This window comes from Megalops cyprinoides, chromosome 1 (genome assembly GCF_013368585.1).
Source record: "Megalops cyprinoides isolate fMegCyp1 chromosome 1, fMegCyp1.pri, whole genome shotgun sequence".
NCBI lineage: Eukaryota > Metazoa > Chordata > Actinopteri > Elopiformes > Megalopidae > Megalops > Megalops cyprinoides.
In genome coordinates this window covers 73,377,506-73,449,594 of record NC_050583.1, presented here as the reverse complement: position 1 = coordinate 73,449,594, position 72,089 = coordinate 73,377,506, and the positions used below count along the sequence as shown (strand labels likewise).

Sequence of the window (72,089 nt, the reverse complement as noted above, 5' to 3'; positions counted from 1 at the left end):
CAAGAGAAGCATCCGTCTTCTTCGGACACGGGGCAAGAGAGCAAGAGCAGTACGTCCGTCTTCTTTGGACATACGAAGCAAGAGAGGTAGCAAAGGAATGCACCCGTTTTTTTACTAACATTGCTGCAGGGGGGCATTTCCTGTTTACTGTAGCTGTCCTTGGTTGGGTGAGAGGTTGTGAAACTGCAGCATCACTTCCCGTGAGATCGTGTTTCACATTAAAAGCGGTTTACCCATTACTGTCCGTCAAAGTTGAACAAATAAAATGAACCAATCTATCTGTGGACGGCACTGTACCTACAATTGATTGAGCTGCTCTTGTTGCTTCCTCATCATTTCCTTCAACTCTGCAATTTCACCCTGAGAATTATTACTAGACATAGCTTCCAACCTACCCTGCACCCCAGAACTCTGTATAGCACACAACGATGGGACAGAAAAACTTGTCCTTGTCCTACCTTCCCATGACCTGCCCTGATAACTTCCCCTCAAACATCTAAGAACGTACCTTGGGTTATGGTGAACTATTGTTTTAGCTCTCGGCAGAGAACAGAATCCAGCACATGTTCAACAAACTGATCCCTTAGCAAAACATCAGAATTTGGCATACCGTCAGGGGAACTTTTCACCACCTTTTCCATAAGACAACACAAAGCATGAGAATATTTTTGCAGAGATTCACCTTCATGCTGCTTTCTAGAGAAGAAATTCTCCTGCAAAGCAACATAGGACTGAGAGCACCTGTACAGTTCTTGAAGAATAGTTAAGATTCTTTCAGGATCTTCTCAGTTTGTTCTGGGCCTGTATTTTTCTCATCCTTGGTTTCTCCCTCAAGATGATCATATATAAAATAAGCTTGATCTACAGGAGCTAAATGCCAGGTCTGCATACTAGAGCGGACCTCATCAACCCACTCGTCAATACTTATCCCAGTGTTGCCCCTGAACACCAGACATTTCCTCTCCCTGGGCACAGACAGTTGAGACATGACTAGAGGTAGAGGCTAACGTTCGATTCAGGGGGTGCTTTAGGGGCAGCCTGAGCTTCTGCACATTCCTGCAAAAGACGTTCGTTATCATCTCTCAATTGCTGCACCAGCTCTCTTAATTCCTGCACCTCTCTCTCCATTTCAAGAGAAAGACAAGCAATGTTAAAGGAAGGTTAGTAGACGAGTCACTAAATACAGAGTTCTGGCTTCTTTGCTTGCTAATCCAGTCCACAGCAGACGTGTCTTCTGATCTACCGTTGTATCTGCTGCTGTTTTTCCTGTTAGACTACCAATCACATATACAATTACCACAGTCTATGAGAGAAACCAACTGGTAGAAAATAAAAGGGAAACACATCTCTGCTTTACAATCCTGCCGACATGTACACCAAAATGTGGCCAGGGGATAAGGCAATAGCCAAACTACGCCACCTCAAGGGTTTCACCTGACAACCATTAAAAGGGAGGGGGAACCAACTCAAATGCCTCTACTGCAGCAAATATGTTCTCAGGTTCACGTAATTTAAAGTAAGACAGATGTGGTTTCCAATACAAAATACAATTCATTAATTCATTTCTCTTGAAATGAATTAAACAGAGCTCAATAATTAAAATACATTTGCACCAAGCACTTCATAGGGTTACTCCAATTCCGAAATAAAATAGCGCTTTGGTGCTACAGTATTTAGTTAAAATGTGGTCACCATCAATGCTATCAATAAGCGGGCTGCGGGCCAGCTAGGGGGGAGGTATACTCACGGCTAAGGGGGGATCCCACCAGTGCAGAATACAAACAACCACGCGTGCCCATACACTCTGAAACACAATAAAATCGTGTCGAAAAGGTGAATTGGTGCAGTTACTGATAATATGTATGCAAATGTGAAAGTGTTCACCCACAACAACTAACCTCCCGTCGCAGCAGCACTAGGCTCCACTATTTAACAGCGCTAATGCGTGGCCCATTAAAATATTACCTGAAAAATATACAGGTTAATAAGAATAAAAACCAGTTGGTTTTCACTGGGAGGGATTCAATACCACACTCTCGCAATGTAGCCGGTGGCACATCAAACGCTCAGGAGCCAGGATAGCACGATCTCCCCTCTGTGCCTTAGCAGCTAACAATCAGTGTCTCAACTTCAGGAGGGATAATGCTAGCCACAGGAACAGTAGCTAGCTAGCACGGCACCCGGTAAGACATACCATGCAAAGCTAACTGCAGTTTTGAATTTGTTTTGAAGTTGTGGATAACCAGCGATACCAAATAACTGAAAGGAGTTGGCTAGTTCTCATGTAAAATGAAATGGCAGATACTAAAAGAGGCAAAACAGCAGCACCAGGAGATCTAAAGAACACAAGAGGGGAAATGGATGAGTCATGCAACGGTAGCTATGGACAATGCAAATCTCCAATGCTATAAGGGCAATCCTACTCACCACAAGCCCCGTCTAGCGTAACAATACCCCTGGGACGACAACCCCCTTGCGTGGGGATGACTAATGCACCCACTTGTGAATGGCAAGTCAACTCCCAAAAGAACATGCGCACCAACCGACTGATACCTGTAAACAAACCAGGTTAGTGTTAGCGAGTGGAAACTTGCCAAATCAATTAAATTTTGGAGTAGGCACCTACCCACACACAGTTGCAACAGTCCCACCGGTACCAGCAAGTCAAGATCAGGACCGCAAGCTAAGGATATGCAAACAATCAATTGTCCGATAGTTAACATTTAAAATACTACCTACACAATGCCATGATACGGCTGTACATACCTCGCATCAACACAGGACGACTCATGGGAAGGGAAGCGGACCAGATCAGGGCGACAGTGAGACAGCAGGTACCCTCCAGCTTATATAAAACCCCAGGATTGGCAAATTAATCGGGGGGGGGGGGGGGGGGGGGGGGGGGGAACAGCACAACCTGTAGTATGTGACATAAAATCGACCTGGAACAACTAGGTCCTGGTCACAATTTATACTTTGTAACTGTCAATATTGAATTAGTAAAGGTTTTTTGTTTGAAGATTTGTTCTCTGAGAAGTTGAGAAGTCACGCTTGTTACAAGTAACCTACTCTGTTAGTGGCCAAAGGAAACAGAAGAGGAAGAAGCCGCTACACTAGGTAACTTCACCAGAATTTGCCTTCATGAAACAGAAATAACCTTAATTCAGGTAACTTCATTTAACTAATTCAGCTAACTTTATCCAGCTAACTATGAGTTAAATGTAGTTAACCATGCTTAATTAAACAGGACCCAGAACATTAGAGGACACCCACTCTGTACAAAAAAGGGGCCTGTTTCAGAAAGCAGGTTTAACAAACTCTGGGTTTAAACCTGAACTCTGGGTTGACTAACTGAACTGTCAAACTCAAGAGTTTTCGGTTTCAGAACAGGTGATAACAAGTAGTTCAATCAACTCTGAGTTAAGTTAACCCTGAGTAAAGCATGTGCATGAGGAGATAAAAAGCCCTCATCAATGGAACGCAGATAACTAGTGGTGTTCAAAACGATTCTTTTTAGTGATTCGGTTCCTTTCGTTCAGTTCAATAAAATGATTTGAATCTTTGACTCACTGATTCGTTTGTGTCCATATCCAGTTGGGCGGCATATACGAATCTAAATAGTTTTATTGCATTTTAAAAGTTACTCTACATTGTTCCAAACATCATGTCCATTATTACCCTGCTCTGCTGCAAAACAGCACGTGTGAAACTGAATGTCAATGAAATTAATAATAAATTAAATCGTAATATTCATTATGTGAAACTGCACCATGCTGTCAAGACTCAGGCACGGACTCAGACACGGACCACGAATGCTCCAATTCCAGGCGTTTATTAACAGAATCGTTGAACAAGCAGGCAGTCCAAAACAGGCAGGGTCAAAATACCAGGTAGGCAGTCCAAGGGCAAAACAAAGATCAAAACAGCAAACAGGCAGGGTCAAACCGTGGAAGCAGGCAGATCAGGCAATCAGGACAGAAGGGCAGGCAAAAACGATGTCAAGGAACAGGCAAGGCAAAAACCAGCAAAATCCAAACTGGGAAACAGGCGGGAAACGAGACAGGCAGAAACACTGAAACGATCTGGCAAACAACACAGAGACAAGCAGGGTAGATATAGGGCTGGGCTGATTAGGTGATGGGAAGCAGGTGTGCAGGCAGGCAGGTGGAGACAATCAGGTGGGCGGAGAGCGGGGCAGGGCTAGAACACAAGGAAAACAAAAGCACATGGACAGGGAAAAACACAACAGCTAGGGGGCGGGAGCCCTGACACCATGCTATTCAAACAATCATGCAGCCTCAAAGTATACTTAGTCTTTAGGAAGGTAATAGAACCCCACATTTTAACACGTATAATAGCTTAAGTACATGTTATTTGCTAAAACTAAAAAAAAGCACTGAGGAAAAAAGAGCCACGCTTATATCCGAAGCGAAAAACTTTGTTTTACAAGTTTTGAACTAACCGAGCCCAAACATTTATATACTTGCAGCCCTAGTCAGTGGTGTCGTAATTCTATTTGTTGTTACTGTAGATATAGTACGCTACAAATGTGATGCATAGATTTGCATCACATTTCTGTTTTGTTTTTTAGCCTACTATGTTGATTTGTCAGTATTTATTAATAAGGACTTTATTCATGTTAAAAGGAAATGTGATGTCAACATTAAGTATATTGTAGCCTACGTAAAATTGCAGCTGTGATAAACAAGAACTGCGATACACCTAAAATATGCTACTGCTAAAAATATAAATATAAAGGTAGATGAGCAAAATAATATTTAATATTGTTTTTAATTCCTATAATAATGTCACGTAAGCGCTCTGATTCCTTTTGCATCGTCACAGTCAATGGTGGATGAAGCCCAAGCCTACTATACTGACAACTAGCGATTCTTGCAACACGTTATCACCAGGTCTTCATAGTCAGTGAATCTTTGGAGTCCAGACGAACTGGTAAACTGAGGAACTTGTCAGCATAGTCACCAGTTCCTTTGAGTCCGAATGAACTGGTGAACTGAGGAACTTGTCAACATTTCATCAGGTCAGTAGGTGGAGTTTAGAGTCTTCGTAGTCACCAGATCTTTGGCACATCGTCAGCTGTGCCGAGATGGCCAGTGGGAGGTGTTTCAAGAGTTTTAGCATTTCAGCCATTGGCTAGTTGTCGTCATGAACGTACTGCTGATACAGTTTTGTGATATGCAGTCTGTCCACGAAGCAGCCTATCTAACATCCACTGGAGGGAGAGTTATAGCTGCTATGCCAGCTAATCAGCGCGCACGTTTGCAAAGAGGAAGGAACGAATCTTTTAGACTAGGGATTCAGTACACTCAGTTCACCTCAAAGATTTGTTCAAAAGGATTCGTTCGTTCACGAACTGCACATCACTACAGATAACATGATTCATCATGGCAACAGGAGGAAAAGGGCTCTATCCTCCTTCTTCTCCCCAGTGGAGTTAGAAATATTAGTGAATGCATATGCAGAATATGAGTATATATTGTGTAGTATATAGTATAGTAGCAGCAGGAAATTGCTGACCGAGTTAAGTGAGTATTAATTGGAAAAAAAGAAAAGTTCTCGAGTGTATGTATATATATGTGCATGTGTGTGTACGCGTGTTTAATATTTATGCAGGTGCAACCCAACAGGCACAAAACCTACTTGGCAGCAACTGAAGATGAAATATAAAAATATAGTTCAAACAATTAAGGTGTAATTTCATTACAAGCAACTGTAGTAATGTTGTTTAGCCTAATTAAACAGCGTTTTAAACAGCAAATATGCTGTAAAAAAAAAAAAAAAAAAAGAAAGAAACGAAGGGCAACACAAAGAATTTGTTCCGAACTGAGAGCATGTAAACAATCTGTCATGAATGACATGAGGTCTGAGAATTTTGTTCAGATAAATGATCGATTGTGCAGAAAAATCGAAAAATCATCTGAAGGGCAGGTAAACAGCAAGCCTTTATCCAAATGCAATGGCTAGAGAACAGCTGGGGTAGTTCTGTCCAGAGTGGACAGAATGCCCAGCCCCACCCCGCCTCAGCTGGTTCGTTCCCTCCTAGGGATCTGCAGCCACAAGGACGCCAGGACAAGGTGAGTAGGAAAAACATGCTCTATTTTACAAATAAAACAAACCAAAATGAAAACAACTAACACAAATCCCACTGTGCCTGCATGTTTAACGAAAAATAAACCAAACCCAATAATTCCCACTCTAAAACCCTGTGTCCTCGGCCTCTGTCAGCGTCTCTGCTGTGCTGTTCCCACTCACCTGGCTAAATAGCTCTGGTGTGCCCTTAACCAGATAGGCAGCAGGTGCGGAGCACGCACCAGGCAACGAACCCCATCAAACAACCCATAATTCAATCATTGAATTAGCCCTGCCGCACATCCGAGCCCCCTTGCTCTCCCGGGGAGCACAGCACGACCAATTACCGCTGTCAGGAGAAACTCCTGACAGTTGCACAACAGAATGCTGACATTGGCACAACATAGTGCCAGAGAGCAAATTCATATCCACACATACAGTACATTGCCTCAATCATGGACCAATGTATGTTTGCTGTTTGCAAACTCACACACATAGCTAGCTAGCAAGGTATAACTCAGTTCTCAGTAGGCTACTTACAGTACACTTACAGATGTATTCAAGAATATATATTTTTTTTCATCTCAAAGGAAAAAACGGATGAAAATTGGGGACCACTGTTTTGGAACACATGATGTTTTATCTGTTTCATGTTGTTTTATCTGATGTTTTATCAATCTACAATGTAAACAATAATTACACTATGCTCAGTGAAGTATTTGCTAAATATATACACAAAAACTGTCATGATATGATTTCTGGATTTTACAATAATGCCATTTGCATTGTGGTCACATTATGACAGGCTTCTATAAATTAGTTTGCAGACATTTATTGGATATTGAATATTGCAGAAATCATTTAATCAATGGTCAGAGCTTTCTTGACAGACAGCTAGGCACCTTAGGTAGCTAGGTAGCTCATATCTAATCATAGCTATATAGTAGGGAATTTGGAAAAAAGTTAACATACATACATAACACACATACTGTACCTTTATTGCAAATCATTTGTAATGTAAGAAATTATTTTCTGACATGCTTGAGTTAATAGTAGTGCAGGAGGAGATTTTACTGTGTCTCTGGTCACACAACTATAAGGACTGTATAACTAGTCATTGTAAAACATTTTATACCATTAACATGTTATCATGTTAACTGTTTTATGGCTATGATGTTTAATGATAGCTAACGTTATATAACTTAAGTAGCCATAAACATTTTGCCCTGAATTATCAAGTAAGGTGTAGGTAAGTACTGCTGCCATTGCCTCCCAAAACAAAAACTGAGACAACTCAATATTTGCATAGGGAGATAATGTACCATAGTAATTTGAGTATGTTACATTGTGATGTTCTTCTTGGTGCATTTGATTTTTTAAAAATGTTTTTACAACCATATTGACTGCATAAGTAGTTAAAATTAATGTAAGGAATTAATGTGTACCAGTCTTTTTTCATTGTATACAGTTGACTTTTGTGTAACTAATTATTAGAAATGGAATGCACTAAGTATATGTAACATACATGCATACTATACATACATGTGATACATACACATACACACACTTTAAAACCAATTTGGTGCAATTTTTGTTTTAAAAATGGTGAAATCAGGGTGAAACAGAATTGAAATAAAAGTGAAACTGTTTTATTTTTTTCCCATTCAAATACCACTTCTTTATCCTGGGGATAATTTTTGCAATTTAGATTCAAATTCCAATTCAGTTATTTTGCTTAACTTTCCGAGCTGACCCTAAACCTTGTTTCCATGGGTCTTTTGATCTGTACACCTGTTTTACAGTTTACAATTTGTTATTTTGCAGACACTTTTAAACCAAAGCGACTTACAACTAGTGCATCAATCAGGTTTGGCTAACTACCTCATAAGCAAAAGATTGCAGTAGGAATGCAAATTAATTATTTACAGTGCCATGCTCCTGTATATCCTGCAACAATAAAACAGAAGTCTGCAAACAAAACCTGCAACATAAAGACAAGGTTAGTATAGTTTTTTTTTATACCATAAAATATAAAAACATAACATAACAGGAAGGTTACACAATAGGGGACAGGTGGATTCTGAAAAGGTGGGTTTTCAGGCTCCTGTGGAAGATGGCGAGTGATTCCGCAGTTCTGATTGGGTGAGGAAGGTCATTCCACTACCGCGGAACGAGGGCAGAAAAAAGACGTGGCTGAGTGGAACGGTTGCCAGGTTCCCGAAGTGAGGAGGCGGCCAGCTGCCCAGAGGAGGTTGAGCGGAGAGATCTAGTTGGAGTGTATGGAGTGATCAAAGACTGAAGGCAGGACGGGGCAGATCCTCTTGTGGCCTGGTAAGCCAGCACCAGTGTCTTAAACTGGATGCAGGCTGCTACTGGAAGCCAGTGAAGTGCAGTGGGTAGCGGAGTGAAATGAGACTGTTTTGGGAGGTTGAATACCAGGTGTGCAGTAGCATTCTGAACCAGCTGAAGCGACCTGATAGTGCAGGCTGGTAAGCCAGCCAGCAAGGCATTGCAGTAGTCAAGGTGGGAGATGACTAGTGCTTGAACTAGGAGCTGGGTTGCTTGTTGGGTAAGGAAAGGGTGGATCCTCCTGATGTTGTAGAGGGAGAATCTGCAGGACTGGGTGATCACCACGATGTGGCTTGAGAAGTTTAGCTGGTCGTCCAGGGTCACGCCCAGGTTTTTGGCTGACCTGGAGGGGGCCACCATAGAACCCTCAATGGTGATTGGAGCGTTGATTGTTGGTGAGCTCTTTGCTGGTAAAAAGAGAAGCTCAGTCTTCTCCAGATTGAGATTAAGATGGTTAATGGACATCCATGAGGCAATGTCAGCTAGGCAGGCTGCAATGCATGGCTAGAACTGAGAGTTGGAGGGGGAGAAAGCGAAGAACAACTGTGTGTCATCTGTGTAGCAGTGGTAGGAAAGACTGTGGGCAGAGATAATCTGTCCAAGTGATTTAGTGTAAAGGGAGAAAAGGAGTGGGCCAAGTACGGAACCTTGTGGGACCCCGGTCTGGAAAGGGCGGGGGCAGGAGACCGATTCCCTCCAGGATACCTGATAGGAACGGTCAGACAGGTAGGATTCGAACCATGTGTACACAGATCCTGAGAAGCCCATCCCAACAAGGAACGAGAGAAGAATCTGGTGGTTCACAGTGTCAAATGCTGCGGAGAGGTCAAGAAGTATGAGGACAGAGCTGAGTGACTTCGCTCTGGCCAAGTGAAGCGCTTCTGTGACTGCAAGGAGGGCAGTCCCAGTGGAGTGGCTGGCTTTGAATCCCGACTGGTTATTCTGGAGGAGATAGGGAGAAAGTTGGTTATAGACTGCACTTTCAAGGGTTTTAGAGAGAAATGGTATAAGAGATACTGGACAGTAGCTTCTGACATCAGCTGGATTTAAAATGGGTTTCTTTAGCAGTGGGATGACCCGTGCCCTCCTCAGAACAGAGGGAACTATACCAGTAGACAGGGAGCTGTTGATTAAGGAAGAAATAAAGGGAAGAATGTCCTCAGCGACAGACTGAAAGAGAGAAGAAGGGATAGGATCGAGAGGACAGGTAGTGGGACGGTGGGATTTTATTAGTTGTAGAACATCAGAGTCAGTTAGGGGGAGAAGGAGGAGAAGGTAGTGGGAGTGACAGTGGGTGCAGGATCTGAAATAGGAGGAGACGAGGGGAAGGAGTCGCAGATGTCTTTTACCTTCTTCTCAAAGAAGGAGACAAAATCATCAGCAGAAAGGGATGAGGGAGGAGGGGGAGGAGGGGGGAGGAGGGAGGAGAATGTAGAGAAGAGTTTGCGAGGGTTAGAGTAGGTGGAGTGGATCCTGGAGTGGAAGAAGGCAGACTTAGCAGAGTCTTAGTATATGAGAAGGAAATGAGAAGAGAGTGGAAATGGGATAGGTCATCTGGAGATTTTGATTTCCGCCATCTTTCAGCCGCACGAAGTTTGGCTCTGTCTGCACGAATGCAGAAAGTCAGCCAGGGACTGGGAGGGGAGAGACAAGCTGGTTTGGTAACAGGGTGACAGAGGGTGTCCAGGGAGGAGGACAACGCAGAGAGGACAGTAGAGTATTTCTCCTCAACAGAGAGGAGTGAGAAGGATTCAGCAGAAGGGAGGGAAGAACACACAGCAGAAGAGAAGGAACTTGAGGAGAGGGTGCGAAGGTTACGTCGAGCTGACACTAAGGGGGTGGGAGCAGAGGATTTAGGGGAGGATATGAGCGGGAGGGAGAAGGATAGGAAGTAGTGGTGTGGAGGTGTGGAGAGGTGTGACTGTGAGATCAGGAGCAGGGCTTTCATGGACCCTGTGCCGTGATCTGGTGTTGACTGTCTTAGGGTCGCCCTCATGACTATGCCGGTCCCTTGCCTCCTGTCCCCTAGGTATGCTGCCATAATGTTAGCCTGCCGGGGTCTTTCCTTGTTGCACACCTTTTTCTCTGCCCCTCCTCTCCTGCCTCTCTGTTCTACATCCCTGCCATTCTTATCATCCACTAACCACTGTTTTCTGTTTGCTTCCTATTCCCTGCTCCGGGCTCCTGTCCGGAGCTGTAGCCCAAGCGTCTCTTCCCGTTTTCCAGTCCTGCTACCTCGCTGCCCTGCCCATCAAAGCCAACTGCATTCCAAGACCCGGACATCCTAGGAGACATTCTTATAATTACTCTACTGTTAACTACTATTGTTTGTCAATCACAAATGTCTTAAAGTACATTGCATAATTTTGTCTCTAACTCTATCTGCCCAGTGCAGAGCAGATGGGCCCCCCCTATGAGCCCGGTTCTGCTCAAGGTTTCTTCCTGATAGGGAGTTTTTCCTTGCCACTGTTGCCTTAGGCTTGCTCTCAGGGGGTCTCAGGCCTGGGAACAATGTAAAGCTGCTTTGTGACAACTTGTGTTGTAAAAAGCGCTATACAAATAAAAATGAATTGAATTGAATTGAATTAAGAGGGCAGCGGGGGTGGCGGTGTTCTCTGGTGTGATCCACATCTCAGTGAGGGCTAGGAAGTGCAGGGACAGTATGGAAGCTTGAGCAGAGATGAAGTCGGCCTTCTGTACTGCCGACTGGCAGTTCCAGAGACCACCGGAAATGACAACAATAATATCAGTAGAACGAGGCAGATGAATAAGGTTAGAACGGTTATGACTGTTTTAAGTTAAAGGAGTAAATAAATGGTCATTAAAATTATAATAGTCATCATTAAATGCATAATTATTTAAGTATCATAGTTCTATTGTACGTTTGATTTTTACTTTTACTTTCAGTAATCTTGTATGGACATTTCTTGTTATTATTATATTATTAACACAGAAGGGTAAGGATACCTTTTGTTTAATAAAACATAATCCACTGTATTTATTTCCATCATGACCAGTCAAAAGGAATTAATTATAAACTACCTGAATGTGTTTCATTTTTTCTGGTCTTCTGCATTATATTATTTGATCACCCAGATGTGATTCAAAAACTGATGTAACAGAACAATAAATTAAATATTGCAGCAATTAAATGCCTAAATATTTTTCATCGCTAAGCAAATGAAGTTAGGCTCATATGCATAATCGTACTCATCCTCAAGGGAAGTCAGACTAGCCTCAAGGGAAATTGAGTTCATTCCCCTAATGTGGTGACTGCTTTCAGATGTAGCCAGCTGTCTTATATTTGCAAGCTTTACCACATTTTTATTTATCAGCCCATTTAATGTACTGGTGATGAATCTGGTTATAAAATGATCAAATGATGACAGTTGCTTTGGATAATTATAAAGAGCAGTTCTCACATTTTGTTTTTAAGGTTATGCTACAGGCTATACCTAAGGATGAAGAGACAACATGATTTATTTCCTGATCTGCATATCCTCCTCAGGACAGAAATGTCATATTTTCAAAAAATCTTATGGTAGTTGCACTTTCATTTAGGCTCCTATTTGATGCGATGAATTCAAGAGTGGCAGTGGGTGTCCGGTCTGTGGTGTAACACATAGCTTTAATAATAATAATAATAATAATAAATATATATATATATATATATGGGGCAGGATTATTTTAGGAAGGTGCAAAAGTATAGCTTGTGCATAGCTTGTATAGCTATAGTATAGTTTCATTATTGCACAAGCTATAGTATAGCTTATGCAATAATGAAAAAGACATGGGTATAATAGGTGGCTCAAATCATTGGGATCTACACAGTGTGCCAAAGCTGTGAGAAAAGATGGAATGGAAGATATCTCAACTTCTTTTTAGTGGCTCTCATGTGAATGAATATGTACTTTTTCCTGTGCAAAAGTGCAAAATAGTGGGATGAGAAAATGCTAACAGATGTATCTCATGTAATTTACCAAGGCTCAAAGCAATTGCAGGAAAGTTAATTGCTTGCACATACTAATATATGGCAGAGGCAGGTGTTAGCTTTAGAAATAACATAGACTATTGTAATGTCTATCATTGCAGTGAGAAGCAGACATACATCAGGTGTAATCAGAGTACGACTTTGAGTGAAAAGGGTATTTTCAACTCACACTTGTCTGTTTCAGATATCCAAGATAAAAATATTACAGACATATCTGCCTTGTCAAGCAATCTTAGACCTGGAGGAATCAGAGGTGACCTACAGTCACTTATTCCAAGGAGCTATTCTGTTCTTGTAATGCCAAAATTGCTTGCCACATCACATTTTCTGCCCATGTGCTGTGAGACAAAGCCATGCAACCTGACCTGAACTCACCAGGACCTGATTAAATATATTGGGTTCAGGCCAGTACGGGCCTATAATTGTGCTATTGCATTTGGGTTTGGGTTGGGTTGAGCTCAACATTTTTGGATGTCCGGTTTTAAATACACCGCTATCTAAAATCTAGGTTAAAATCTCATTTGAAATGAATGATATATATATACACAATGGGAATTAGCCTTTTAAGGATACTCAACCTATTTAGCATACATGGAGGAAGAACTAATTTTTGCCCAGGTGCCATCTTTTTTTACTAATGGGACTATCAGTATTGTTGTACTTTTGAGCTGAACATTCCTTTTATTTGTTCACTTGAACAGACATTATTCACCATATATATTGCACTATTTTCTCAAAAAGGATGGACTGTATTGCACTCATTTGTTAAGATGCTAAAAATGACATTCTGTGGGATTTATTTATTTTTTACAGACCTTTATTCACTGAGTGCATTGTGTTGTACTGAGAAGCAGAGGTTTTGATTTATGTAAGCTGCTGAATGTGACTTTGATTTGATTTCATTATTACCAGTACCCAGTGTGGTAATTATTAGCATTTCCGTGTGAGTAACCCCCACCTGGTCAGATTTGGGTCAGGTTGGGTAACAGATAAAGTTATCATCTTTTGGCTGGGTTTGGTTGTGTTATATAAAAATAAGTAAAGCTTACTTGATAAAAAACTGATAGTTGTCAAATGATATTATCTGGGAGTTGGAACACATGAAAATGGGTTATCAAATGTTAGTGTAATTACAGATACACCTAAACAAGGACACAGGTAAAAGGAAAAAAGAAATTAACATCATTTCTGGTCAATATTTTGAGTTAGGCTAATTTAGCATTAACAGTTTTTAATCTTTGTTATGAAATCAAATTCAGTTTCCTACATGGAAATATTAATCTCTGACAGGTGATATTCTAAGCTTTGTCACAGCTCTATGGACAATTCCAAATGATATTGTGATTAAACATCACCGGAAACCACACAGTGCTAATGATGGCTGTCCTCAAGTAAGCGTGTGAAAAGTGTGTGAGCAGCTCTTTGTCAGATTTGGGTCGACCCATCAGATTTGGGTCGTTAAGAGTCATGAGTGGGTAGCAAAGAGCAAGGACAGGGTGCATATACTGCCTTGCAGATCTTACGTTTTGCTTCCAAAGTGAATTTATTAAGACTATCAATGACTACTTGTAACAGAATGGTAACAATAAAGAGAACACAGAGATGGTGATTTCTAAGGGTTTTATTAACACACATCAAAAAGGGAACACAATGCAGCAAACAACAGTGGTGTGATATTTCTGAGTCAGTGACAGGGCTAGCTGTACCTGCTAATGGCACCAGTTGGTTCCACTGAATGACAATGACTCTGTTCAGAGTCCACTGGCTAATGTAGGATATAGCTTCTAAAGTACAAATAATAAACTAACATCAAAGCTGGTCATTTTTCACAAAGTTCTTTGGCAGATGTGGAGTCAAGTTAATTTGAAGCTTGATTTATGTTAAACAGGTTAAGACTAGTTTTACAGCTGTATCTGCTGTCCAATGAAAAGACCAAAACTGCTTTCTTAGTGAAAAATGACATCTAACATACTTTGTTCTCAAACTCATGCTATGAATTACTTGTTTTCATTGCTGCTAGTGTTGTCAGATATTAATCTGCAATTGTTTTCTGTTGTTTACTTTTTTCTTGGGGGGGTAGGTGATTTCATACTTCTGGGTGGGGTGGGGGATTTAGAACCTTGAGACGGGGTGGGAGACTTTGCTCTGACAGGGGGAGTGGGGGACTTTGCTCTGACAGGGGGAGTGGGGGACTTAGCACCGACGGGGGGAGTGGGGGACTTTGCACTGACAGGGGGGGTGGGGGACTTAGCAGCTTGGGGTGGGGGAGCTGGGGACTTGGGGGGCACGGCTGCCTTGGGCATTTGTCCAAGTTTTGGCTCTGGAATCTCCTCGCCCTGCCTGTAGACACTTACGGTGATCTCCACAAACTCCCCACCATACTTGTTCCGCACATTAATGCTGTACTTCCCAGAGTCCTCTGAGGACACAGACTTGATGGTGAGGCTGGCAAACTTGCCCGATTCAAATGAAATCAAGTTGTGGTCATCAGACACCACCTCCTGCTCATTCTTGAACCAGGTGACCTCTGGGCTTGGGTCACCCCACACTGTACAGGTCAGACTCAGAGTCTAAATCATCAACAAAAAAAATCAACATTCACATACATTTCTGGATGATTCTTTATATGTTCAAGTAGTGGCAAAGGCATCACTGGAGAACCAGCTTTATTTGACCAATTCACCTCATTGAAAAGCAAGCAACTGGAGGAGGAAGATTTACAGGATGTGGTTCCTAGCAATCAATTGTCCATTTAATAAATTAATACATATCAAAAAGTAATTTCTGGCTGGAGCTGTCCTTTCAGTTAGTACCATGACTATGGATTATGCCAAAGATTTTTTGGTCATCGCCAACTGGTTTCTATTAATTATTTTCACTCCTATATGTTGGAACAAGATGAAAAAGCTAAACTTAGATGATCATTTTTACTGTGAAGCACCAAACAGTGAAGTGCCACCCCCAAGTAAGTTATACAATAGATGAATGAAAAGGCAGGTTTAAGAAACTACAAGATTGATGGTTTGGCTCATTGCAAGAAAACATGTATGTTGCCTTGGATAAGGGTATATGCTAATCATAAATAAATAATGTTAAGGATGTGATTTCATTTAATAATTCCTATTGAACAAATGTAATAATGTTATGCAATCAAACACACACAACATTTAAATGAGATAAACAGAGAAAAATTAATTCTTACCTTCTTTTCCATGATGGTAACAACATCAGGCAGACCACCAACCACTCGGCCACGGTCTAATGATTTTAACATTACAGCATGAAAAAATTTCATTCAGTTAATAGTATTAAATAATCAAGCTGTTATTGTGACTGTGAATATACTCACTCTTTTCAGCAAATGCTGCAGCCCTAAAAACAAACAAAGGATGGTAATTTTAGAGTGAGTCAGTCCATTACATCATCTATAATGTTTTTTATTAACTACAGATCTCTGGATACAAAGCATAGTGAGGACATTGTAGTTGGATTATTAAGAAATAAATCTATATTAAGCAATGATAATCTTACTTGAGTCTCTGGTATTCAGCATAGGCATCATTGTAGGCTGCAATGAAAAGACATGCATTTCATTATTAGGCTTTCCTGTTATTAATGTAAACTGCTATATGCTCCTTAGCAGCCATTATCTTAATTTAACAATGTCCATCATGATCCTGCAGCACTAGACACCTGACTTGACTGACACATGGGAAAACAGTGCTCTAGCACACAAAGACAGCAAATGGACAATGTAACGAAGTACAATTTCAGACTCAGTGATGTACAGTATAATGAGATTTTTTTCTGTACGACATGCTAACCTGCATGTTTGTACATATACAGGACTGTAAATCCTGGCTTGTATGTTTGACTTGTCTCTGTATCAAAGTGATTGCTCTTTGAATCCAGCACCCTCTTTCACTCACATTACTTTGCCATGTGTGGTTTGTCAGCTAACCAGTTAGACAGTTACTGTATTTGAGTTTTCTGTGTATCTCAGCTCTGCGCAGTTTTTTTTCTGTCATAACTACAAAGGACACTTTGTGCTAGGTATTATGTCATTCTAGTAGTACAGACATTAAAAAGATGTATATCAAAAAAAAAACACGAACACACAACATATAGCTGCAACCACATTACTTCATACTTCAATATAAGTTTAAAAGATCAATATAATAAAAAGTAAATGAATACAATCATTTGCAGGAATTGTTTATCAAGTCTCAAGCTACAATAGCCTGCGATGTAAAGGAGTTGTACTTGTTAACAAATATTCATATTGACTACACAAAGGTGAGATATTTGAACATACAGTAACTATTTACATAATATTCTGTAAGAAAGCTGTAACAATTAACTGCTTTATAAAATGGGCTTGCCTTGTCCAGACAGGTCAAAGCTGCGAGAATGGGACTTCTTGGCATCCAGAATCTCAATGGTGTAATGTCCTTTTTCTTTATCAGTAGGCTCACAGATCTGCATCCAGGCCATCTCTGAGGTGCCACCAATTCTCATCTTTTCAGATGAGGAGATCTTACTTTCCCTGAATGTTTAGGGAAAAGACATAGTTGATTTTTTACAAGATATATGAACATCAGGATCAATAAAAAAGCAAACAACAATCAGATGCTGTTTTTCAATAACCAGTTTACATCTTAAGCCAAATGTAAAGACAATGTAAGGAAAACTCAAGATCTGTTCCCATGCACAGCTCCTGTAGTGCCTTGGGTTTTCAATTACACAACCATTTGCACAATTCATTATCTGAAGTCCACGTACTTGTGGAACCAATGAGTTCTCATTTCTTCTGTGTAGTACTTCATGTAGCACTGGAGTCTAATACCCTCTGGAGTGCACTGAAGCACAAGTTCAGATGCAGATGATCCTAAACAAAGAAAGAAAGTAGCATGGTGTTAATAACTGGGACTTAGAATGTAAGGTTTTTTTTATGGTAGCAGGAGGAAAGACTATTTTCTCAGCTAATGCTGCTTTTGAAGGCAGTATGCTGAATAGTGAAAAGTTTTGACCTTTAGCCTCATCCTCACTGAGAAGCATTGAGTGTGCATCTTAACAAACCCAGTCACTGAAATTCTCTTGATGCACGTCCCCTCTTTTTATTTTTTTTTTTCCCTTCATACAACTCTTTGGAAATCTCCAGCTGCAGTTTAAGCTCAGCTCACTATGACAACCTCAGCAGTCATGCAGGAGTGCTCATGCAACATTAATGCAATTCTCCAATACACTCACATTCAAACCAAAGACTGTTTTTCTCACTATGGGTCCCACAGTATGGGTGCCGATTGGGAGCAAAACTGACATCCTCCATGCAACTCGCAGGTACTTGAAGGATCACAGAATGCCTGAGACTGGTGAGACATGGAAACCCTGGCTAACATACCCACCCCTATCACCTATGGAACAAAGCCACTGTGTTCCACTGATGTGGGCTCCCAGTCATTGTCATACAACTCACACTCCAGATCTGATCTGTAGGACTCATTTTTTGCTGGAAACAAGCACCACAGCTGACTAAGCCAGTTGAGAACCTCCAAATAGTCTACATATATTCAACAGCAGTACAAGTATATTGAAAGTACATTTTTTAAAAGATACCCTGCCTGAGCATTTTCCTAGCACATGTATTTATAACTAAAATGAAATTGTTTATTGTTACAGTTTGTGTACTGTCCCCAAACAAGCACGGAAAATGCAGTTCTTTGCTAAATTGCCAAAATGTATTTATTTGTAGAGTGAATTACATAGTTTACATTTTATCCATTTAAACAGCTGGATATTTACTAGGCAATCTGATTACCTAAGGTTACAACAGAAGCCCCATGTAAGAAATAAACCCATGACCTTTGGGTTATCAGTCCTACTCCTTACCAATAAGTCACAATTCTGCATACATTGAATGGTTGCAGTTCACATTTGGCTTTTATCAAATGTACAACTAGTCACATGTCATACTTACTTTATTTGCACCATATGTATATTTCAGCAAATTAGGACAGAAATACTAAGCTATAATCATTTTTCATAATTTGCAAGTTATTCTACACCTGCCCCATAACAACACTTTCAGCAATGATTGGTGTGGTGGAGAGCAAACCTTCCCCATCCTGTCCTCACAACTTTCTACAGAGGCACAATTGAGAGCATTATGACCAGCAGCCTCTCAGTCTGGTATAGCAGCTGCACGGCCTTAGACCAGAAGTCCCTCCAGAGAGTAGTGAAGACAGAGAAAATCATCAGGACCTCCATCCTGTCTATACAGGAACTACATCTGTCACGCTGCCTTAGCAGAGCCACCAAAATAATGAGAGACTCCACCCACCCTGCCCATGGACTGTTCACCCTTCTGCCCTCTGGAAAAACGGTACCATAGCATGCAGTGCAAGACTACCAGACTCAGAAATAGCTTCTTCCCACAGGCCATCAGAATACTCAACTCAAATCATTCCCTATGCTGCTATTTTTGAGCAACAATTCAGTGCTTTCACCACTGAGGACTCTTTCACCATCCACTGTTACATTGAGCAATACACTCACAGAGTAAACTATGTGTAATACACCCACTATGTGCAATACACACACTGTGGAACCTTAGTGCAATTGTGAAAACTATGTGCAATTTTTTGTATAGTTTTTGTATAGTTCTTGTATAGTTTTTGTATATATTTAGCTTAGACTGTCTTACATGCTGATGTTATCTTGTCTATCTATGGTGTATATTACGTCCACCTGTTGCTGTCCTGCTCGTACCAGCTTTATTCTGTTGTTTTAATTGTGCCTGTACTTACCTTGCACATTGAGCATTGGGCTCAGAGAAACGCAATTTCGTTCTGCTGTACACTACTTGTTGTATGGTTGGAATGACAATAAAGTACACTTTGACTTTGACTTACTAAAAGCTAAAATCACAACACTTTATTATGTGAAATACATTTTATTTCAGTAAAAATGAATGAATATAAAAGGAGATTAATCATGGATTCAAATGAATCAATGTACTCTACTGAACTCTCTACTCTACTGAGACTGCAATCTTGAGAAAAGAAATTAAAATTGAATACATACCCGCAATATGAGCGATGTCATTGATTATATCTTCAAACACTACAACACAGAAAAGTAAATTCATTTGTTTGGTATAATTCTTGTAATATAAACAAATGAACAACAAACATCAATGTAAATCAAAATACAGAGATGATACCTTGGCCAGAAATATCAAACAGAGATACATCTTTCCCTCTGTCATCACTGAGAGTTGCTTTGTAGACACCCTGGTCTTTCCTGGAGAACTAAAAGAAAACAAAGGCTCTGACACAGTGCTCAATTGTGAAGTGACAGGGTTGGGGTCAGGGTAACTATAGTAGTTTGGTTGCTGCAGAGAGCAGGGCAAAGAGCACATTGGTCATGGAATTATGTTAATTAGGTGTGAGGAAGATGTGACTGAGTACTGCCTACTGGCTAATCAGGACACAGCCATAATATCCTTCACTAGTGCAAGCAATGGACTAAAGCAACAGTGAGATGAAATCAGAGGAAGACAGAAGCATACAAAAGTGAAATGACTGCACATTTACATTTTTAGAGCCATAATTTGATCAAAAAAGTAATTTAGTAATTGTTTCATATTAATTGATTATTCAGTAGATTGTTAAGATTTCTTGGTAACACTGCCATGCAGCTCAGCTTATTTTGACATAATTTGAAGGCATTAAATGAATGCACTGTTTATGACCATTTCTAACATGCTGCCTTCAATCAAAAATAATTGGTGGACTATGTGTTGTCATTCATATAGCAGCAGATTAAAACTTGAGATATGCGTGAAAACCCTGCTTAAGTGCTTCTGTGTAGAGTTGCATTTGTGTTATTATTAAGCAAATTCAGACAAGGGCTGTTTAAGCCGCTAAGTGGGAAATGTGTGTTTGGGGCATAGTTTACCCAAAATGAAGGTGTTTCACTCAAAATGAGGGTGTGTTTCATTATTTTCCAAGACTTATGTATTCTGACTTGACACTTAAGTCTGTTTTCTCTTTGCAACTCACAAAGGAAAAGATTTAACAAGTTGTGAACTGCATTGGCCACTGTGTGTACCAACATTGCTTGTAACTAAACAGGCAAAGTCAAGTGGAAATAAACAGAGAGAATAGAGATTGTATTTGACATACATTGAATTTTACATTTGAATGACTTCACCTCTCTTGATAACCCTGTATAATTAGTTTATCAATGAAATGTTCTCTCTAAGGTCTGAGCAGAGGTGCAGATTAATGAACATTTAATAATTTCATTATTTAGGCTACCCTAATGTGCTCAGTGGACATATGTGCACGCATGTATGTACATACATTTCTGTGCATAATGTCCCCTGTCATATAGTGTTCTGTAAGAACAAATCACCATGTGTGCTCTTACATTCCTGAGGTAAGTGAATCAGTTGCGAGCTCTCATCTTTCCTTTAAAAATTAAAACTAGCTGGCTAACAAATACAAAACAAAATGATTTTATTGTAGCTCACGCTGTATTTGAAAGATGAGCTCAGCATGACAATTGAGTTATCTATTTGACAACAACATTCCCTATGATTAAAATGGTAGCGTTCTCCAGACAGTGCACAATCTTAGATGGAATAGATGGCACAGTTATTCAGAAAGTGTCTCTAATCATCAAGACTAGCTAGCTACAGCCTCCTCTCTGTATAAATGACATAGTCAACAGAAATTATAACCCAGGTCACAGAGGGTTAGGGTGAGGCAATAATAATTCCCAAGGCCTTGTTTAGGTGGTACTAAGCTGAGTGTATGCCTCTTCTTTGAAGACATGGAGCTGAATAAATCCAAAATGCAATCCCTGTTATGCAACCAGCACTGTTGGTTTTGGCCATGGAGTCATTTGAGCTACTGTCAGGATAAATTGTGGCATCTCACAACCAAAAGTCCTGCCCCCCAAAAGTGGTGGGCTGGTGGCAATATTTGTGTAGATAGTAAACAGTAGTTTGGAAACACCTTCCTAGTTATGTATCAGTTGTCTTCTTATACTGTACGAGCAACACCATGTTCTCCAACCATTTAACATGTGTTGCTTTTTAAAATATTCATGATATATTCCTATAGCTTGGAAGGGAAGGTAGGATTTACTCATGAATACATACAGCCAGTTCACTTCAGCTTACATATCTGAAAATGTGGTAACAAACTAGCTAGCTAGAAAATACAAAAGCTGTTTATTTTTTTATAATACCACTGTCATGTTTACAAAGGACAAGCAACACAGTTCAGTCACACTGCAGTAACATTCTTTATATTTCAAACAATAGTTACTTAGTGTGCTAGCTCACTAGCTAGCTAGGCTTCTCTGAATATTATACATACACACTGAATCATAACAGGAGCATTGCAAAAATACTGTTTTTTTTAAATTCATACTAGACAGCAACAGAGACATGAAACACTGAACCAATTCTGAGAGCATTCAGAAAGTATCTAGGCCACACTGTAAACTACCTTGCTAGCTAAAAACAGGTTTATCTGTTTATTCCAAGTGACTAATGTATTGTAAGTAAGCATTTGGCAATTTCTGGCAAAATAACCTGCCACAAAGCAGCATTTGAAGACCATGACATATTACTGCAGTGTCATTAATTGAAATGGGACAGTATTTGCACCCAGGCATCCTTTAACCATGATTCTACGAAGGAAATATACCTGTTTTAAGTTCAACATTTCAAATTGAAATTCAATCAATATAATAAATTATGATACTTTATAATATACTTAGATTAAAATGAAAAATAACACATTAATTATATGAATGATGTTGCAGAGATGTTGTGTCTAGGGGTCTCAATATGGTAAGAGGATTGGCAATATCTGCTCCTTGTCTTAACTAGCTTTTTAAACCATGGTTACCAGGGGGATAGGGAGTGCGCAGGTTCCAGCCATAGGATTAACTGGTACTTCAAGAACAATCTCCTCATCATCCTTGTACCAGTGGAACACAGTCTCTTTCTTCACATTGGCAACCTGTAGCACAAATACATCAGATTCATGAACTAATTTAAGGCATAGCAATACTAAGACTCTCTTTTCACTAGGAATTTTATCTGAATCCTTTCAGCATTGCAATTAAAACATCTTCACCAGGACTGTGTGTGCAAACACTTCTATCTATTTATACAGAAACATACATCATACATCTTTGCCAATTCTTTGCTAGATATGTGTGTGTTGGAGTTATACATATTTTTCAATAGATACTAATTGTTTTGTTCAATATCACAGGAATCAGAAAATTCTACTAACGATACAGCATAAAACCAAAGGTTTTTGCTTGAAACTGCCAGTAAAATTACCATGTGACATAAGAACTTAACCATATGACCTTAAAACCCATTGGTGGATCTAGAAAGTCTGCACACCCTTTCAAATTTCTCATTTTTATTGCCTTGAGGCCTGAAATGAAAACCTATTAAATCTATTACATTTGTCCTCTTTAATTTAGAAATGGTAATGCACAACATCAAAGTCATTTTTTTAAATTAGTGTTTTTAAAATAGCATTTTTTAAATTATTGCAATAAATGAACTTTTTTTGTCTCAATAAATTATTGTGCCTTCAAGAATCACGTCTCTGTCTTAGAACTGGAGGGGACACTTCCTTGTAACGTAGGTGTCCATTTGGGGTTTATGTAAACAAAACTATTTCTTTGGGTGAAATTCCCAAGGTGGTGTAGTTGAGCACTGCAGTTGCCCCACACCTCATGGTTACACCAGTATAAGGAAACAACAATATGCAACAAGGAGCCAGCAAAACATCTCTGGGATCAAATTGTTGAAAGGTGAGGAGATTATAAACATATCATGGAACACAGTAAAAAAAAAACCATAATCAAGAAATCTATTATATATGGCACCACCAGGACCTTGCCCAGATCAGGCCATCCCTCCAAGACGGATGACCATATAAGGAGGAAACACCTCAGGGAGGCCACCAAGAGGCCAACAGCAACATTAAAAGAGCTGCAGGACTTCATGGCAAGGCCTGGCCACTATATGACAGTAGGAACAATTTCATGTGTTCTCCACAATGCTAAACTTTGGGGTAGGTTGGCAAGTTGGGAGATACTTCTCACAAAGAGGAACATCCAGTCTTGTCTGAATTATGAAAAAAGGCACTTTGGATCTTCTGTTACCATGTAGAAAAAGGTCTTGTGGTCTAACAAGACTAAGGCAGAACTTTTTGGCCTTAATTCCAAATGAAATTGGTGCAAAGCTGACACAACCCATCAGCCTAAGAACAGAGTCCCTACTGTGAAGAATGGTGGTGGCAGCCTCAGGCTGTGGGGCTGTTTCTCCTCGGCAAGGACAGGAGTTACAGAGGCGAGTATAGAGGGAAAAATGAACAGTGCAAAATACGAAAAGATTTTAGAGGAAAAACCTCCTACACTCTGCAAAAAAGCTGACACTGAGGAAGCATTTCAGCTTTCAGTGTGACAATGACCCAAAGCACACTGCCATGTCCATAGTGGAATGGCTGAGAAAATGGGTGATCAGTGTCCTGGAATGGCTGGGTAACAGGCCTGACCTCAACCCAAGTGAAAATCTCTGGACTGACTTGAAGAGAACTGTTCAAAAGTTGTCCCAGCACAATTTAGATGAACTGAAACTCTACTGAAAAAAAAGAATGGGAGAAAATCGCAATATCTAGATGTGAGAAATTGGTAGAGACTTAAACAGACTCACTGTTGTTATCAAAGCAAAAGATGCTTCCACCAAGTATCACTTTGAGGGTGTGCAGACTAATGCAACCAAAAAATTCAGTTTTGTCGAGTTTTTCATTTTTAATACTTTTTAGAAAAACTGAGGCATTTGATGTTGGACTTGGATATTGTTGCTTATAACATATACAAAGCTAAGAAAAAAAAGGTTTGACTTCACTTGTCTTGATTTCAATCTTTAAGACAGCAAAAACAATACATTTTGAAAGGGTGTGTAGACTTTCTATATCTGCTGTATATATCTTTACACTTGCACAAGCCAATATTTGGAATGGAGAAAGTCTGTACTCCTTCCAGTATGGGATATAGTATCTCTTTATCACACTCACCCTGAGAAATAACATATTATGGTATTATCAGCCAACACTCCCAATTAATGAAAAATCATGCATTTTAGACAACACATAGGCCTAATGACATTACCTTGCAAATGAGCATCACAGTACAATCTTCCTCCACGTAGAATGACAGATACTCCTGGAAGTGAGGACCTAGAGTGAAGAAAATAAATTATTTTTCTTTTGGTGAAAAATACTATACAGTTAAAAGTTACAGATATCACTTGGAGAATACAGGGATACCCCCTGTAAAAATGTCATCCAGCACAAAAGCTGTCCAAGCAACACTAATTCCATGTTGAAAATATCATACAAAATTAATAACGTTACTGGTCATCAGATTGCAATGCAGTGTTAATATAGATTGCAACGGGTAAGTAATATACTGACATTTGGTATTATATGTATTTATTGAAGGACAATAGGCATCAGTGAAACATTTGTTCAAATAAAATCCTAAAATATCTCATTTGTAATGTTTACATTTTCTGAACATAAATACCTTGTTTCCTGATGTATTCTTTTCTTTGGAATTCAGCTTCCTTTAAAGCTGCCTTGAATACTGCAAGAGAGCAAATGTATGGATCACTTAGTGTGACTGGAACTCAGAATGCCAAAATGCTGCATGATGTCTGTGTCACATAAGAGCTCTGACCATCTCCAACAAGGACCAGGGAACTCTGGTTCTTGGCTTTTCCGTCATTGATCTGAACCGTGTAAGTGCCTTCATTCTCTTTTGTAAAACGCTCCACCACCATTTCAATGACACCAGTGGAGGTGTCATGGCTTATCTTCTGGCTCTGTAAATACACACAGTTGTGATTTGAGATTTTTACATGACATGATTTGCATCATTATTTTCATTTGTCCATTGTGACTTACATTTGTTATAGGGTTTTACAATGTTATTCATTTACACAGCTGGATATTTACTGAGGCAACTGTGGGTAAAGTAGGGTTAAGGATACAGCAGTAGTGCCCCTGTGGGGAATCGAACCTGCAACCCTTTGGTTACGTGGCCTGCTCCTTACAGACATACAATATATACATATATCTGCTGTCTTATAAAATGAAAATTATAGAGATTTTTTTAATGTCAATATGAACATAGTTGGACAGTGTGGCTGAAGTTTAAAATTTATCATTTAAAGAACAGAGAGGTGCCAGAACATCCTTTTGTGACTTCACATATGCTGAGTTAGAGACCAAAACCCTGGTATATTAAAACCTTCACATCAATTAAATTGGTTAGAATAGCAGAGCAGAGAGCCATACATTGTACATTGTACATTGTATTGTGTTTCTTCCAACACCGTAGTTGTTAATCAACCATGCTAACTATTTCCCCAGGTTTATCAGAGAACCAACAACTGCAAGAATCCCCAAGAAATTGGGTTTTACACCAGCAGGAGTTATCATATTTGTTAGATGACTGGAAATACATTGCTGAAACCAGAGCAGGTGGCCATTTTGTATGTGTAGTACATATGAATGCTAAGCTTATTCTAAAGAATGGCAGGAAAGATGATCAGCACATTTTTGTAAGTGAATATCACAGGATAGATTGAGATCTTTATATTGTATCGCCACAGATTAGTGCTGCAGTACATGCGGTACAGATGTTTCCTGTGCAAATAATACACAACAGCAAACTTATACTATGTATGTGTAGAACTATTGCTGTGACAATAACAAAGATACCATTTTAAAACATCTCCTTTGAACACATCTGAGTTTCTATGTACTGTATCTATATGTATCTTCAGTCATCAACAAATGCCATGTTCTGTTTCATGTTTCCCTTGTTTTCCCATGTTTTCTTGAAAATATTTTTACACTGTTAGACAATATTCCTGTTTTAACCATTTCATTTCCATTTTGATGGAAACAAGTTACTGGAATAATACTACAATTTTTCTACATTTTTCTTTTGAAAAATTGAAATTAAGTTATTTTTCATCAATTTAAAGGAAAAAGTAGAATATAACTAACATTTTGCTTGTGTGGTAACATGAGGCATTACACTTTGTATCTAAACCCACTTCATATCCCAAAATGATACAGTCAGAAGGGGAAATTTTGATTGTACCTCACTGCTTGTGACCTCTTTGTCGTTGACAATGAATCTGTAAGAGACAGCGGAGGACATTTTCAAAGCCTGTGTCCAGAACCGGACACGGCCTCTCTCCAGGATCTCATAAGACAGCCCTGTCTTCAAAGGAACAACTACAAAATAAAGGAAGTTAAGGTTCAACAGAGGTATGGAGACTCTTTATACAACAAACAGCACAGATGAATGTATTAAATGCCTGTCAGGTTCATTAGCTGCAAATTAATTATATATCTTCTGCTCATCTTTACCCCATTTGACATGCAGGGTTAAAAAAAAAAAAATCTCTATTTTCTTAAGGAACCATCACATTTTAGGTATAGCATTTCCAAGGTATGGATTTTCGGTTCTCTTGAAAGAAAAATGGATAAAAAGTGATGAGTGGATAAAAATGTGATGGATAAAAAAGTGATGTGTACGATTGTAAAACGTACATAATGGCTACACAATACTTAGTAACATTTGACATTAGCAGTCATAAACATGAATGATTGGTTATGTCTATGTCACTCGAAACAGTTACCAACTAAAGGGCAGTGAAATCTGAAATCGCTGCTAAATCACCAACATTCCATTGTCACTCGACTTCAAATTTGGATGCTGATACTCAAAAAAGTATAAACTCTTTTTAAGTGACAATGGAAATGTGATGATGTAATCCGGTTCACCCCTAGTATGTAGTATGTGCAGTAATTTCTGCAATTTGGTTAACAGCTTTTACAGTTCCTAATGTTTTTGTTATCAATACATATTTACATTTTTGTTATTTTCTGATGCTCTTATTCAGAATCACTTACAAAGCACAAGCACAAAGTGCATCTAATATAGTGGCATGAAAACTTGGACAGGACCATATTCGAACATGTGCCATATATAGATTTGTGTGCTGTCTACATGCAGTGATGGGTTGAAAATTGGGGGCTAGCCAACTATATTGGAGTATTGACTGATGGACAAGAAATCATTTAACTAGTCATTGTTGGATGGATAAACATAATCAGCTGGTGGATTTATTGATACAGATGAACAATAACACTGATCTGAATTCTAGCTAGTCAGACAACTTTAACAAAATTAATTTGGTTGCATGATTTAGACTACCATGTAACATAGGTAGCTAGCCTAGCTGCTACTTGCCAGCACTGTTTACCTGGCTGGACACTGCTGCCCAAATATTTCATTTCTTAACAGAATCATTGTAAACTGACCTGTCAAAGGCATAAATGCACAGGTATGAAATAATGCATTTGACAAATTTTTCCGCAAACCCCTGGTCTTCCATTTTAATATAATTCAATACCACTATATAAAATACCAGAATTACACCAGAATCACTTGACTTGGAATCTTGAATCTTCATTTGGAAGCTATTCACCTCAGAGCAATGGCGATCTAAATCATAACGATGGTAACTGAGCCAGCAATGTAGTCAAAATTCAATGTAATAAAGTCACAGAAACCATTGCAGTGATGAGAGGGCACCAGTTGCACAAAGTATACACAAAATATTGCTGCAGCCAATGACCATTCTTGGTCATTGCCGGTTGCAGAATGACCATGAATCACTGGACCCTAAAACACCCTTATGAAGGACAAGAGGATATGGATGTTTATATGGTTTATGAGACAACATGCAGGCTTCCTGTATGCTAATACATTGGCTACTAAAATGTTTTTGCTTTCAATACTTTGAAACACCTGCAATGTAGACCTTCCGCCTGGATCACCTGTCATTCCTGGTGGGCACAAAAAGCCCAGAATTGAGGATGTTTGATTTCAGGTAGAATGTTATTTAGCACTGCACTTTTAGAGTAGTTCTTACTCTGAATAGTAGAGTAGAGTAGAGTAGAGTTGGAGTAATTCTTACTCCGAATAGTAACCTTCCTCTGCAATTATTAATAAATTATAAGAAACTTAAAAAATATGAAAATATGAAATAAATAAAAAATATATACTTACTTGGATGTCTGATGGCATAGCTGAGTTCAAGCATTTTCTCCAGATCTGCAAAAGAAGGTAAAAGTAATAATTATCTGTGTCTGTTTTACAGTAGTGTATCATTTATATCATCAAACATCAATTTAGTTTTGCGAAAAGATTGCAAAGTTCCTGGAAATACAAGAAATGTGATGCTAAATCTGATGTATATTAGCGATGCTAGGTGAATACTTGGAACAAACAAAACTTTATACCTACAACAAAAACAACCAAATTTCTAGTCTGAGTCCAAATTAAATTTAAGAAAAATGATTACAATTCATACACATAAATGTTTGTATGCAGACTTTGGTCAACGTGCACCACACTGAGTGGAAAGATACAGTCAGTTACAACCCACCTTCCTCTTTGATGACATGGCTGGCAGAGACGCCATCAGTCTCGGTCACGGCAACAGAATATGTCCCCAGATCATCTTTGTCAGGGTTCTTGAAAATAAGCTTAGAACTTGAAAAGAAATATTGCATGCATTTATTTTATTTTCAAAATTATCCAGGTCAAGTCCAACCTACATTGTGAATTTAACACTGTAAATCTGATATAGTAAATGTGATACTTTAAAAATTTGATACTGTAATAAAGTAGTAAGTACAGCAAGTGAGAGAAGAATCACCTACCGATTTCCTTTTGCTTCAATACTGACTCTGGAGAAGTCTGTGATTTCTTTGTAGGATTTTGACCAGACAAACTGTGAAATCTCAGAAAATTCACAGGCTTCAAAGGACATGTAAATATCCCCTGTATCTTCATCCACACCAGTGTGAATCTCCTTAGTACCTAGTGTACAGTACAGAAAAAACCATGAAGTACTATTTACCAATGTAGAATTCAAGAGAAAATTGTTTTATGGTATTATATTATATAAAATATTTATTATACTGCAAATCAAAACTGTATTAATGGTTTGGGGGGGGGGCTCTACAAAAGAAATATCTAGACTACTCTCTCATCTATGTGTACACCATTCTACTGTAAAGTATGACCAACATATTATGTTCTCACAACATTTCTGCGATATTGAAGAAATGTTACTTTAATGTCACAGAAAATACACTACATGTGATTGCCTTATATGCATTACTTACTGCTGTGGTCTTACAACTGAAATGTAAACAAATGTAAAAATAATAATAATAATAATAAAAAAATAAAATATAAATGTAAACACTTTCTGAGCATAAACCAGAGAGCTTTCATATCAAAAATGGGGTATAGCCATGAGGGTATAGCAAAAACCGCTTATAAAAATTACAAAGTGCAGTAACTTCTTTTCCTATCCTAATTAAAACATATGTTAAATATTTGTATATATGTTAAATATATTCTGTTTATACAACATGGTTTATATACATTAAGCAGAACAAGGAAGGTGCATCTCACCTTAGAGAGCTCTAAAGATGCAGCTAAGATAGTCAAAATTATTAATTAAAAAAGGCAGAGAATCTTACTGCTTAAACCCAGCTTCCTTGTACTGTAAATGAATTGACTTTTCATTTTGTTATGCTACTTGATGATTAATGGACTCTTTTTGTATTGATTGATTATTGTCACTGCTGAGAACATCCAATAGTTGAGTTACCTGGCAATGCTTTGGCACACACAGGTTCAGAGATATCTGATGCCTTTCCAACTCCTGCTGAATTGACTGCACGCACTCTGAAAACATAAGTTTCACCTTTTTCCAGGCCAGTCACCTGTAAATCAGATCATTTAAAAATAAGCACTGATCATGAGAATTGTGTAATATCAATGTAACATTCTTCGAGTTATACTAGATTTTGCCAGATAGTATATCCCAGCCTTCAATTTGCCTTTTCACTGCTTTTACACAATGTCTTCTTCACAGTGTCAGCATTGGAGGGGGGGGGGGGGCCGTTGGGCGTGTCACCGTCACGTGACCTTGGACCAAGGGAGCAGTTTATCCGATTAGCTCCCCGCAACCGCGCACGATTCTATCTTATGCCCGCAAGAGGACGCAAAGTGGGTAGAAAATCAACTTCGACAAATCTCCCACTGACCAGTTCCGACACTACCACCACAGCTAGCATACATACCGTATTAATCGAGTTAAAAACAATGCGTTCAGAGTTTGGGTCAAAATTGGACCACATCGATAGCAGTTTAATGGCAAACACCCGGGGACGGCTGGTATAAATGAGCTAACAGGGCTAAGCCCTCCCTATCTTTTACAATAAAGATGAGAAAATTATTGTTAAAAATAAATCTTAGAACAGATTAAAAAAATGGTGGAACCTAGAGCAGTAACAGCACCAAATAGTCACAAGAAAAACACAAGATATATCTAAATGGGCTTATTTTTTACAGCACAAACACAGTGGCATCAGCTTCCATTCATCTTCTGTGTCAAGTGAGTGACATTTGCCGTGGCATTCCCCCTTGATTTGCTGATCATTTGGGCTAAATTCATTCAGCCCAGTACCCGGAAGCCTCAGGCGGTCACGTGCCGGTTAATTTGAATGCCATTTTCCATCGGAGACTATTGAGAAGTATCCGAGAAAGTCCGGCGAAACTAGATCATTTACTGTATCAGACTATATATTTGTCATCTAGAATACAAGTAACTGACATCTATTGACTGTCTGTTTTGTACATTTCTTCTAATGATCGCTCACATTAGCTATAACTTGCTCTCTAGCTAGATAACGTTTTCACTATTTGTCAACCAACGTTAGCTAGCTAGTATTGTCAAATAGCTATCATTCAATCTAATATAGTGATGATATATTGAAGGCTTATTTTATTGGTTAAAATAAGAGGTTATTTTGGACCTATCCCTCAAAGCTTTCAAAAACAGTAGCTAAACGACGGGAAAAAGTCCGTTAAATGAATCCCTCACTGTTCTTCAAATTTAGCGTATCGATCTAGCAAGTTGAACATTAAAAATTAGAACGATTCAACTTTTTACATTTTTGCTGGATATTTTTTGTTCGGATTATACCTCAAAGAACGGCCAACGCTCCTTGTGACAAGCCACTATTAGGAACTGAAGTTATTCAAGCCTTTGGGACTTCAATGACATGGTGATTAACTTGTTTGCGTCCCAGAAAGGTCGTCGATGCGAGGTTCTCTTCAAATAAGGTAGGTCCAAGCCTATAGACCTCTTAAAAGACCATCACACACGTTTCCTTTAGCTTTCCTGTCTACATATTGCCTGTCTCTCTTCTATAATGACCGTTATTTTTGCTGTGGTTACCAAATTGCTTTATTCGGAACACGATGTTTGACACAATGTCTTGCAAAACAGTTGTGATAAAAACAGTTGCAGTATCTATTGGCAGTCGTTACAGTTGGAACACGTTTTGTAGTGCATGCCTAGGTGGACCCTTTTCTGACATTGTAGGCTACGACAGTGCATTCTGTTCTATCATGTAGCCTATCATTCCATCATTCTTGCATATTTTGTCTTAAAAATGGCATGTGCTAATGTGTACATGTATATGTGTGTGTGTGTGTGTGTGTGTGTGTGTGTGTGTGTGTGTGTGTGTGTGTGTGTGTGTGTGAGAGCGAGAGAGAGAGAAAGAGAGTTTTTTTTTGCATCAGGCTATTCTTGTGGGTACTTCTCTAGTGTTTTTGTAGAGCACTTGCTATAACAAGGTATATAGTGTTGGGGAGGAGGACATTTTTTCTTTTTTTGTTACTAGATTATGTCAGAACTCAGGCAGGGACTCAGGCGCAGACAGCGGAATAGGGTGCACAAAGCGAAGTATAATTAAGCCAACACGGAAATCCAGAAAACGTAGTCAAAACAGGCGAAGTCAGAAAACCAGAAAAGCACGGCTAACAATACCAAAAACCGGATCCAAAAAACGTGGTCAAGAAAACGGACAAGAGAACGGTAAAACAGCAGGCAGGCAGAACAGGAAAAACGGCTTGTAGCGACACAGACGAACTGAGACGAACTGGCAAACAAGACAGAGACAAGCAGGGAGATATAGGGCTGGGCTGATTAGGTGATGGGAAGCAGGTGTGCAGGCAGGCAGGTGGAGACAATCAGGTGGGCGGAGACAGGGCGGAGAGCGGGGCAGGGCTAGAACACAAGGAAAACAAAAGCACATGGACAGGGAAAAGAAAACAACGGGCTAAGACGCCGCAGTCATGACAGATTACTAGTTGGAATGTATGCCGACTAAGAATATTGGCAAAAGTAAAACAAGTTATTAATAGAATAAAATACTTCAAATCTAAAGTAGTGTACAGGAGACCCACTTGATTGCAAACGATATAAAGTGCTTGGAAAAAAGATGGCCAGGACATAATTAAGTAATTAACGCCTCTTATAAGAGGCATGCCAGAGGGGTGGTCATCCTTATACATAGGTCAATACCATCAATTCAAAACACAAAAATTATTCAAGACCCATACGGTAGATATATTATTGTTCAGGGTGACATATTATTACATAAAGTGAACTTGGTCAACATTTATGGCCCTAATGAAGATAACCCATTATTTTTTGAGAAGCTTCTGATAGAGGTGTCCACCTTGAAGGGTCATTACATTATAAGCAGTGATCTCAACTGCACCTTAGATCCAGTGATGGATAGATCAAAAAAAGTGGATAACACCCATGTTAAAACTAGAAAAACACTAATGGAGTACATAAAAGATCTAAGTCTTGTTGATACACAAATTCCTAACATAAGAGAATATTCTTGCAATTCCAGGACGCACAAGACCTACTCACGACCTACTGTCCAATATTAAGAACTGTGAGTATGACGGTATTGTAATAAGTGATCATGCAGCTATATCAATGGAGGTACATTTGGGTAAACTTAATCAAAGTCCTCCTCGCTGGAGGTTTCAAGTTCTCTGGCTGCAGGATGGACTTTGTTAGTCTCAATGAATTTAACATTGATTGTTATTTTGAAATGAACAGAGACGAAACAACGGCCGGTGTTCAAAGCTTATATACGCAGAATTTATTTTATTTAAGTTATATGAGCTCCAAGACCAGGAGACTCAATAAAGAAAACTTTAGAAAGCCAAATTAAAACAATGGAGAGAGAGCTATACGAGAGCGATCATCCGGTAAAACAAAATAACCTAAATGTAATGAGAGCCAAGTACAATAAATTAACAACGGATAAAGTGGCTAAAAGTATGCTATAGACAAAACAAAAATACTATGACCAGGGAGAGAAGGCAGGAAAACTGTTGGCATGGCAGACTAAAAAGATGCAGACCGAAAGGGCAATTAATAGAGTAAAGACACCATCTGGCAATTTAACATCAGACTCACTTGAAATAAATATCACCTTTAAAATTTTTTCAGAATTTTTGAAATCAGAATCAGAATGTACAGGACAAAAGTAGGAGCAGTCACTCTTTCTTGCTTGTGCTTTCCAAGCCTGTGGAACCTCTCCTGGATATGTTTGAGGAATCATATAACAGAGGAATGCTTCCAATCTCATTAAAGACTGGCTATAATAACCTTAATATTAAAATCAGATGAACCAGCAACCGAATGCTCATCCTTTAGACCCATAAGCCTGATGGGGTGTGACACAAAAATACTCTGCAAAGCATTATCGAAAAGATTGGAACAGTATGTCCCTAAATCAGTAATGATCAAAATGGGTTTGTAATGAAAAGGCAGGGGTTTCATAATATTAGAAGAGTGCTGAATGTGCTACATGAAAGACATAAATGACAAAGACAAAGACAAAAATGCAGTTGACAGGATAGAATGGGAATATCTATTTAATGTTCTCCCTAGATAGGGATTTGGTGAAATATTTCTTAAGTTGATTTGACTATTATACACAAACCATACTGTAGAAATCTTGACATATCAACACCTTTTACTCTACAACAATCAACTAGACAGAGTTGCCCACTCTTTCCTTTGCTCTTCACGTTAGCCATCAAACTGTTGGCTATGGCAATAAGAGAACATGAGGAATATCAAGTATTACAATAGGAGGGGTAGAACATCGAATTTCATTATATGCTGATGATATCATCCTATTTTTGAGAGAGGTGAGTGTCCCCAGCTTAATCAATCTTATTGAAACATTTGGATGCCTCTCTGGATATGATATGAAATAAACAAATCCATATCAGTACTTCTGCTTCTGAATAAAGATGAAAGGCAGAAACCGGTCGTAGATACCCCATTTATGGTCACCAAAGAAGGTTTTAAGTACTTTGGTATTAAGATCACTGCTGAGGTTAAGGGAATACTCCCGGCAAACTATGACCCTCTGGTGGACACAGTAGTGGAGGCACTTAACAGATGGTCCGATTTGCCGGTGTCAATGATGGGATGTATAAATATCATAAAGATGTCAGTACTATCAAAATTCTTTTCCAATCAATTCCACTGCCTATACCCTACACACTTTTTAACAAAATGCTCAGCCAATTTATTAGGAACAATAAAAAAATCTAGACTCCGCTATAAGCTACTCTACCTCCCTTATGGAGGGGGGGGGGGGGGGGCTTCAATTACCCAATCTGAGATGGTATTACTGGGCTGCCCAATTGACTTCCACAATGTCTGATTTCTCTCCATCTACGGACCAGGTGTGGATTGGCATTGAACAAAAATATATCCCAGACCTTCCATTGCTCAATTACAGTATGTGAAAATATAAATTCCTAAAAAACATTTTTTCAAATACTTACAACTAAGGAGCTTCATGTTATCGGAGTACAAAAAGATAACACTCATACTACCGTTGTCGATTATTGAAAAAAACATACTTGGAAAATGTAGACAATCGATAATATAGTAGATTGGAAGCAAAAGCAAGCAGATAGCAGAAATGGCCTGTTTGAAAGCACAAAAACAAAATATAAATACAACTCTTAAAATGTAAAATTTTGCAATATAAATGGCTAATGAGAATGTACATAACCCCTGTTAAACTCAATAAGATGTCTCATAACATCCCAGATTCTTATGTGAAATGCTCAGAGGAGAAAGGAACTCTATCAAACTGTGGTTGGGAATGCTCACAGATTCAATTATTTTGGAAAAAAATATCATACAATGTCTTTCACAGATTGTAAATAGGAATGTCCCGTGCTGTGCCAAACTTTGTGTAGTTGGAATTTACGGGTCCAGAAGATCTTCAGTAACAAGGAAACAAACACTATTAGTCGACTTTGGACTTCTTCAGGCCTGAAAAGTGATTGCATTATGCTGGAAGAGTATAACTCCTCCATTGTTAAATAGATGGATAAAAGAACTGTCAACTTGTCTTGGTCTGGAGAAACTGAAATATATTACTAAAGGGAAACAGAATGACTTTGCTCATATTTGAACCCCTTTCATGGACTTTTTGGAAAATGCAAATACAACTACTGCCTGAAGAGGATGATAACGAAGGGGTATATGTACCGTGAATCACTGTATGGCGTAAATACCTCCAAATGTAAACTTTGCCTTTTTTAATATCCACTTTTATTTTCTTTTATTTATCTATTTTTGTGGGTAGTTGCGTCAACGTAAATGTTTAGTTATTAAATGTATGTTCATTCTATACTGTTAAACCCTCAATAAATATATTGGAGAAAAAAAGCCTCTCATATTACTCTCATTTTGTACCTCAAAAATCAGTCTTGCAATCCAATCTTATTGCCCACATATAACTTTACATCTGGCAATGTTCAATTTCATGTGCCACATATCTAGTTCTATTTAAATCGTGTTAAAATCTTCTTGAATTATTCTGCCAACTAAATGTCTCAGGCTCATTTATTTTTGATTTTTATGCTTTTTTTCCCTTTATATAACCCTGTTTTGGAATCACCAATTGTGTATTAGAGTTGTGACACCCTCTGCACTCATGCAGGAGCCCTGTAGTAAGGAGAATGCAATCTTTCGATACACTCAGATGCAGCAGATGGTTGTTTTACACATTGTGTACCACAGTGGAGTGGGCATTCATTGAAAGATAGGCAGTACTCCACTGATGTCATCCAACCAACTCTCAGGTGCCTGAAAAATTGCAGGGTGCCCGGTATAGTGAGATAAAGAAACCCTGGCTGACATACCTGACTATCACCAGTGGCACAATGCCAATTTGTCCTAATACTGTGAAATCCCCGTCAATTAGAGAATGCAAGGAACAACAGAGATACAGTACTGATCTGTAACACTCTGCTTTAATTCTGGCAGATTTCAATTTAATAATGGGTCCCAACAATTCTCATCCAATTGTTGTGCAGTGTAGACATGATGCCAAGTCTGCGTTTATTAAATTCTCTTTCTCCTCATTAGAATAGGCCTGTCTAAAACCATAGAATTGACAGAAGAGTCCTTGACTTACCAACATATGTCAAATGTTACTATACTGTATCTGACCCCTGTTGTTCAATTATATCAGTACTGTAAATTCTGTAGATTATTAAAAAATAGATCTTGACAACTGTCTTTACTATGGAAGTGAAAATTGAAGTTAAATCAATCATTTATAACATCCCAGAGCTGAAACATGAAATGTATAAACTTTAATTCATTCCTCCTAAGGGGATATGGGTTTCACTGTGGTCACTTAGATGTCAGGTATTTACCTTTAGGTAACGGTGCCCCACAGCAGCTTCATTCACAGTGGTCCACTGATCTGACCCCTTTTTAGACACATCCACAAAGTATCCTGTAATTGGCCTTTCACCTGTGTACACTGGAGCCTTCCACTGAATGACCAAAGAGTCATTCCTGACCTCAGAAAAGGACAAATCATGGGATGGTCCTGATGATTGAAAACAGAGAACACTTGGTCAAATTATCAAGTAATAATCACTTGGAATAAGAATAAAGAACAAGACAAGTTTTTTATGCTTTGATCAGCATTTTTTGCCATTGCAGAGCAGGGATGGTCATCTTCCATCTTCATGAGTTATAGAGCCTGCTGGACGTTGCAGTAATTGAATTAACTCTCTTAACTGTAGAATTGTTGAAGGCATTTGAATCACTTGATGTGAAACTTAGCAGACTCTTATACTCTTTAAGTACCACACCATTCTAGATATTGATGACACCCTGGAAACATGTCTTATAAACATGTAGGTAACTGAATTTCTTACCCAAACTAATTTTAAGCATGTTTGCCCCAGCTTGCTAATTGATTTATTTCCCCAATAACATGAAACAATATGTACACCAGAGCTGTGTTTTACATTACCTGGTTCTGGCATGTTCCAGGCTTCACAGAGGAAATGTGCACTAGCCTCAGAGGGTAGCCCTACTCCAGCAAGATTCCCAGCTTGAATCTTAAACTCATAAAAGGCCCCCTCCTTCAGGTTCTCAACCTACAGTGATGGAGGAAAAAGGGAATTAATTGAAAAAAATTACATGTCATGTCAACCTCTCTTTTGAACACATTTTTAAAAAAGGGTACATGTCTAAGCAGCAGTGGTTCATAGCTTTTGTAATACATGTATTTTTTAGAAATGAAATGAAGGTTTTTGTTCTACAGTACATATAAATATGTTTTACCCATACACAATATACACTACTTTCAATAAATGTCTCCCAAAGTTACATCAGTGTGCAATGAACACTAAATTCTTGAATGTGTATGCTCACCAGAACAGCTGGACATCTCTGTGACACATCTGTATCTCTGTGGTACTGAGAGTAATAATTGAACTGCTGAAGGAAACAATCGACAAACCTTGAAAATTTGCTCCTTGATGGGCATCACATTGACCTCCTTCCAGTACAAGTCAGACACCTCACGCTGGTCAATGTAGTAGGCATTAACTTTGGAGCCTCCAGAGTACTTGGGGCGCTTCCAGCCCAGAGTCATTGATTTGCCATCACAAGAAAGAAGAGTAATGCCATAAGGGGAAGAGGGGGTCGCTGCAAAGAAGGGAACACATTCTAAAATGTGTAGAGCCATAATTCAATTTTTTTTCAATATTATGGTCAAAAAAGGATAGTTAAGGATGAAATAAGAGGTATAAAAAATAAGGATGGGGTTATGGTTTACGATAACAAAGCTATTGCTGATACACTAAACAGTTACTTTGTGGAGAGTTTCACTAGTGAAGTGTTTTTGCATATGCCTTCAGGTGCAGTCAGTTCTCAGAGACTTATAGAGGAAATTGATTTAAATGATGCAGAAGTACTAGATAAACTTCAAAAACTTAAAACAAATAAAGCAGCACCTGATGGAATATATCCAAGAGTTCTCAGAGAACTAGCAGAGGTGGTTTACAAGCCTCTGACAGTTATTTTTAAGCAATCCCTTAAAACTGGAGAAATACCAGATGACCGGAAACATGGCAGTGTAGTACCTATCTACAAGAAAGGAGACCGGACTGAACCAGGAAATTATAGGCCTGTCAGCTTAACTTGTATAGCATGCAAAATACTGGAATCCATCATTAGGGATAATTTGGAATTATTCCTGGAACGAAATGGTGTTCTAAATGATAGCCAACACGGTTTTCGCAGAGGGAGGTTGTGCTTAACAAACCTGGACTTCTTTGAGGAAGCTACAGCATGTCTGGACTCAAACCAAGCTTATGATATTATCTATTTGGACTTTCGAAAGGCATTTGACAAAGTTCTGCACGAGAGACTCATATTGAAAATGACATCTGCGGGAATTACAGGAGCTTTCACCGAGTGGGTTCAAAGTTGGTTGTCTAATAGAAAGCAGACTGTAACTGTGGGAGGAATTGTATCAGAGCAGGGTCCTGTACGAAGTGGAGTCCCGCAGGGATCGGTGTTGGGGCCTTTGCTATTTCTTATATACATAAATGATCTTGATGCAGAGGTTAGTAGTAAAATAGTAAAATTTGCAGATGATACAAAACTAGGGGGTCTAGCCAACAGTATAGAATCAACTAAGGTAATACAGGAAGACCTAAACGGCATCCAAAAGTGGGCAGATACCTGGCAGATGACATTCAATTTAGATAAATGTAAAGTCTTGCATGTGGGAAATAAGAACCTTAGACAAGACTACTTCATGGGTGGAAAAAAACTAGAATGTGCTCAATTTGAAAAGGACTTGGGAGTAATGGTTGACCCAAGCTTAACAGGATCTAGGCAGTGTGCTGTAGCAGTAAAAAAGGCCAACAGGATGCTGGGATATATAGCCAAAAGTATTGAGTATAAATCTAAAGAGGTTATATTGAAATTATACAATGCCTTAGTCAGACCGCACCTGGAATACTGTGTGCAGTTCTGGGCACCGCACTATAAAAAAGATACCGAAGCTCTAGAAAAGGTTCAAAGAAGGGCAACTAAATTAGTTCCTGGCATGAAATATAAAAGCTATGAGGAAAGACTCAAGTTACTTAACCTATTTAGACTAAGCGAGAGGAGGCTTAGGGGTGATTTAATTCAGGTATTTAAATTTATAAAAGGAATCAATAAGGTCAACTATAATAGACTCTTTAGGGTGAGTTCAGTCTGTAAAACAAGAGGACATAGATGGAAACTAGTTAAGAGTAAGTTCCGCACTGATGTAAGGAAATATTATTTTACACAAAGTTAATACATGGAATCGGTTGCCAGGTCATGTAGTTGAGGCAGAGACCCTTGCTGTGTTCAAGTCTAGACTTGATGCAGTTTTGGATACTCTTTAATTAAGAAATGGTGAGCTTAGTTGGGCCGAATGGCCTGTTCTCGTCATCATATGTTCTTATGTTCTTATGTTCTTAATTGCCAGTCAAATGTGTCTGTTGAAAAAATGCCATCAAGTTACAGTGGCACACACTTTGGTAACAAGTGACTTTTAATGTGATTTCCCATCATATTGTAACGTTTTGTAAAAAGGCCAATTGTGTATACAAGGTTTGCTATAGTGAAAATAATAAGGGAGGTTACTTTCATTCCAGAAAGGTAAAAAATTGCGATTTGTCCAAATTCAGTATGCCTGGCCTATGAAAGCAGTAGTGTGCAGGTTTTGGAAGCAATTTATGTACTAAATCATTTGTCATACACAGGTATGCCTTTATTTTTGAAGGGGTTACCTGCCTGACAAAGCATTTGGAAAGCAAACATATAAACTAAACAGCATTTAGCATTGATTTAATAGGGAAACTTTCCAGAGTGTCAAAATGTTTTGGCAATAGTAAGGATATAAAAAGTTTCTTTTGCACTTTTTTGCATTGGAAACTAAAACATCAGTATGGTTATTAAATTAAGTAATAATTAAATAAAGACTGAAAATACAAAGTGGAGTTAACAAAAATATAACATTTTACAAATAAATATCCATAGTCAGCCACATCTAGTATTATTTTAATAAATTAAATGATTCATGAAATAAATGAAAAATGTGAGCCGTAAGGTGATGATAAGACTTGTGTATCTGGGGAAGTTTAATGTGTTTTACCATCCATTGCTGTGGAAACTCTGCTGTTGATATTGTAGATAGTTTAAATTTGTGCTGTATTCTTTTCATGGTGAAGCTCATTGTGACACCACTGACACTGTGCACAATCTGAGAACAATTTAGGCTCCATTCAATTTTTGGATCAACATCTTTAAGGATACACATTACTTAATCGGCTGAGCACCTTTGAGCACTTTCGACAACCATTGTTGTGAGGTGTTTTGTGTGTACAGAGTCTTCATAACTTCCATTCTGTTCTTGAGCCCATTCATTGGTAAGTCTGACCAAGTGGAGTAAAATGCGGCTGACAGACAAGATGCTGTTTTAATTTGCCTCACGTTAAATGCGAAATATGAAAATTCGTTAAACAACAAAATGTCTCTAATTTATCACAAAACTTTGTATATTAAATCATACACATATATAGGTATGAGATTATACATTCAGCTCACAATGTTGCAACAAAGACATATAAAGAAGAGCGATTGATATTAATAAGTTCTACTGATTAAATGAAACCGCTGAGTACCTACCTGGTACCTAGCTTGTCACCCTCACTTGTAAGTCGCTTTGGATAAAAGCGTCTGCCAAATGAATGAATGTAAATATAAATGTAACAAAACTTATAGTAACTTTCCGTATATAATCTAAATGGTTCTGCTGGATGTGCTAGCTAGCTAGTGAAAGAGCTATCTTTGAAGCTGGCATTTGAGACATCTTTGTTTATTTAGTTACTGGCTTACTGCAGGAACTACTTACTTCCTGACCGAGATGGTAAACATTTCCATCTTTGTTAACTTAATGCAGGTCTTGGTTATTTGGAATGGATCATAATTGATTTGAAGCTTGGTGATCATTTGTAGAAGAGTGTAAACTTCACACCACTGCTGCAGCTTCTGTTGGTCCTGTTTAAACTGTATACTGTATGGTTTTTCAGGACCTGTACAATGTTTCATATTGATAACTGAATCTGAAAAGAATCTGAAAATCCTGATCTTGCTGATGTTGCTGTGGCCATCCTTACAGGTGTTGGAGACACAGTGTTGCAGATGCAGTCCATTTCAGCCCACTCAGGATCTGTGGTGCTCTAGAGAGTGGCACTGTGGTGATGGATATGCACAAGCTAGCTGATGCGTTCCAAGCCTTTTTCTACACACTCAATCTAACCTACCCAAAATAATTCACAAATGTGTTCAATGTTATTCTGAAGAGTCTGTTAGGATTGAATGCTGGCAAGCTTCAACAAACTTAACAACTTGTGGTTGTTGAAAATTGTCAGGGCTCCCGCCCCCTAGCTGTTGTGTTTTTGTTTTTCCTTGTCCATGTGCCTTTGTTTTCCTTGTGTTCTAGCCCTGCCCCGCTCTCCGCCCTGTCTCCGCCCACCTGATTGTCTCCACCCGCCTGCCTGCACACCTGCTTCCCATCACCTAATCAGCCCAGCCCTATATCTACCCTGCTTGTCTCTGTGTTGTTTGCCAGATCGTTTCAGTGTTTTCTGCCTGTCTCGTTTCCCGCCTGTTTTCTTGTTTGGATTTTGTTGGTTTTTTGCCTTGCCTGTTCCTTAACTACGTTTTTGCCTGCCCTCCTGTCCTGATTGCTTGATCTGCCTGCCTTCAAGGTTTGACCCTGCCTGTTTCTGTTTTTGATCCCTGTTTTGCCCTTGGACTGCTTACCTGGTATTTTGACCCTGCCTGTTTTTGGACTGCCTGCTTGTTTGAGGATTCTGCTATAAACGCCTGTAATTGGAGCACTCGTGGTCCGTGCCTGAGTCCTGACAAAAATAGATTTGTTGATACTGATCCTCCAATTACATATATGAAAAACCATGTGAAGCCATGGCTTTTGTTGTAAAGTGCTCTTTCAGGTTACTCTTGACCTGAACAGTTTAGATCTAATATCAAAAAGTTAAGATTAATCTCTAATCTAGATTTAATGGCCTGCAGCATTGATTCACTGAGCTGTATATTCAGCATGAACGAAGACACCTTGAGATGATGCTTACAGTAAGGCCGTAACACTTTTTTTTTTTTTTTTTTGTCAAGTTACTGTTACTGAGAAAGGTACATTAGGTGCCATTATTTTCATTACATAAAAAGGGCACTGTGTGTTACTCCGAGCACTATAGACATCATTACAAATTAAACACTGATCTAAATCTGAAGGCTTATGTCAGTGTATCAATGCATCTTATATGAATATACCTTGAAGCTTACTGTGATATCATAGAGCTTTTTGTCTGGTTAGTTATCAAAGGTAACTGATCTAAGGTCAGAGTTGTTCAGATTTTCAATGCATCCTTAAAAAAACTTTTCAAATATTGTTAGTCTGAGAGCCATATATAATGTCAAAGCGTAACCAAGATACATTGTTTAAAAAAAACAACAACTTTATTTTATTACTCTGTGATAGCACATTTTTGTTTGCCGTCTATTTCTGAGACAGCCTTCCATGTTCATGTAAGAAGGTTTTTGTGAGTGTTGAGAATCTGTTTAGATTAATTGATGAAATCTGTGAGTCTTGTGACAGAAGTCTGTTTTTGGCGAGTTCCAGAGAACAAAAATAAATTAAAAAAAAAAAATCATTTGTGTATGATTTAAGTTGTTCCCATGGCCATTAAGTATTTTGTCATTTCCGATTTTGCAAAATTTGAAATCTTTTTTTTTTTTTTTTTTTCCCCATCTCATGTCAGCCTATAGAGGTTCAAGAGTCAGGTCACACTATTTGCTGTGTCTAGGTGCACAGATTTTGTGATGCATATGGTGTCCTGTCTCTGAATGACAGTTCAGATTACATTTTCTGTATGAATTTCAACCTGTAAATTCTCAAGTTAAAACATATAGTTAGTAGAGCTGGGTATTGGCAGAGATGTCCTGATCTGATTTGATTCCGATTCACAAGCTAATGGTTCGATTCAATCGGATTTGATTCAATTCCGATTCAGTAGGAATGAGATATGAAATACTATAGCAGCTTTCCATATTTGGAGAGATGCTTAAAAAGCTCTAAAGGGAACACAAATTTACAAATGCAGAGTCACTGGAAACAAATTGTGAAAATCACTAAAGAAAGGGCCAAAGGCTTGTACAGTCATGCGCCGCTTAACGTCCATTCGGACAACGTCCGTAGTCCCATAAGGTTATAATAAAGTTTTAAAATCCTGATCGCAGAACGGGACGTAGCGGACATAACGGGATGTAGTGAAGGCAACGCTTTCCGCACGCAACACGTGTATCTCATGTCTCTTGGAAATAAAGCGATTGCGCTGCCAGGCGTATAATGGTACAGTACATGGTACACAGCGTTTATCAAACCTCTCCTGGCGGCCCACTGTTCTGCGTATCTTCTATCTGTCCTTGCTGCTTGATTAAATCAAGTGTGCTCAGCTAATCAAAAGTCCCACTGATGAGTTCAGTCAGGTAGATAGAGCAAGACAGAAAATATGCAGGACAGTGGGCCGCCAGGAGTAGGATTGAGAAACACTGCCATATAATACGTTTTGATAATCATAAACGCCTATGCTAATGTTTTATGTATATACTGTAATGTACTTTCTATCGGTGTTTTAATGTGAACTTTGCATACTTACACTATATACGATAAACTTTTTAATTGTTTGCTTCGACTCGTAAGCAGCAGCATCCAATCTCGTGCCTATTCCATATAGGTTTGCGAAGTATATAGTATGGTGTTCGCACAACGTTCAAATCACATAACATCCTGTTTCACAGAACGTATCGTGGACGTTAAGCGACGCATGGCTGTATACCAAAATCTTTTTATTTGAGGAACACATGGTTATAGGTCCTTAAAAACAAAACCAACCTGTATTATTGCCTACTTATTAATGACACGAAGCAGCAATGTGTTTGCATTAGTTAGCTCAGGGAAAGCTGCTTTGTAAGGTAGCTACAGTGACTGACAAAACGTAGCTGCCTGCCAGTAGCAACTCTGCAATTGTGAACTCTTGCCAGCCTAATATGAACAACTAGCTAGCTACCTACCTAGCAAACGAATATGAATAACTACGTTTCTCTTGAATTACATTGCATTTGTGAGCAAGTGCTGCTGTTCAGTTTAGCTAGCTAGTTAGTTAGGTACCTAGGTAGTGGTTGTGCACTGTATTAAAGTTAAAGCTAAAAAGCTGTGACTGCAGTGCACATATATATGAATATGTATACCAGGCATCTCCACGATTTCGGACACCCTTTTCCACTCATCAATTTTATTTATATCTCTGTACGTATCAAGAGACAAATTGTAGAGTATGAGGAAACCCGACACTGCCACGATAAGCTTCTCCTCCATGTTTGACTGGAACCAGAACGTTGGATCATTCGTTTCAGCAACGTGTGTCACGCTGCCTTCGCTGTGTCGCATCGCTAAGTATGTGCATAAAACAGATCTCGAGTCTAATCTATTTTAGCCCCACCTAGTTGGCTTTGCAACGGCCACTTGTCTCTTGTCACTGTACATCGCCAACTCTCATTGAAAATGAATGGCATCCGGTCGCTTTGTCTCTCTCCTGTGTCGTCCGTGTGACCGTAGGGCTAGCCACGGTGAACACTGAGAGGTCGCATCACAGTAAAAAAAAAAAAATGATGTAACAGGTTTTCCTCTATGCGTTCGCAGGTTGTTAAACGCTAAAAGTTAAACGAGAGAGCGACATCTAATGGGCGGACTAGTAATTGCCTTTAATACGACAGTTAAGGCTATGTCAGAGCCCGTCTATTTAATTCTCTGCCTATGTAACCATTTCGGAAATGAACCTAGAAAACCGGAAAAAATGCATATTAGCGTAAAAGATCGATCTATAAATTTTATAGATCAATATTGAATCGGACGAATTTTTAAAAACGATTAATCGAAAAAACGATATTTTTGCACACCCCTAATTTTAAGGATCCACAAATATTATATTATTATAAAAATATAGCGAGAAAAAGTGCCCGAGTTACCAACATTAGTTAATCAGAAGTTAATGTCAGTTTTTAGTTGCAATGAAGAATAGGTGACATTCTGCCGAGATTGTGAACCTGGAATTGTGGAAAGCAGTCACAGGGATGTGTATTAATAAATAACACAATAATAAAATGCTTGGTACATACCAATCTTGACTCCTTTGTCTAGATGGAATAATCATAATAAGCAAAAACTGTTGAAAAACTAGAGTTTTCATAAACAATAAAATGTTGATATACAGAAAAAGGACTTGTTGATTTTGTACCCAGTATTTCAGCACTAATTATTTGTTATTATCAAGTTATTTGTAAAAAAACTTCATTCACTCAATTCCCTAAAAGCAATTCACCAAATTAGATTCAGATCTATGGTTTGCAGATGTGAAGATTTTTATAGGATAATTGTGATTTTCATGTTTTTATACACCTGTAACTATAGGTGTAAAACAACATGAAAACTGGGAAAAAAACACCATGACTGCAATATGCTTGAAAGAACAATTTAGATGCTGAGGGTAGGACTATCAATGTATGGAGTCAACAGACATTGGTTTGCAATAGACACAATATCATATTGCAATACATTCAACTCCTTATTGACAATGGCTAAGGCAGCCATGCATCATTGTCTCCACCTAAAACTGGGATGTATGAGGTATGCTTGTGATTAACATCTTCCTATATCCAAAAGTGAGGCAGAAAAACTTTAATGTTGCTGTAGCAAGACAGCTCCTATACAGGAAAGAGATGGCTGAAGGACCAGTGTTAGGCTGACAATACATTGTGTCTGGTGAGACAGATATTCAAGCTGGTCAAATTTAAACTGGCAATATGTTAATATGCCAATTTACATGAAATGCATGAATGTAAGCAGACTGTATTGCTAGATGCAGGCCCAGATTCCTTTCACATTGCGTTGTGCAAGTGGACTGCAGGTGCAGCAGTTTTGGTATTGTTGCAATATGTTGAGAATTTTGTATGAGATTTGTATAAATATATTTTCAATATATTAATATATAAGTTTATTTTCTAGAAACTTCTATTGCTTACATAAATAACTATTTCCAGATATGTAATTGGTTTCTGTTCTCTATACTTACTTAGGGCAGCTTCAACCAAGAGAGGAGCAGACTCCTGGGATTCATCACTGAGACCAAAATCATTGACAGCTTGCACACGAAAGACATACGTTTCTCCAGCAGTCAATCCATGGACCACAAACCTAACCAAATGAAAGCAACAAAACTCTAAAACTTCTACTCATAACATCAATTATTATTTGCATGCTTATATATCTTTTAAATGTAATGTTATGAGAAATACTAATATATCTTTGTAAATATTTGAAAAGTTTTTTTACAACTAGAATACCTGGTGTGTTTATATGGCTTGTGGTTGCATGGTGTCCATGTCTTTGTTCCCTCTACGCAGGCATCAATGTAGTAGCCTATGAGGTTGTTGGGACTTTTAGGGGGTGCCCACTGCACAAATGCTGATGTTTTTGTGTTCCTTGTAGCAACAACTTGACCAGGAGCCGAGGGGACACCTGCATGAACACAGAGCAGATTTTGAGTTTTAATCAGAGAGTAGAAATTGGAATTATTCTTTTTAGTATAGACAAATGTAGAGTAAGGGGAAATCCTCATCACTCAAAAAGGTTAGGGTTTTTTCTGCATAGACATAGGCTTGTAGAATGAATATTCTAAAAGATTTATTTACTCAATAGTTTAACATTGCAGCATATTTCTTATAATGGGCAGTGTAAAGTGATGCGCTGTGGATAATTGTATATTGCCTAAGAAAACCACACCTCCCTACTCAAAGCCTGGTGGCCGATCAATTTTGTCAGTTATTACTCCCACTTTATTTATAAAGTGGGACTTATAAAATGTTTTTCAACATTTCTGCATGAAACAAGTCAAGTATGATTTTTTTTTTTTTTAAGGAAAACACCACAGTGTACTTGATTCAAAATGTTCCCTTCAGGTAAATGAACAATACAGCAGAAGCAGTGTTTTTATACATGGACCAGTCATCTGAATTACAATATTTGGTACTGTTGAATTCTTTATATAAAAAAGTCAGTTTAAAATCTAATGTTTAGGAATTTCATGCAGTCATCTGTGTGCTGTAACAACCCCCACAGGAACTGGTTGAAGCACCTGTGCAATGATGGAGAGGAAATTTTCAGTGATGTGAACTAGTTAAGATGACCAGCTAGCTAGCTGGCTTGCAATGTGGCCTTGTATACCTTCCGACTGCTCTTTCAGTTGTGAATACTGAATTGTGTCAGTATTTCATGGCTCTGTCACCGTCCGATATTATTGCAACAGTATTTTTACAATGATCCTGTTAATGACTCAGAGTCCATGTAGACTATAATATAGCCAAGCCACCTAACTAATGAGCTGTTGTTTCAATTATGTTGAATGTTACTGTGACTGAATCGACATATCCCTTTTGAAACACCACAGTGGTATATTTTGTATTTGTTAGATAGCTAGTTAGCATTTTCAGATAAAATGAAGTGGGTCTACTCTACATTCCCAGCTGTGTTATATAGGGTCACATCACGAAGACTTAAAAAAAAGCAAATGGTAAAAGTTTGCAGGATATGGCAAACACAGTGCAACAAGACAACTGATAGCCAGTTAGCAGAGTGCTCTACCTTGCTACATAAAATATTGCCTCTGGCAAACCACTTTTGCAGAGCAGGACTTCAGTTTGTATTGCGCCATGACCCTTTAGTTTGTATTGTGCCATGACCTTCTTATGGAGAATAAGATTTTCTCTGGATAATCACATTTTTCCATGTATTCATATCAAATTCAGTAATGTAATACAAGTACAAATAAGTGTGCAGTTACTTTTAGGAGCTAGCAAACCTGGCAGTCAGAAAACTGGGTTAGCTAGCTATCTAACTTTAACATTAGTATTAAGAATCTTATATAATGTCATAATAACTAATCAAATTATGTTGTGAAGGCTGTTTCACTTTGTGAAGGGCACAGATTGATCTGATCTGATAATTCGCTAATGTCATCTGATAATTTGACTTGTTTGTATTTTGGTATCTGTAAGATGTTTTTTATTTGTATTCAAATACAGACAGTCACTTTGTAATTGAAGCTACATTTACCAACCTGAGCTGATCTGGATAGCTATCTAGTATATGCTCTGCTTGTTTCTTTTGACATAATTGTTAAAGGTAAAAAGCAAGGAGGAATATCACCCAGCATGAAGAAGGGAAGAGCAGGAAGTTATATATTTGCTGCTGCTTGATCTTGATCTCATGAATTGATCTTAACCTCTCTGTGTCTCCATCTTGTTCAGGCAATAAAATGACTAATAACTGCTGAGTATGAATTAATTGAAATTATAAACAGGTAGTCAAGTGACTTGTAGCAGTGAGGCATACATTTTGGGAACACTCTGCTAGATATTGCAGCAAATGTAATAGGGTTATAAACTGATGAAACCAGATTCCATAGATGAGCCCATTTTCTGTAAAAGAAAAAAAATTCCAGGATTGCAAAATGACAGAAAAACGTTTTTAGATAAGTTAATTAAGTCTAACTACCTATCTTCAGCTAACATGATGTGATCACATTCTTCATGTCAGAGAAAACCCTTCTTCAATTTGCACAAACCTGCTTGCTTTGGCCTGTGGTGTTGCTGTCATTTGGGCTGTGCTACTGGGGTGTTTAACCTTCTCCCCATGAATATAATATAATATAATATAATATAATATAATATAATATAACTATAACTATACAGGCTCAAGATTATATCTTTGAAAAAATATGTCAGCTTTCTCTTCTATCTTCCCATTCCTCCTCTATTCATGTTTGTAGACTGTTGAATTAAAATACATTAAGATTTGAGGGATTACCTGGTTTGCTGCGGTATTTAGCTCAATTTATTTTGTCTACAACAAGTGTGAGTTTGGCATTTAGCAAGCACACATGGCTTACCATAAGCAGCTGGTTTAGCTGATTAGCTAGCATTAATAATGATAATTTATCTTCAAAAATACATACACTGACTCAGACTAAACTATACCATCACATCAAAAACATAAACCTTATCTGGTTAAACAGGCTCCAAATAAAAACACTTTTCACATTAAAATGTACCAACAACCAATGCAAGGAAATTATCTGTCTAGCTAACAGGTCTGCCATCCTACCCTACATATGTGTAGTTGAAGCTTCTGCTTTTGCTAGCCAGTGAACTTTCAGGTTAACAATTAAAATTAGTGAGCTAGTATGTTGCAATCAAATGGGATGTCTTTCTAGGAACCATTTGAAGCATTTTGTTATCTTATTAACTTTAACCTGCTGTCTGTTAAAGATTGTTCCATACTCTATAGCTACAGGTTTCTCTTTAAGCTGAGCTATGCCAGTTATCTCACACAATAACTGTGGATATGGTGGTAGTAGCTATTAGACAGTGCACTTTGAAAGAAGACTTAATGCTGTGAAGGTTACAATAGTGATGCTATCTGAAACCTAAACACATTTCCCCCAGTGCTATAAAAGGGACAAGAGCACGCTGTGTTATTTAGGTTGATGAAAGACTGTGATTTCTAATATTTAAATTAGCAATAGTTTTTTTTTTTTAAATAACTGTTAATGACTACTTCATGCAATATACGTACCAACATGCCTTTCCGTACCTAAAAAGAACATGTTAAACACAATCTTGTTTAAGGCATCACCACAGGAATGGTTTCTTGCAACAGGTGTTAAACATTTAGAAAAAAAACACATTTTTACCCAGTGGTTCCTGCTTTTTGATAGGTCCTGTGGGTACGGAGGCCTCACTGGTGCCATACTTATTCACAGTGAACACACGGAACAGATACTGTTTACCGTCTTCCAAGTCAAACACAGGGTAGCGGGGGGATCTCAGCTGCACCCCAGTGTTAATTCTCTGCCAAGCTCCACTGTCAGGTACAGACTAGAGGACAGCAAAAGGAAAAATAGGTACTTAGGAATTATATAAGCTGCATGGAAAGACCTAAATATGCAACATACACATACAAGGGAAAGTATAAGCAATTATTGAAGACAGAAATATTATTCTATTATAATATACCAAACATATAAAATGGAAGATGCTTAATGTTTAATGCATACCATCTTTTGCATACCAATATGTATTACCTTGACAATACATATATATTTGCAGACAAGACAAAAGCTGAGCATCCATGTATTTTTTAAAGCAAAATGATGTTTCTGTGAAAAAGCCCAACTGTTTTATTAACAAGGGGACTTCCTTATGCAATAGAACTTCACAATAATCAATGACACTCAGACAACTCAGAACTGTTGTGGGGCAATTAACTTAAACTTTAACTTAAAAATTAAATTAAAAATTCTGGCAAGCCAACATATGAGACAGCTCTTGAATATTAAGGTAAATGGTCCCAAACCTTCTCTATGAGGTACCACACAGGCTCCCGTCCACGGGGATGGGGTGGTTCCCAGCTGAGCACCACAAATGAATTGTTTGTTTCCGAAGCATGGACATTTGTTGGAGGTCCAGGTATCTTCACATGACCTACCCTCACAAGAAGAAAATCAAGGGTAAGATTAGCAGAGCTAGCTTAGGTAGGTCAGTAAATCAGAAATGTACAGTCCAGTACCAGATGTAGTTCTGGCTAAGTTTTTTTCTGTTTTGCAGCCCATATTTTTATGTCTATTTCAGACATTAAAAAGCAGTGCTCCTCAGAGTCGAAAAAGAACATCTTAGCCCTGTCTGATTTAGACCTCTCAGCCCTAAGAGCTAACAGTAGTGATCACAGCATCAAAGTTTGCCTTTGCTTTTCCGTAACACATTTGCAGAATTGTTTACTCAATTTTCCAAAATCCTAATCACAGTGATATACATTAATTTTATTACAGTTCTCTATATTTTAATATTGTTACATTTGAAAGGAGCGATGTAGTGACATGTCAATTCATATGTCAACAGTAGCTTTCTTTGCAATTAAAATGGTAGTTGGTTATCTAGCTAGGCTATGTTAACTGCATTTTATAGGCCTGTATACACTGAGGATCACAAAAGAAACAATGTGTAAATGCTGCTGCTACTGCAAAAGAAAAAATCTTAAAATGCCTGCCACACAGGGCATAGTACCATTATCATAAAATTCCCTGAAATTACATTTTGAATTCCAGGGTTATGTAACGCTCATTGCGCCGTTTGAAGTTGTTGAAGTTTGCTGTTTGAAGGTGTATCGTATTAGTTGCCCTATAGGCTGTAATTGTACAAATCTGATAGTACTGTGTCCTCAAACAGACCTTGCTCTCAGCTGAGAACTGTCTCAATGTGGAACTGTACACATCCTGTCCCCGTACTGTCGCTATACTTACTGTATGCACTTTTGTAAGTCGCTTTGGATAAAAGCGTCTGCTAAATAAATAAATGTAAATGTAAATGTAATGACCATCTGTTATGGATTTTTGTTTACCTTGTGGAAAATTAATTCATAAGGAAATGATTCGCAGACTATAAGTGATTTAAAGTTTGCTTCAAGGCTATTATTTATTTTGATAGCCTATTTGTTACTAAATATTTTAGTGTAATGCATGAAAATGTCATGAATTGGCCCCTGTGTGCAAAGAGAAGCAACAACACAGATGCTGATAAATTTCACTGTGCCTTTCTCTTTTGCACTTATTTTGCTCTCTGTTTTGCGCTTGCATTTATCTGCATTTTTGCAACGTTCCCACCCTCATGTGTAGACAATTTCACAATACAAGACAGAGAGAGTACATACAGTGGAGAAATACAAATTGAAAATGTTGAATGGAAATTTGGAAAAGTAGGGAAATACAAATTCAATTTGTTGGCTATTGATATTGCTCCATAAAAGCCTGAAGTGTCCCCTGAACAATTAAATGCTTCAAAAAGCCTAAACTTGGTAAAGAAGCTGATTATTTAAACCAGTGTTTCTCAACCCCCTCCTGGAGGGCCCCCTGCCCTGCAAGTTTTAGATCTCTCTCTGCTCCAGCACAGCTGATTCAAATGATCAACTCGTTATGAACTCCTGAAGCTGCTTAATAACAAACTGATCATTTGAATCAGCTGTGTTGGAGCAGGGAGAGATCCAAAACATGCAGGGCAGGGGGCCCTCCAGGAGAGGGTTGAGAAACACTGATTTAAACGATGCATTACAAATTATCATTTGATTCTTACTTACAGCATGTCCTTCTAAGAACAAATACAATAAATGAATATTTTTTTGCTTTAATTAAGCAAAGGATAATTACCATTAGTGTGTGAATTAAAGGTAGTAACTTAGTTAACAGAAAATATGTAGCACATCCAGCTAAATAGCAACATAAAAGTATTGACACTACCTTCCAGGTCATCTTGATAAATCACAATTTCACGTGTTCCACCCAGCTTTATCACTGGCATAACAAAGAGACAGAAAATTATTGATGGTTCTGTGTATTTAAGGTATAATAAAGTGAAAGCTATGTTATAACAATGGTGTTTTTGCCTTTTCTCCATTTTTATGCATGCACCCCTTTGGAATAATCAATTTTACACGTCTTTGGGCAGCACAGTGGCTCAGTGGTTAGCACTATTGCCTCACAGCAAGAAGGTCCTGAGTTCGAATCCTGGCCATCCTAGGTCCTTTCTGTGTGGAGTTTGCATGTTCTCCCCATGTTTGCATGGGTTTCCGCCCGGTGCTCCAGTTTCGTCCCACCATCATCAAGACATGTATGTTAGGGTTAATACTCCTGCCAGTGCCCTTGACCAAGGCACTGGCAAAAGAACTGGAGTTGGTCCCTGGGCACTGCACTGTGGCTGCCCACTGCTCCTAGCTCCTGGTGTGTGTGTGTGTGCCCACTGCTGGTGTGTGTGGGCTCCTGGTGTGTGTGTGCTCACTGTGTGTAGGATGGGTTAAATGCAGAGGATGAATTTCCCTACAGGGATCAATAAAGTATACAATTATTATTATTATCTTTGCTTGGTGCACTCATACAGAACTGATGAAGTACAACAGGGCCCTGTTTCAGAAAGTGGGTTTAGTGAAAACTCAAAGTAAGTTGACTCAGAGTTGAAGGAAACTCTGGGTTTTCGGTTTCACAAAGCCAGTTCAGCTTAACTGTTGAGTCAGTTACTATGGCAACATACTCTGTGAATCTAACCTGCTCAATGGCAGGTTTTCTTCAACTAACCCTGAGTTTCTCCTCCTCTTTAGCTGAAGCCTGCAGACGGAAGGAGGTGTCAGACATGGCGTGTCCTTTTCTTGAAGACCCAGTTGATATTGAAGCACAAATACTCCACAGAAATCTGTGTCAGGAGAGGGTGATCAGACCCCGCTTGGATGTTTTATCATTCCCTGATGATTATCTGTTTGAGCATTTCCATTTTTCTGCACTAATCTATCATTTATCTGAACAATATTCTCAGCCCTCATTTCATATGACACATCGTTTACATGCTCTCTGTTCGGAACAAATTCTTTATGTTGCACTTCGTTTTTTTTTTTTTTTTTTGCCAACGGGAGTTTTCTATAACATTGGTGACGCTGGGCATATTTGCTGTTTAATACACTATGTAATTAGGCTAAACAACATCACATTTGCTTGTGATGAAATTATACCTTAAATGTTTGAACTATATTTTTATATTTCATCTTCAGTTGCTGCCAAGTAGGTTTTGTGCCTGTTGGGGTGTGTATTAAACATACACATGTGTGCGCACGCACACACACACACACACACACACATATATATATATATATATATATATATATATATATATATATATATATATATATATAAATATATGTGTGTGTGTGTGTGTGTGTGTGCGAGCTATATATATATGTGTATATGTGATATATATGTGTGTGTGTGTGTGTGTACATACACACACACACATATACACACACATAATAAAACATTAACACACATTATAAAAATTTTGAATAAGTGGAACACTCAAGATAAAACTTTTTTTTTCAATTAATACTCACGCATTGACTCAGTCAGCAATTTGCTGCTGCTACTATACTATATACTGTACTATATATACTCATATTCTGCATACGCATTTATTAATATTTCTAACTCCACTGGGGAGAAGTAGGAGGATCTAGCCCTTTTTTCTCCTGTTGCCATGACGAATCATGTTATCTGCGTTCCATTGATGAGGGCTTTTTATCTCCTCATGCACGTGCTGTACTCAGGGTTAACTTAGAGTTGATTGAACTACTTGTTATCACTTGTTCTGAAACCGAAAACTCTTGAGTTTGACAGCTCAGAGTTAGTCAACCCAGAGTTCAGGTTTAAACTCAGAGTTTGTTAAACCTGCTTTCTGAAACAGGCCCCAGGTGCAATTCTCCCACACTTTTATAATATGAGTCCTGCAGTACATCAGGAAAGCAATTGCCGAATTAGTGTATCTCCATGACAGTGGCTGAGTGACTACTCATTAGGTGCATTAGAGAGGCAGCCTGCCAACATACCCTTACCCAGACCCCTATCCCGAGAGAATGAGGCCAGTTTGTTCCACCATTGTGGGTCACTGGTCACTGTGCTAATTTTGTGGCAGGGGCTGAACTCATTTTGTGGCGATCAGCCTGCACTTGGAACAAGCACCTAAAACGACTTAGCTGCTTGGGATCCCCACAACCTTGATATTTTAAAGAAATATCAAGGATTGCTTTTATATGGCTGATAATGTTAGTTTCAAGCATGACAGTATATGATGTTAAATCCAAACATGAAAATTGCAATAATTAACAGTAATAGTTTTCAGGAGAACTCCCAGGACTTCACATACACTTTTGATGATAACCAGGACCTGCTTACCTTGCAGTCTTTCCACATCCGTAGGGTCCAAAGCAACAACTCGTTGAGAGATTCTAGATGGCCTGCTGATGCCCGAACTGTTCACAGCACGCACACGAAAGTGATAGGAGTGTCCCTCAGACAAACCGTGTACTGGGTATTTACAGATTTTAACAGGGGAGTCATTACATTGCACCCAGGTTTCAGTTCCAGCTTCACATCTGACAAAAGAAAGGGAATCAGGGGTGAGGGACAGATGTTGCATGTAAATAATTATTAAAATGAAAATTGAATAGTGATGCAATTAAACACTGGCATGATGTTGATTTTTTGTTCAGTTTCAGGATTGACATTGTTAAGAGCCTAAGGAAATCACCCATTTGATGGATAAAGTATCCCATAGTAATCGAATCAACATGGATGCTTTTCATTAGTTTTCAATTTATGAAAAATCAAAAGATTTTTAAAGTTAATACATATACTTTTCCTCAGTATTTTCAATGTAAATCCATTCTCCAGTCATAATAAAGCAGCTTAAAAATGACAAAGTTGTAGTTACCTGAAAATTTGATTATAAATAAGTTCAAATGCATATTTACATGACACTGTTATATAATGTATATATGAAATAGTATATTTCATTCATGATATTATTACATTTCACATTATATGTTATGTGTTACAGAAAAAATAAGGTAATCAAGTTTTTGCATTGAGTTTGCGTTGGGCTGAAAACATCTAGAAACTCTTAAAATATTGCCACAGTTAACCTATCCACGAAGTATCCAATGATTGGCCCCTCGGTGGTGGTGTTGGGAGGCTTCCAGGTAAGGAAGACGTAATCTCGGTTGGCATCACGGACCTTGATGTCCATGGGGGCACCTGGGGCTCCAGCGACTGGAACAGCAGCATCTTGAAAACACATACAAAGCACAGATTTTAGATGTATTTTTAAGCAGCCATTCGATAAAAATAAAATACACTGCAGTGAATTACATTTATAGGTCAGCAGTATCATATGTGAAGATCAACAGGAATGGTTGCAAACACCAAATAATTTATGTATATAAACTGCACATACAACAAACTGCCGAAATGGTGCCGTACCTTTTACAAAGACATATGCGCTGTGTTCAGTAGTTCCACTCTTTGTCCACATGCGGAGGGTATACAGGCCTTCATCATCCTTGTTGAGGTGAGGCAAAGTCAGCTGGGCAGTGCCACCTCCACACTTTATCTCAACCCATTTTGATTCTGTCAGCAGATGATCTTAAGAATAAAAACAAGGGTCCTCAAAAACTCTGGCTTTTATTCAGTGTTCCATTTGAAAGAATTAGAATTGAAACAGCTTGCAAAAAATACTGCATGATTGTATGTGAGTGAGTCATAAAAAGTCCACAGTCAAGGGAATTGTGGGTTTGATATTCAGTTCTTATTAGACTGTTGCTGCCTATAGGCTTCCCAGCAAAGCAATGAAATTTACCATGGTTCCTCATGGATTTTCCTATTTTTTGTGGCATTTGTCTTCATTACATTCAAATGTAAAAGTAATTTTTTTGTTAATGCATGTCTTTATTACTCTAGCTAGCTAGCAGGCTACAGTAGTTTAGCCAAGTTCTCGCAGACACGCTCTCCAAGTGGGGACCAGTATAAAGCTCAAAGTTTATCTTACTTGGCTGGATGGACCACATGCTGTCTAGAATTGTAACTAGTTAGCTAGCTAGATTGGTGCATTATTATTTAATCTAATTCAACACTGTTTTATCTTGCATATAAAATGACTTGGAACAGCTCAAATTGGTCATCATTTTGATGAATCAACACCTTGTGAGGGTGTTTTGGTTACTTGTACTGAAATGTTTCTAATAACCTTTACTTCTGTTATTGCCCTTTATATATATTTCCATAAAAATAAAGAGTCGACAAATAATAAAATTGGATAACACTCCTTGAAAACCTCACTTTGAAAGTTAATTTTAAAACGGGGGGGTCAAATTGTCCCTACTAAGAGTCCTTCAGTGTGTAATTAGGGACCTATTGGGAAAAACAGTGTTATGATATCCAATACGTTATTCATAAATTAAAAGCAATAAACAGAAATAAACCCTCATTTTAGAATAGGGGGTCAAAATGTCCTTATTGATAGCTCATTGCTGTCTAATTAGTGACTGATTTGTAAAAAATTGACAAGACATTGTTAATGGCTAAATAGTGTGTAATATTAAAACCTCATTATGCAGCTCTGTAAATATGTACACCCATACACAATATTTAATGAATAAGTAGAGAAATAGTACTATATAATAATGAGCATCATTAACATTAACATTAAGTTTTTTGATAATAATTGACTTATGACAAGTACACAAAACAAAGTAATGAAAAGGCCTCAAAAGTCCTTAATTATGATTTATATTGCTCTAATAACTGACAAGTTGATGATTACTTCCTGGCTTAATAGCAGTTTATTAATGTATTGTTATGGACTGCTAAAATAAAGTGTTATCTGAAAGTGAATCACACTGAACAGTTATGTTCTGTGTCTAGCACAATTTTGATATGTTTATCCACAGAGATTCAAAAGACAAATTATTAGTGAAAGTTCCCCATTATAGATAGATCATCCTCTTAGCTGTATTAAGCTTGACAAAGAACATTTTATCTTTTTTTTACCATGCTGCTTCTTCTTTCACAACATGTACTTGCTGATTATCAGAGGATTTCTTACCATCTCTGTACCACATAGCTTCTGGCTGAAGATTTGCCAGATCAGGGTTCACGGTCATTTTACAAATCAGACGAACTGTGTCACCTTCAGTCCCAAATGTCACCCCAAACTTATCCAGGAAGGTGATGTCAAGTTTAGAACGGTGTATATCAGACAGCAATGGGACTGAAAAGCAGAAATTAAATGTAAATATGTGTTGAAATTCTATATTATTATAAACAATAAACGACCTATTTTCTATAAAATAAAATTAATGCTAATAATAATTTAAAAATTATCATCAACCATTTATATTATTAGTAGTATTAGTGCTAATTACTACAGCTACTGTGACTAATAGTGGTAGTTAATCAAGTAATTCATTATGCAAAATAAATATAAATGAAAAACTGTTCAATCATGTTTGTATTTATGTATAATATTTCAGTCCAAAAATATTGAACAATAATAAACATGATAGGTGAATGACAGGTAAAAGCCAGGAATTTCAAAATGAATTGTAAAACCAACATGTGCAAGACAGATATTGTGAAAAACTTCATGGTGATTCAGTAACATGACACACCTACTCTGTGTGTAAAGCATCACACTTTAAAGTTTGACCGTATTCATTACCGCTCATAGTGGAAACCAGCATCTTACACTCATCTGTCTTACTTGTTTATGGTGTTAATCTGATCTCAGCTGTTTGAAGAGCCATAAAAGCCAGTACCACACAAACACATGCATACAATAGTTTCCATTGCTTATCATGAAGCTCAAGCAGATGTAGTTATTTGTGGACCATAATCTAAATTGGAGTCTGCTCTGTAATGGAGCAGAGTCCGGGTGGCATTCTTACTTTGGCAAGGGAACAACGAGGGTGGGGTTGGCTCCTCTTCCCCTCCAGGCCCTGTGTGAAGAAGAGTCAACAGAGGGAGCTCAGCAGGCATTCACCATTCACCAGAACATTAAATTCCAGAACATTAAGCACTGTATCACTACTTTTTGTGTATACTTGGTTTTTTGTTCTTCCATGCTGACTGTCTGAATATATACATGTAAAAGTACGTAAACGTTTGAACGTAAAGAACGTAAAAGTTACAAAAACACTGATAATCTAATATTACCATGTTTTTGGTGAGCTGTGTTGTAACTTCATTAGCATAAGTGACTAGCATTGAGAGAGACTCACTCTTGACCACCACAGACGCCTTTGTGGAGGCTGAGCCATGTGCATTGGTAGCCACAGCAGTGTATTGAGCAGAGTCATTAATGTCACACCTGTGGGGAGAACATGACAAAATTAATGTCATTTCACTCATGCCTCACACTCCATGTTAAGGAGTTTTTTAATATCCATGTGCAGTGAAAAAACTTTTTTTTTCTAAATTTAAAGAAATAATCCTATAATAAATGATATTTGTGTTACCTGCAATTTTTAATATGTCTTTTTTTGGTAACAACATTTGCACATTATATCTCTGCCTAAATAGAATAATGTACGCTATTTTTATTGATAGATTAAATAAATGACATAAAGATGTGTGAGAATTGAAAAAAAAACATTTGCTGATAAAACTGAATCAGACACTTGGAAAACTGAAACATCTTACTTTCATGGGACATACAACTTCCATCATCTTTGCATTTTTGGAGTTATAACGATGACATGAGCGATGTCATGGAGGAATTAATATTTTGGATGGAAACCTTGTGCATACAGTGTTTTCATTATGGCAGAAAAATAAAGCACAAATGGCAAAAATCTCAAGCTACAAGAAGAGCTGAGGATGAGAACAGGGAAAAATGTGACCTTAATGTGACCTCAACCCTATATGTACTTAAAGCCTTATATTTAAAGCCTGTTACATTTGTTTCCACAGCTGTAAGTGGCAAATCAATGCCGTCTTCACCCTCATACCATTCTGCTAACAATCCTTTACCTTTCTGTTGCTTTGCTTTTACAGAGATACCCTTCATCAAGATGAATCTATGTCACATTCATAAAAGCACTTTGTGTGCAGCCACAGCACTGGTCTTCTCTCTTACTGACTGTCAAAGTAACAGCCAGAAGACCCTCTGCTCTTTAAGGAGGTCACAGATCGAATGACACAGAGCTCAGCACTTTGGCATGAACAGCTGTGGGGTCTCCAATCTGAGGCTCATGCTGTGGACGGTTTTCGACTAAATTGGAAAAGTACACTTGCTGTGCCATTCATAAGGCTTACTTTCCCAGGCATGGATTTACAAATCATGTTAATGTTGAACTAGTCAGGACTAACAAAAGGAGACTAAAGACTTTTTTTGTGTCTTTTTGAAATTATGTGAAAAGATTAACATGAAACGAATTCCCCATAATTCAAACAAGTTTTTCTTTCATAAAAGGGAAAAGCTAATTAATACATGTATGATTCTGAATTCCAGTGGAAAAGTTTCTGCAGCTAGTGTGACACTTTGCTATCTCACTTTCCACAGAAAATATATTGTGATTTTAGTGCATTTACATCAGCATTTAGGACAGTGAAGCTGAATTTGGAAGAGAGTACCTGCTGATTACCAGACTATGTACTCCATACTTGCTTTCCATTATGTACTTTCCAGGTGAGCTCAGTCTGTCAACGACGACACCATCCTTAAGCCTGAAAATGAAGGGACGAAAAAACATATGAGGAATTTATGAGAAATGCTCCATTCGGTTATGATGACCAAAAAGATACTCTGATACATTTAAAGGTCATATTTCATTGTTAATCATTGTTTCATTCAGAAGCATTGGACACATCTGATTTTGGTGGCCTATCACCAGCACGTATAAACTATAAAAGATTTATGACAACTCTGTAACACAACAGTTCTGAGTGGTCATTGAAATAGAACACTCATGAACACACCTTCCAAAGCTGTAATCTCTATTTAGAAATGTGAAAACCGTTCTTTGCACTATTTGAACCTCAATACATATTATCTGTACCTTTGTAATCACACCATCTTGCTGCTTTGCCAGTTTAGTTCAAGTGCAGGTTAATGTGAGCTCAGGAATGCTCTGACTCTTCTTTGTGTCATTTCCCTGGCAGTGGAAGTTACCTCATTTATATGGGAGAAGCAACAGACACATACATCCTTTTCTGGTCACACCAGCATTCTTGTAAGTGACACAATATTACCCTTTCATTGCTGGCCACAACAAACAAATGCAATTTTCTCTCAGATATCTACTTGTTTGAGAAATAAAATGCAATCACTGGTATCACTGTGGCGTTCCTGCATGTGTTGTACCAGTTTTTGTCATGGCCAGACACATTTGCAAGTTTTACTTTGGATGTCACCAAGTGACTCCCAGCGCATATCTGGGAATTCTTTATTCTAGCTTGGGGAAGATATAATTGCAATGATTTCAAAAGAATGAACTACTCAAACTCACTGTAAACCTTTACCGAGGTGCCTTTACCATTGCCTTGTAGTTCTTGTGCTCATGGCAATGTCCTGCATACTAACAATGCTATTTTTTCAGTACTTTCACAAACATACTTGGTTGCTGGTCACTGAAATTTTTGTGTAATAATAAGAATAAAAATTTAACACTTACTTAAAGTCATCATACAAAGTCAAGCAGAAAGAACAAAAATACACTTAAAATGAATGCATTCTTAGTTTTCACATGTCTGATTAGGTAAACTTCATTTTGGTGAATGGGTTCCATCTGACAATATCCATTTTAATATTTTGAGGGGTTTTTTTGTTTTGTTTTGTTTTTTTTTGCTATTTTTATGTTTTGATTCACATTTGAGGGAAAGAGTAAAAGAAGGAAGTAGCAAAGAAGGTTTCATAAAAAAGAAAACACCATTCAATATACTAAAATTGTACTAGGGATAAAACCATTTTGAAAATAATGTAAATAAATGTCCGAAAATGTCACAAGCCTTTGTGTTTGATGGCATGTCATGACTGGGGGCTCCTCACAAGGCCAGATGAATCCCTGAGGTTGAAGGGAAAACTCCAGATTTGGTAAAAGGCTATCATTAACAGGTTTACCTCTTCCCTGAATTCATGTGGAAAAACAGTTATTCAGTGCTAACCTTTGGGAAGATGACTGAATCACACTGGGAATTAAGACTTAGTTTATGATGTGTGACTAATAACTGATAGAAAATCCCTACCATTTCACGACAGGGGTGGGATGTCCCTGGACAGTGCAGAACAGCTTCACAGGTGACTTCTCCCACACAGTGTGGGACCTCAAATTCACCAGAAAATCAGGACTCTTGCCCAGCTCCTCAGTAATTTGCTTCTTGAAGGACATCATTTCAGCCTGTTTGGAGATGAGATGGACAGAGGTTTACTAAGCCTACACCCCAAGAGAAAAGAATCAAAAAGAAAATCTGTTTTGATACCATGGTTTTTATTATTTTACCACCAATGCTGTTTGAGTGTTCCAGAGTATTGGTAGTCTCATCATTAAATGAGCAAAACAATCTAGATAAGTGCCTACATAATAGGTGGAGATGCAATACATGAAAGGAAAATGCAAGAAAAAACAAGGAATAAATTACCTCTGCAACATAATGTATGAATTAACTGAGGCATTTCTCTCTGCAGAAAATCTTGATCATCATTGTCCCTTCCTTCTACTAATGCTGATTCAATTATGCTTATGCTCTTTCATACCAAGTGCAAAAAAGCAGTTGATACACCTTACCTTCTGTCTTTAATGGCTGATAGCTTGACCTTGGCTGAACAAAAAGACTGCAATGTGTAGGAAAACTATGATAATGATACTTTACAGGAATTTTAGAATGAAGCTGCAAAGTTGCTTGCCAATTTTTCTCAAAAGGAAAATAATATACAGTACATTTGTCCGTTAGCACCATTTCTGTAGACAACAAAAGGAGTGCTGTCCAATGCTCAGAACACAATGCACTCCCAATCAATGATGAGCGTTAAGTAATTGACATGTTGGCAAACTGGAGTGCTTTTATTCACAAATATATTCAGTACTGACATGAATACATATGATTACTATCTGGAAAGATTTGACTACCAATAAATGCATTATATTATGGTCTTGTAGCATAATATGTCGTACATTGATGTCTAATCTAAAAATATGGCTATGGATTTGTTGTATGGCAACATTTAAAACAGTTGCAAATTTGGCTAATTTTAAACAGGAAATCAAGTGCTGGGAATATGTGATCTGTGGGCAAAGTTTAGATGTTCATGTGACTTATCTGAAAAATGTGTTGAACTGAGTGTGTAGAGTTATGTTTTATGTATTTGTGGTAACGTGATACAGTTGTAATGCCTAGATCCTTCAAAGATGTGATTATCAAATCACCAATGAAAATGTAATGGTCAATTACCCACTCTTGATAAAGAAGGATAAAAGAATAACTTTGAAGTTGTCATGACTTAACAAATGAAGGACTTGGTCAATAGCAGAAGATTATTCTCAAAAACATGATAAGATCATTTCCTTCAAAACAGAAATACATAAAAGTACTGTATATAAATAGCATTTGAACCCTCAAATTAGTTTGTATTACTTATGTAAATGTTTTTAATCCATTTCTTGTATGACTAATTTATGTCTAAGTACAGGGTTTTTGCATCTCCTGTATGATTAAATAATTTGTAATAATTTAAGTGCAGTTTTTATGTAATTATCCATAATGATGCTTCAGATATTTTAAAATGAAGCAGAAATCAGAAGGCCCTTTTCCCTCCAATATAATTTCACAGGCCAGTATTAGTGTAATAAAGCTGGGGTGACCAAAACAGTAGTGCCTTTAGATTATTATTATTTCATTTTGGGAGATGATGACATCTCAGAACCAGACAGGTGGTGCTTTTACCTCTCTCTGTATAGCTATATTTTCCACTTGGTGGTGAGTTGATTGTCGCATCAGATGGACCTCGTGCTGCAACTCATCCAGCTCTCTTCCAAAATGGACGGCACTACGCTGATACTCTTCCACTTCTTCTGCAGTCCTGTGCAAATGTATAATCATTTGCATGAAAACCCACACAATATGATTCATTTATTTCAAACAGAAATAAATATGTTTGAAATGTGTGCAACGTTAATACAGTTCCTGAGTCCTGGGAAACTGGTAAACTGTTTGATTGAAAAACAGAAAGTGATTGATTGCAGATAATGAGTGTGACAGAGTATTTACAGTCAATGAGGCACTTTTCAGCCTTGGTGGTCCATCCGGTGACATAAAAATTAAGGCCTGTAAATTTGCAAAGACTGCCCAGGCAAGTTTAACATGTTATTATTATTAAAATTATTTTATAATTTATTTTATAGTTTAAATTATTTAGTTTATTATTTCGAAATCAAAGGAAATATGTTATATTAATAAATCACTTTAATATTAAAATATTTAAATTAATTCAAAGTCATCTATTATTAAGGAATGATTCATAAAGAATATATTTTGATATCAATTACAACTTTTATATTTTGAAATTCAATCTACTAAAGAAATTTCTTAACATAATTATAAGACTTCTATGTGCACCACAGAAAACCATTTACCTATTGAATCAGACCACTTTGAAGGCCTCTGTTTTATTGGCATACTTTCAGCGTATCTGTTGGTTCTGTGGGTACGATGGCGTCTTCAGACGCTTTCAAAATAATGCCCAATGAAGAAAAAAAAGGTAAATTAATATCATTACTTTTTGTCACAATTCATCTGAGGCTTTGCACACACAATTGCACTGTGGAGAATATCACAACATTTCTGGAATGAGTGAGATCTGCAAGCAGTTGAGCACAGATATCTCTGGGTGCAGTCTGTTTAAGTGGAGCATGGAAACCAGACTATGTTAAAGTTCCCAATTGACCTCAGATTTGTATGCACATGCTTACAATGCTCTGTTCCTCCAATACTGAAAATTTAGAAGTTAAAATGGCATGTGTCTTGGATCTTTTGTCAATACCAGAGTGAAATGTTGGCAACTCATGTTTCTTTTCATTTCATATTTAAGAGAACATAAATGGTGACTTTTGTGTTAAAATTGAGATTTTTTTATACCAAACTAATTATCAGATCCAGCTTTTAAATAAAACACATAACCAAGTATCATAAACCTTTTAACATTGGACTCACTCCATTCTTAATTAAAATGATAAACTTTAATTGTAATATGACTTTTCTATTTGTAAAGCGCCTCACCCCTGATTATGTGTACGTTGTTCTGGTCCCATGTAACATCATAATGATCAATCCACAGCAAAGAATATTTGCTCCTCTGGGTCTGGCCTACAGTTGGCTCTGACTTCAAACCAGTATTCACTTACATTCACCGAAAATAGATGGACATATGTCTTTGCAGATCACTCCCTAAAAGCAGGGTGTTGTGGGACCCACCTCTGCCTAAATGCGGGCACGCTGTAGGCTGGCTCCTCCTCTGCAGGTTTGTTGACTTGGGCTGGGGTTTGCTGATGGATCTTTGTTTTTTTAGAGCTTGTTTTTCTAAAAGCAAATGTTAAAATGTGAAATAATCATTTTCATCATCATCTTATTCCACAAACAGAATCCTACAAGTAGTTTTAGTTTTTAGGTTTTAGTTTTAATATTTCCTCCAAAGTTACCACAATATCTATCTAAGGCTGTTCCTACAAAAAATGCAGAAAATCTTTACTTTGCAAAGGCCTCAGAACAGTATGTTAATGTATACAAATGTTCATTTTTGATTGTTAGCCTCCTTTGTTATGTTCTATGTCCTTGTCAAGAAGTGCAGAATGTTTGTCTTGTTCCTTCATGGATTCATTCAGGCAATCATGTTCCACATTCCCTCCATTGGCTCCACAATGTTGCTTGAGCTTGATTCAAAACCCTTATCCTTGCTTACCGCTATGGTGCTTGATCTGGTCGTTTGTATCTTCAGTTTGTAATTTCCTCATACATTGCTCCTTGTTCCTGAGACTGTCATCTATTGATTGATTAACTTTTCCAAGGCTTTGTTCTTTGACTACGAAGTCATTCTTGATCCTCTCCCAAGGGGTGGAATGAACTCCGTGCCAAAATTAGGACTGCAGGGTCTCTTATAACCTTTCATCATCTCCCAAGACACGCCTCTGCATGACATCTGCATTTCCTAAACTATGCAATTCCTCTGTCATTCTTTCCTTATGCCATAAATTTTGATCATTCTTCCAGACTTATATTTCCCTCATTTTTGTCAATTTGTCATTAATTCCCTTTAAACTGTAGTGGCTCTTTGTATATTTATTGCATACACTTTTTCAGCTTTCATGTTCTTGATATATTGAAGTTTTATTCTAGATTTTGTTCTCTATTGCATTTTAATGTATTGCACTACCTGCATTATAATATTAAAAAGCTATTGACTTTATTTAAATTATTCAAATAATCATCCAATGGAAAACAAATATTTAGTTTATGTAAATTCGCCAAATGGTCATCCAATGAGAATAATACATTTGGTAACATTTTATGTTAAGGTTACATCAGGTAACGTAACCTGATATATTAATTATCATGAATAAATAATTACTAGATGTATTTATAGATGATACATGGAGCTTATGTAGACTTTGCATTTAGTTAACCATACATAACATGAATACTGTGTAATTGATGCCAAATGTTCCAAAACTAGGTTGATGCCTTATGCCATTATATATTATAATGTATTAGAACATGTCAACCTTTCAATTAGATGTAACACATTAATTAGTCATAAAGGGGTGAATGTTTACTACCTCACTATAGGTGCACAAAGAGGATGAATCCGTGATGAAGTTTCATGAGTTAATATGTAACAAACTACCGTCACACTGTGCTTACTTATTGGTTAAGGTGTGAATGATTACTCCCACATCAGTTCATGCCAACTAACGTCACCTTAATGTAATGTGTTACCACATTTTCTTAAGAAATCAACCACACTTCCTACCTTGTATATTCTTGGGCAATATATTTAGCTTCAGTGCTATGATAATCATGACCAAAATGCTTGTGCTTCCTCTCATGACGTAGCATGACCTTAGTAGCCATAGTTGAAAACCTTGAAAAAACCTGTCAATCAAACCAGGGGAAAAAGCACATTCTCTTAAAACACCTCAGTATAAATAAAAAATATATTTATAAATGCACATACCTTACTGAAACTTTATATGATCAATAAAGGGATTATTTATAAAGCTGCTCATAACACATAATAATTAGTGCCACCCACATGCACAAACACCCCTCGTGGCCCTATAACATACACAAACTGTGTATTATGTGATATAAAGTTGACATGGGTCTTTTTACTCTTCAGTATACAGAATTTTCTTTTTACTGTATGTAAATGTAAAGAAATCTTGTGACCTTTGACCTTGTGGTGTAGGTGTCATGGAAGGTGTGTAGCTGGGAAAAATAGCATGGAGACCACTATCACTTGCCAAAGTGAAAGTAAGTTCATTTCTGGATTACATAAAAAGGGGCAAGTTCAACCCTGAAACCTATTCAAAAATAGTCTTGTAAAATGATGAAACATTAAAGTTCTTATTCTTGGAATACTGAAAAAACAAATTCTCTTTTGGACTGAAAACAAAATTGAAAGGGATTTCAACACAAATTTACAGACCAGCCCAGCAGACAATGATTACTATAATAAACTATTACACAGGTTCTAGAAAAACTTCTAGCTCTACTAAAATAAGTTTCAGCTTGATAGGGTGCGAAGATTGCAAAAACAGTCATTCTGTTGGAAGTGCTTATCTAATAGTGAATGCTGGGATATGCTACATCTTAAAATAGATTCTATGAGCTGTTGATCACAAAATAAAGCCACATACAACAAAATGTTTCAATGATTCAGAAATGAAAATGGATTGTAAATATAAATGCAAATGTTATTGTAGTGGATAGTACACAGTGGATAGCCCTCAAAGCAGATGATGATGACAGAACTGTAAGAGCAGCATTTTGTTTTGATAGTCATTTAAGGAATGCATCTTTAAAGCAATTTACTCTGCTGATTGCCATCAAATGTCCTTTACGCTCTTATTTAAAGTTTTCACCGTGGCCTCAATATTTGTCAGTCCCTAGCTGTAGCTGATATTAGGCGGTATGCTGAAATGCTTAACATGACAGCCATAAATGGCCCCTTCATATTCTTATCAACAGAGCTCAGCGAAGAGTCTAGCCTCATAATGTTTTAGCAAAGAATAGCACACTAGACTGACTGCATCACTAATAAAAATATAAAAGTGAAAATATATTGAATAAGCAAAATCATCCATTAGGGACAATGAAGTAAAAGTTCATAGGTTACATCAGTACAGTAGAAAGTACTGTCTACTACTACAGTAGACAGTAGTGAGAAATAAAACAAGCTAAACATACATTAATAATAATTATTTTGATTCAGTGTCTTTTTTGTGTTCTATTATTTTAGTAACAATGCAACCTTAGAAACATAATGTCTACAGTATATAATGAATGTTCATCATCTAATTTCTGTGTGTGCTCATAAAGGCTTACTCTTCCCGAGATGACTTTTTCTAAGTGAGTCTTCTTTACTTTTGAGAATGTATCTTCTTTACCATGACATTGCATAACCAAGGCTTGCAAAAATGTCAGCAATTCTTCATGTAATTGCCTTTCAAAAGGCATGCAACAAATGTGCATGCGTGTGTGTGTGTGGATGTGTGTGTGTGTGTGTGTGTGTGTGTGTGTGTGTCTGTGGTTGTAAATACAGTCTAAATCATTCCTTTGCTTTCTTGCTTCCCTTTTCAGCAGTAAAATAGTGTATCTTCAATGCGATAAAACTTAATATCAAAAAGGCAGGTACCTCAGTTAGTTTAATTTTTAATTGTACCTACAGTCCAACATTTTTTTCTGCTATTAATGTTAGAAAGCTCTTTTATATACAAATATCCAAAGTGATCTTTAATACTCAACATGATAAAACAGCATAAAGTAAAGATGACTTACCCCAAGAGATAAAAAGTGCAAAGCAGAGGAAGATTAACCAGATCCCACTTGGGAGTCACTTGCTGATGGAAACAAAAATATTATCCACACACTTAAGGAATGCTGTCCCTCTCACATGCCATTTATGGATAGGCATAAATCTATATATAGCAGTTACATCAGCTTTCCATTTCTTTTTTTTCTTAGAGTAAAATTTGTAGTAATTGCCATTATTGCCAGGTGGTTCATGCAATTACATGGTGTACATGTAAACCACATCACAAATTACAGAACCTTGAAATACTGTACAACCACTTCCAAATAAGACTCTAAGCTTTCAGTGCTGCACACCAACATTCATGCATCTTATGAATGCCACTTCAAAAGAAAGGATTATGGTAAAAAAAAATCCCTGTGATTATTTCCTGTAAAAATTGTAACCATCACCCAATGTATTGCTACAATATACTTGATAATTCTGTAAATAATGTTATCAAATACTTCCATTTAAGTGTATTTTCTGGGGTGATGTTAACACTGTTTCACTGCTGAAACCATTTTAGGTTTCTAAACACAGCTCATCACTTCAGTCAGAACACTTGCCAACCAGCTATTTTTAGCAGGTCATTAGGTTTTCAGAAATGGTCTGATAGGTGGCAGATGTCCTTGCCAATAACAGTAAGTGCACAGATATATATTTATATATAACATTTATAAATTATGGAACATGGACAAATGGATTTTGAACAAACACAGAAAAATCTCCACTAACTAAAACATTTATGCAGAAAATCCCGCTGACCTGATGGACTCATTCAGAATATATCAGGATATGGTATCATATTGCTGACCTGCTTAGCCAAGTCTCCAGCTGATACTGACTTCTGGACGGAAGTTTTTGTACACTGTACTGTATGTTACAGGCAGGGGACCTTTTCCACCTCTACTTGTAAGCATTAGAAAATGATTTCACCTTTTAGGTACAATGGAAACCTGTAATATTACTAATTAATTTAATCAACTTTTCAGTATATTTTGGTTATCATTATACAGTCATAGGAGATGCAAGATGCAGGCTTTTAGTGAGCTATGGAATGTGAAATAGAGAATATACTATATATATATATATATATATATATATATATATATTACTTACACATTTACTTATATATACTTAATGTGGTTTCTCACCGGAAAAAGCAGTTTTCCAGCCACAGACATTAAACCTAATATGTCATAGCACTATTTCCACAGTTAATGTGGTTTGCATCAGCTTCTTGATGAGCTTGATATTTTTAATATGTAAAATTTAAATTCTAAATTTTACACCATAAGTGCCCCTACATGACTTTAAAATGGCCAGTAAATGCAACAAGTGACTTATTATAAGATGAAGCTTACAACCATTTTGCACACACTAAAACAAGGCTATCAACAAATGCAATAAACATGACCAAGGATATTTAAAACAAAATATCAAAAAAATGAAGTTTTAAAAAGTTCATTAGATGAGATCATCATCACAAATGGGTTGCTTTGAACTCCACTTTTAAAAAGTAAGTTTGATTCTAATGTATCCCTTAGATATTTGACTGAAAAATGATTTTTTGTTATTATTTTTACTTATATGACTTGGTCATCCCAAATTCTGGGATAAGATCAGAGAACACAAGGAACCTGGAACCCTTTAGGAGGCCTTAACATCCCTTCTTGTATTGGGTTGATCTATATATGCATGCTGGGACTAATACACAATAGTTGTGTTGGGAGTATGATGTAAGAGTAACTTTCTGTTTCAAGGTCCTATAATGAAAACAAATGATGTGAGGTATAATGTTCTTGTATTGACAATGTGATAATTTACAATGAAAGAATAAAATCTATTTAAAAAAAAACCACCTTGGCTTAGATTGATATTTAAGTATTTTATTGTGTGTAATTAGTATACTGAGTAATACTGAATGTAATTGTTGGATTTGAGTGTGACTTTAAGTATGACTTAAACTGACTTCCTCAAAAAGTCCTTAAAAAAAACTAAAAAAAACTTTTAAAAAAACTGACTTGGATTTAAGGCTTCATGACTTCAGATTTGACTAGGACTTGACTGGACTTGAATCCTCCTCACTGCTCTACTCAGTTGTTTCACTCTTCCCCCTTTGGTCATGGTCACTGTTGATAGTGCATATTCTGTGGATACAAACAGGACAGTACCTGATAATGTCAGTTTATTGTTTATTCTTAAATGATGTCAAACAGAATATCGTTATCACTGCCTTTTTAGAAACTGTCAAGTGCACAGGCATGGACTCAAAAGCCGACCAGGCATATTCAGGTTCCAAGATGTTTATTCAGAATCGCAGGGCAAGTTCATGGTGGCAGAACAGGCAGGGCCAAAAACCAGGAAGGCAGTCTAAGACAGAGCAAACAAGGAGCAGGAATCAAAACAGGAGCAGGCTGGGTCAAACCAGGCAGGCAGGCAGATCAGGCAACCAAGACAGGACAACAGACAGGGACAAGGTAGGCACTCAGGGAAGAGTCAGCACAGGATCAGCAATACAAATAAACCAGTGGGTATGCAAAAGAGGAAACACTGAGACGAACTGGCAACAAGACAGCCACAAACAGGGTATAAAAAGGGCTGGGCTGACGAGGAGATGGGATG

The 72,089-nt window shown here is 37.7% G+C and overlaps 1 protein-coding gene across 1 annotated transcript; it reads right to left on the bottom strand.

The window, feature by feature from the left end:
- Positions 1-14,041: 14,041 nt before the first annotated feature.
- myom2a (myomesin 2a) lies at positions 14,042-69,511 on the bottom strand. The gene is made up of 37 exons (XM_036522923.1): positions 69,449-69,511; positions 67,419-67,540; positions 65,867-65,971; positions 64,340-64,475; positions 62,645-62,796; positions 61,034-61,126; positions 59,680-59,768; positions 59,347-59,397; positions 58,506-58,670; positions 56,885-57,046; positions 56,548-56,689; positions 55,799-55,998; positions 53,327-53,380; positions 51,394-51,521; positions 50,732-50,915; positions 47,325-47,499; positions 47,054-47,175; positions 38,317-38,504; positions 37,825-37,951; positions 37,214-37,392; positions 30,249-30,363; positions 29,287-29,446; positions 29,010-29,116; positions 28,631-28,675; positions 26,651-26,787; positions 25,217-25,361; positions 25,064-25,123; positions 24,647-24,714; positions 22,357-22,470; positions 19,653-19,740; positions 19,514-19,552; positions 17,213-17,318; positions 16,813-16,976; positions 15,962-15,998; positions 15,780-15,802; positions 15,633-15,688; positions 14,042-15,000 (listed from the first exon to the last, which is right to left on the bottom strand). The coding sequence occupies exons 2-37, from the start codon at positions 67,517-67,519 to the stop codon at positions 14,488-14,490; spliced, it is 4,530 nt and encodes a 1,509-aa protein (XP_036378816.1). The 5' UTR covers positions 67,520-67,540; positions 69,449-69,511; the 3' UTR covers positions 14,042-14,487.
- Between the last annotated feature and the right edge of the window lie 2,578 nt (positions 69,512-72,089).

Excerpts from the sequence above, each read along its gene's own strand:
- myom2a (XM_036522923.1), bottom strand. The coding sequence starts at position 67,519 with ATGGCTACTAAGGTCATGCTACGTCATGAGAGGAAGCACAAGCATTTT. Across the intron at positions 56,690-56,884 it reads CGCATATGTCTTTGTAAAAG|ATGCTGCTGTTCCAGTCGCT; the intron begins GTACGGCACCAT and ends TGTGTTTTCAAG. Across the intron at positions 29,117-29,286 it reads ATTGAAGCAAAAGGAAATCG|TTCTAAGCTTATTTTCAAGA; the intron begins GTAGGTGATTCT and ends TTTCTTTTCAAG.